A 72,089-nucleotide genomic window follows, 5' to 3' on the forward strand; every position below is an offset into this window, starting at 1 on the left:
CTAGCCAGCTTTTAGCTTGGTTCGGTCTCCTAGCTAAAGCATAAAATATGGATTTATAGATATAGACACACACATATACCTGAAGCAAAAAGCATTAGAAGTCATCCCTAAGATTACCTAGCATTCTTTGGCCCACATTTTGTATTTTATACAACAGGAATCTGAGCCCCATTGAGGTCTTATGTAAGGCTACACAGCCCCCCAGGGACTCAGCTGGGACATGCACCCAGGCCTCTTGACCCTTACTCCACGGCCCTTCCCATTCCCCCATGGTGACTCCCTCTGTCACAGAGAAGATTTTTCCCTTTTTCTGCCAAGCTAGAATTACTGGAACTAACAAAACGTAAGAGAATTTATTTCAAGCATTGTATTTCTTGTTTTATTTATTCCTTATTAGCTCAGGTTTCTCTTATTTTATGTTTATCCTTATAGTATCTTCTGGTCTATGAATACTCAAACAGATCTCTGAGTTGGTTTGTATTTGTTTCTCTTTTCTCTTTTTTTTTTTTTTTTGAGGTACACGGGCCTCTCACTGTTGTGGCCTCTCCCGTTGTGGAGCACAGGCTCCAGACGTGCAGGCTCAGCGGCCATGGCTCACGGGCCCAGCCGCTCCGCGGCATGTGGGATCTTCCCGGACCGGGCACGAACCCATGTCCCCTGCATCGGCAGGCAGACTCTCAACCACTGTGCCACCAGGGAAGCCCTCTCTTTCCTCTTAATTTCAACTTTCTGAGAAAAAAAAAAAGTGACTTAAAAAAATTTAAATTTCGGAAGCTCCTCTATGAGTCTAGGGTATAGACTTGAGAGTAACCCTAGGATGTTCAAGCTGTTTGCTTCTCATTAGCCTCAGAAAGTGGGAACATGGTAAAAAAGATGAATAGATGTTTTCCTCTAGTTCATTCACTAACAAGGTAATTAATCACATGCTAAGGCCATGTGAGATCAAGGATATTTTCTCAGTTCCGTTACCCAGTGTGGAAACACACACGCGCGCGCGCACACACACACACACACACACACACACACACAATAAAAGTGACTTAAATCTTTTTCTGAATAATCAGGCCATCTTTGCAAAGAATTATGTTTTCCAGGAGTGGGAGAAATTCATAGCACATAAATAAAAGGTTCTAGCATAATTCAGTTCCTGTGTGTGTGTGTGTGTGTGTGTGTGTTTGTATGTTTGTGTGTGTGTTGTGGTATTGGGAAGGGTGAACATTTCATATGTGATTATTTCAAATCAGCCAATTAGAAAATAATTTTTTCTTCTCCTCCTATGTGACTCAGTGATTGTCCATATTCTGTGGACTTTATCAGATTTGTTTTGCCCTCATGAGACTTGCAGTCTGGTTCATTTATATCTTAGTCTCTTTTTCAGATACATAATAAGGATTGAATAATTGAAATCAGTAAATAAACACATGATAAATTCAGTTAATAAACCTAGTAAATTAATAAGATGAAATATTTATAGTCAACATATAGTCAACATAGTACATCAGTTGGTAAACTCATTAGTGATGCAGTCAGTGTAAGAAGAATTAATGTAATTTCCAAGTTTAGATAATGGAAGAATTAAGACAGGATAATTTTTTCTTTTATTATTTGTGTAATTCTGGGATAATGGGTTGGAAAACCTTTACTGCTCTATATCTCATTTCAAAGTTTCTTGGCTACACTGGTTCATAATTTGTGTCTTTGTAAAATTTGATTAGATATTAGAAACATGAATGGGTGTACAGTCTATTCATGATCATAACATCTGTTCAACAGTAAATCTTTGTGCTCTGCTACCATCACCAAAGGGAATCTTTTTTTTTTAAATTTTAGAAATGCATATGTGTTTAATCTCTAACTGAAATCTCCTTTTGTGCTGTGCCACACTGCTGATTAACAAATCATTTACAGGTGTGAGATTTTGATTCCTTTTTTTCCTACAACTCTCTCACACACACACACACACACACACACACACTGTATTTTATTTTTACAAGAGATATATAAACAGACACCAAGCATTGTAAATGGATCACCACAACAAAAGCAATAATGACTGCAATTACCAAACACGAAACACACTCATGCTATGTCATAATATTGACATTCAGTCCGGTAATCCTCCACTGTAACAGCTCCTTTACTTTGCAGTGAACATTGATTTGTATATTTTTTGCCTCTGAGTCTTTGTGGGATTTTTTTTTTATTCAAACAGAAAATCACAAAATTTATAATCATCCTCATCAGTTCACTCAGTCCCATGTGATTAATTTTTTTTTCTCATCTTGATCTTTTGTTAGCACTTTTATGAATTCATCAGTTTTCCATTAGAGTTCTGAAAATGCTTATTCATTCAGTTCAGCAGTATAGTCAGTTACCAGAAACCTTGTCAGAGTCTTGTCAGTCTTTTCCATGAATTCCTTGAAGATGAAACCCTTTTATAGGAACATTTTTGCAAAAGCATCAGAGTACACCCAGAACTGTCTGTAAATAACAAAAGACTTAAAAATGGCCATGGTTAAAGATTTGATGAAAGTTCAAAATAATGAAATTGACAAGGAAATTTAGTTATTTCTGAGATACACGTTTTAAATTAATAACTAGAATTATGACTTATAACATTATACCAGAACATATAAGATTTTTAGAAATTTCACGTAATGTCTGAAACATTTATGTTAACATATTTCCATACAAATAACCCAAAGAAAGTTTAGTATTAGTTGTTTTTGTTTGTTTGTTTGTTTTTTTATACTGCAGGTTCTTATTAGTCATCAATTTTATACACATCAGTGTATATATGTCATACCAATCACCCAATTCAGCACACCACCATCCGCACCCCACTGTGGTTTTCCCCCTTGGTGTCCATATGTTTCTTCTCTACATCTGTGTCTCAACTTCTGCCCTGCAAACCGGTTCATCTGTACCGTCTTTCTAGGTTCCACATACATGCGTTAATATACGATATTTGTTTTTCTCTTTCTGACTTACTTCACTCTGTATGACAGTCTCTAGATCCATCCACATCTCAACAAATGACACAATTTCATTCCTGTTTATGGCTGAGTAATATTCCATTGTATATATGGACCACAACTTCTTTATCCATTTGGCTGTCGATGGGCATTTAGGTTGCTTCCATGGCCTGGCTATTGTGAATAGTGCTGCAGTGAACATTGGGGTGCATGTGTCTATTTGAATTATGGTTTTCTCTGGGTATATGCCCAGTAGTGGGATTGCTGGATCATATGGTAATTCTATGTTTAGTTTTGCAAGGAACCTCCATACTGTTCTCCACAGTGGCTGTATCAACTTATATTCCCACCAACAGTGCAAGAAGGTTCCCTTTTCTCCACACCCTTTCCAGCATTTGTTGTTTGTAGATTTTCTGATGATGCCCATTCTAACTGGTGTGAGGTGATACCTCATTGTAGTTTTGATTTGCATTTCTCTAATAATTAGTGATGTTGAACAGTTTTCATGTGCTTCTTGGCCATCTGTATGTCTCCTTTGGAGAAATGTCTATTTAGGTCTTCTGCCCATTTTTGGATTGGGTAGTTTGTTTCTTTAATATTGAGCTGCATGAGCTGTTTATATATTTTGGAGATTAATCCTTTGCCCATTGATTCGTTTGTGAATATTTTCTCCCATTCTGAGGGCTGTCTTTTCGACTTGTTTATGGTTTCCTTTGCTGTGCAAAAGCTTTTAAGTTTCATTAGCTCCCATTTGTTTATTTTTGTTTTTATTTCCATTACTCTAGGAGGTGGATCAAAAAAGATCTTGCTGTGATTTACGTCAAAGAGTGTTCTTCCTGTGTTTTCCTCTAAGGGTTTTATAGTGTCCGGTCTTACATTTAGGTCTCTAATCCATTTTGAATTCATTTTTGTGTATGCTGTTAGGGAGTGTTCTAATTTCATTCTTTTACTTGTAGCTGTCCAGTTTTTCCAGCACCACTTATTGAAGAGACTGTCTTTTCTCCATTTTATATCTTTGCGTCCTTTGTTATAGATTAGTTGACCATAGGTTCGTGTGTTTCTCTCTAGGCTTTCTATCTTGTTCTATTGATCTCTGTTTCTGTTTTTGTGCCAGTACCATATTGTCTTGATTACTGTAGCTTTGTAGTATAGTCTGAAGTCAGGGAGTCTGATTCCTCCAGCTCTGTTTTTTCCCCTCAAGACTGCTTTCGTTATTCAGGGTCTTTTTTGTCTCCATACAAATTTTAAGGCTTTTTATTCTAGTTCCGTAAAAAATGCCATTGGTAATTTGATAGGGATTGCATTGAATCTGTGGATTGTTTTGTGTAGTATAGTCATTTTCACAATATTGATTCTTCTAATCCAAGAACATGGTATATCTCTCCATCTGTTTGTATCATCTTTAATTTATTCCATCAGTGTCTTATAGTTTTCTGCATACAGGTCTTTTGTTTCCCAAGGTAGGTTTATTCCTAGGTATTTTATTCTTTTTGTTGCAATGGAAAATGGGAGTGTTTGCATAATTTCTCTTTCATATTTTTCATCATTAGTGTATAGGAATTAAGGAGATTTCTGTGCATTAATTTTGTATCCTGCAACTTTACCAAATTCATTGATTAGTTCTAGTAGTTTTCTGGTGGCATTTTTAGGATTCTCTATGTATAGTATCATATCGTCTGCAAACAGTGACAGTTTTACTTCTTCTTTTCCAATTTGTATTCGTTATTTCTTTTTCTTCTCTGGTTGCTGTGGCTAGGACTTCCAAAGCTATGTTGAATAATAGTGCTGAGAGTGGACATCCTTGTCTTGTTCCTGATCTTAGAGGAAATGCTTTCAGTTTGCCACCATTGAGAATGATGTTTGCTGTGGGTTTGTCATATATGGCCTTTATTATGTTGAGGTAGGTTCCCGCTATGCCCACTTTCTGGAGAGTTTTTATCATAAATGGATGTTGAATTTTGTCAAAAGCTTTTTCTGCGTCTATTGAGATGATCATATGGTTTTTATTCTTCAATTTGTTAATATGGTATATCACATTGATTGATTTGTGTATATTGAAGAATCCTTGCATTCCTGGGATAAACTTCACTTGATCATGGTGTGTGATCCTTTTAATGTGTTGTTGGATTCTGTTTGGTAGTATTTTGTTGACGATTTTTGCATCTATATTCATCAGTGATATTGGTCTGTAATTTTCTTTTTTTGTAATACCTTTGTCTGGTTTTGGTATCAGGGTGATAGTGGCCTCATAGAATGAGTTTGGGAGTGTTCCTTCCTCTGCAATATTTTGGAAGAGTTTGAGAAGGATGGGTTTTAGCTTTTCTCTAAATGTTTGATAGAATTCACCTGTGAAGCCATCTGGTCTTGGACTTTTATTTGTTTTGAAGATTTTTAATCAAGTTTCAATTTCATTACTTGTGATTGGTCTGTTCATATTTTCTGTTTCTTCCTGGTTCAGTCTTGGAAGGTTATACCTTTCTAAAAATTTGTCCATCTCTTCCAGTTTGTGCATTTATTGGCATAGAGTTGCCTGTAGTAGTCTCTTAGGATGCTTTATATTTCTGCAGCATCTGTTGTAACTTCTCCTTTTTCATCTCTAGTTTTACGGATTTGAGTTCTCTCCCTCTTTTTCTTGATGAGTCTGGCTGATGGTTTATCAATTTTGTTTATCTTCTGAAAGAACCAGCTTTTAGTTTTATTGATCTTTGCTGTTATTTTCTTTGTTTCTATTTCATTTATTTCTGCTGTGATCTTTTTGATTTCTATCCTTCTACTAACTTTGGGTTTTGTTTGTTTTTCTTTCTCTAGTTCCTTTAGGTGTAAGGTTAGATTGTTTACTTGAGATTTTTCTTGTTTCTTGAGGTAGGCTTGTTTAGCTATAAACTTCCCTCTTAGAACTGCTTTTGCTGCATCCCATAGGTTTCGGATCGTCCTTTTTTCATTGTCTCTAGGTATTTTTTGATTTCCTCTTTGATTTCTTCAGTAATCTCTTGGTTACTTAGTAACATATTGTTTAGCCTCCATGTGTTTGTATTTTTTACATTTTTTCTCCTGTAATTCATTTCTAATCTCATAGTTTTGTGGTCAGAAAAGTTGCTTGATATGATTTCAATTTTCTTAAATTTACTGAAGCTTGATTTGTGACCCAAGATGTGATCTATCCTGGAGAATGGTCCGTGCGCACTTGAGAAGAAAGTGTAATCTGCTGTTTTTGGATAGACTGTCCTATAAATACCAATTAAATCTATCTGGTTTATTGTGTCATTTAAAGCTTCTGTTTTCTTATTTATTTTCATTTTGGATGATCTGTCCATTGGTGTAAGTGAGGTGTTAAAGTCCCCCACTATTATTGTGTTACTGTCCATTTCCTCTTTTATAGCTGTTAGCAGTTGCCATATGTATTGAGGTGCTTCTATGTTGGGTGCATATATATTTATAATCGTTATTTCTTCTTCTTGGATTGATCCCTTAATCATTATGTAGTGTCCTTCTTTGTCTCTTGTAGGAGTCTTTATTTCAAAGTCTATTTTATCTGATATGAGTATAGCTACTCCAGCTTTCTTTTAATTTCCATTTTCATAGAATATCTGTTTCCATCCCCTCACTTTCAGTCTGTATGTGTCCCTAGGTCTGAAGTGGGTTTTTGTAGACAGCATATATATGGATCTTGTTTTTGTATCCATTCAGCAAGCCTGTGTGTTTTGGTTGGAGCATTTAATCCATTCACGTTTAAGGTAATTATCAATATGTATGTCCCTATGACCATTTTCTTAATTGTTTTGGGTTTGTTTTTGTAGGTCCTTTTCTTCTCTTGTGTTTCCCACTTAGAGAAGTTCCTTTTTCACTTGTTGTAGAGCTGGTTTGGTGGTGCTGAATTTTCTTAGCTTTTGATTGTCTATAAAGCTTTTGATTTCTCCATTGAATCTGAATGAGATCCTTGCCGGGTAGAGTAATGTTGGTTGTAGGTTCTTCCCTTTCATCACTTTAAGTATATCATGCTACTCCCTTCTGCCTTGTAGAGTTTCTGCTGAGAAATCAGCTGTTAACCTTTTGGCAGTTCCCTTGTATGTTATTTGTCATTTTTCCATTGCTGCTTTCAGTAATTTTTCTTTTTCTTTAATATTGGCCAATTTGATTGCTATATGTCTCAGCATGTTTCTCCTTGGGTTTATCCTGTATGGGACTCTCTGTGCTTCCTGGACTTGGGTGGCTATTTCCTTTCCTGTGTTAGGGAATTTTTTACTATAATCTCTTCAAATATTTTCTCGAGTCCTTTCTCTCTCTCTTCTCCTTCTGGGACCCCTATAATGCAAATATTGTTGCATATAATGTTGTCCAAGAGGTCTCTTAGGCTGTCTTCATTTCTTTTCATTCTTTTTTCTTTATTCTGTTCTGAAGCAGTGAATTCCACCATTCTGTCTTCCAGGTCACTTATCCTTTCTTCTGCCTCAGTTTTTCTGCTATTGATTCCTTCTAGTGTATTTTTCATTTCAGTTATTGTGTTACTCATCTCTGTTTGTTTGTTCTTTAATTCTTCTAGGTCTTTGTTAAACAGTTCTTGTATCTTCTCGATATTTGCCTCCATTCTTTTTCCGAGGTCCTGGATCATCTTCACTATCATTATTCTAAATTCTTTTTCTGGAAGGTTGCCTATCTCATCTTCATTTAGTTGTTTTTCTGGGGGTTTATGTTGTTCCTTCATCTGGTACATAGCCCTCTGCCTTTTCATCTTGTCTATCTTTCTGTGAATGTGGTTTTTGTTCCACAGGCTGCAGGATTGTAGTTCTTCTTGCTTCTACTGTCTGCCCTCTGGTGATTGAGGCTATCTAAGAGGCTTGATGGGAGGGACTGGTGGGGGGTGGAGCTGACTGTTGCTCTGGTGGGCAGAGCTCAGTAAAACTTTAATCCACTTTACTGTTGATGGGTGGGGCTGGGTTCCCTCCCTGTTGGTTGTTTGGTCTGAGGCAACCCAACACTGGAGCTTACCTGGGCTCTTTGGTGGGGCTAATGACAGACTCTGGTAGGGCTCATGCCAAGGAGTACTTCCCAGAACTTCTGCTGCCAGTGTCCTTGTCCCCACGGTGAGCCACAGCCCCAATCCCCCGCCTCTGCTGGAGACCCTCCAACACTAGCAGGTAGGTCTGGTTCACTGGTGTCACTGCGTCTTCCCCTGGGTCCCAATATGCACACTACTCTTTGTGTGCCCTCCAAGAGTGGAGTCTCTGTTTCCACCCGTCCTGTCAAAGTCCTGCAGTCAATTCCCACTAGACTTCAAAGTCTTATTCTCTAGGAATTCCTCCTTCCATTGCCGGACCCCCAGGTTGGGAAGCCAGATGTGGTGCTCAGAACCTTCTCTCCAGTGGGTGGACTTCTGTGGTATAAGTGTTCTCCACTCTGTGATTCACCCACCCAGCAGTTATGGGATTTGATTTTACTCTGATTGTGCCCCTCCTACTGTCTCATTGTGGCTTCTCCTTTGTCTTTTGATGTGGGGTATCTTTTTTGGTGAGTTCCAATGTCTTTCTGCCAATGATTGTCCAGCAGCTAGTTGTGATTCTGGTGCTCTCGCAAGAGGGAGTGAAAGCACGTCATTCTACTCTGCCATCTTGGTTCCTCTCCTCACCCTGATTTTTTCCAAAGGGAATCTTAACTGTTATTAATCACCTGCATTTCACATACATTATTTAATCTAATCATCACAATAACCCTATAGGGTGTACATGTGTGTGTAATCATTATCCCTATTTTAGACATGTGAAAACTTTAATTTCAGTGGTTCGGGTAAGATGTGTTGGGTCACAGCAGTAAAGGGTGATACAATTAGGACGTGGAACTTAGTCTGTCTGCTGAGAACATGCTTCATGCCTCAAATAATGCCACCAGTCTAAAAGACTGAAGTGAATGATACTCTCAGTTAAAGTCCTAATAACGCTCTAAGTTCGTTTTACTCCTCTTTTGATACTCACTTGACTTCACTGTAGAATCTTCTACTGAGTTTCATTGGAAAAGAGAAAAACACTGGGTCTAAAGTAGGTGTTATGTTTCCTTTCCATATAGTGTTCCAGCTCTTGGAAATGTTCTTTGAACCAAAAATTTTTCAGTAAAGCCCATCTTCTGGAACCTTCATGAAAGCTCCACAATAGCAAAAGAGCTAAGTCTTTAAACAAGACTTCATCATGTATTATTAGTCAAACAGAGGCCCTTAAGTGCCTGGCAATAAATATAGCTAATAATGTCAAAGAGAATACGTACTTTGTACCAGGCATCATACTTTGCATTTGTATCATAATAGTGGTAGCAGCAATGTTTGAGTATTTACTAGGTGAAAGATACTATGTTTTGCATAAATCATCTTATATTTATTTTTTTCAATATTTCAGTGAAGTAGATATATTATCTCCATTTTACATAAGAGGAAACATCTTCAGTGAGATCTAAACTCGCATAGCTAGATAGTAACAGAGACTAGAATTGATTTTCCGGCTAGGTGACTTTTCAGAACTGGAATATTACAACTGATGGACTGTTAATTGTCTTCTAAAAGGAAGGGAATAGTCCTGTTGAATGCTTTTTACCAGAAGAAAACTCATAGGAATTATTCCCCCTCCTTCCCAAATAATTTCTGAACACACTTCCTATGTGAAAAGCTCGCTGCCTGTGAAGGACTTTTGAGGATAGTCAGACAGTAACCTTGCTGTAAAGGAGCTTGCAGCCTGCACCGTAGAGATTGGACAAGCACATAATAGCCATGTTACAACATAGGCAGGACCCCGTGGGAGACTGGGACAGAACAGTGAGAGTCCAAAGAAAGGGTCCTACCTCTCTCTCACTGGCATCTAGCAAAAAAAAGAATTAAATTATTTTTTTGGGTGAGTAAAACAAAATGGAAAAAGCTTTGAAAATCAGTTTCAGATTCTTATTAAGCATTTTTCTGAATGAAAAAAATGCCAAATGCTTTACAAGCTAGTTTTCCTAAAACTGGAAAAATTTGAGAGATTCTGAAGACAGAGGGAGAAGGAAAAGAAAATAAGAAAATGTCGGAGAAAAGGTGATAGAATGGTGAAGATAATAAGAGAGATAACAGCTATTGGTCTCAGTTTTAGAAGCAACAGAGAAACAGTTTTGCTTTCTGAAGGGAATACTTTCAGAATGGCCAATTTCCTGTAAACAGTAGGTGGCAGCCTTAATATCTCCTGCCATAACTCTAAAGCATGGCTTAAGTGATGGGACTGTAGCCTTGAAGAGAAGGTCATGATATTTGGAAACTGGAAACTGAACATATTAACAGTTGACCTACAATAGCTATTGTTACTTTTCTTTATGTTCAATTATCAAATAACAACTGAAGTCTAATTTTATTCTCGATCTTCTATATTTCAAAGTACAGAACTTACGTATGGTGATAAGGAGGGAATGAAGTTTTGAGTCTTTAGCTCTCTACCATAACTTCTGTGGGATGTGGAAGAGAGCAAGTTGTTTCAGGTAGAGTCATCTAAATACACTTGGAATTTGGGTTGACATAATTAAACTCACACATGTGTGCATAAGTATATATATAAATATATCTAAATTCTATATATCTATCTGTCAATATACTTTATAGATAGATAGATTTGGAGAGTTCCCAAGGCTTACTGATTCTGAATTCCGTAACATCCAAGTTAGTGCTATGAATTGCTTTGCCTCATCTTTACATGGAAATTTCCACTTCAGAAAGCTAGCATTTTACACACCTCTCTGTACCAGTGCTGCTTTGCCAATGATGTTCAGAGCCTTCACAAGATGGCCAGTCCTTTCAACAGCTTCAATGATGAGTGATTGAGCTTTGACTATTTATTTAACTGAATTCTGTCTTGATTTCACTTTGAAAAAAATTATCATTTCAAGGTTGAGGTCTTTGCTAACAGCAGCATCATCATAATGGTGTGGACTTATTATTTGTGTTACAAGGTCTTTATGTGGTGGTTAGTTGGGATGAGGTTTGAGGGTGGATTTCCAAATCCTTACCAGTCAAAACCCATTGAACACTATAAAAACAATGAGGGTAACATCAGGGCAGACCTCTCATAGCATAGGTCATGGAGCATGTACATTTTAGGTTGGCATTTTTAAGAAGAAGTGTACACAGATATCTTAATTTTGTCATCTACAAAGGCTTATGATCATGGGAACTTATTGCTAAGAAACTCCTTTCTCAGAAGGGCCTGTGGATACAGCCTAGGCTTCATTACCATCAGTCAATTTGCCTCTGGTTAGCACTCAAAATGTCCTCAAAATGCCTTTTTCTATTTCCCTTGTTCTCACGTAACTCCAGGTGCTTAGGGGAAAGTCCTTGGGTCTTTTTAACCTGTATATATTTAAGTTGTTCTAAAAAATGCTTGTTAAAATGAGCTGAACTGGACTAATGAGCCAGTATGGCAACAACCAGCAGCAGCATTCACACAGCTGAATGTTCCCCAATATGTGTGACAACAGTGTCTATGTCATCAGTGTGAGGTGCAGCACCCACTGCCTCTCCAAGAGACTCTCCAAGATCAGAGCCGTGTGGCTGACAGGGTCTTAGTGCTCTGACCGAGTGTCGGGCCTGAGCCTCTAAGGTGGGAGAGCCAAGTTCAGGACATTGATTGCAGAGACCTCCCAGCCCCACGTAATATCAAGTGGCAAAAGCTCGCCCAGAGATCTCCATCTCAACACGAAGACCCACTCGATTCAATGACTAGCAAGCTACACTGCCGGACACCCTATGCCAAACAACTAGCAAGACAGGAACACAACCCCACCCATTAGCAGAGAGCCTACCTAAAATCATAATAAGGTCACAGACACCCAAAACCCAACACCAGACTCAGGCCTACCCACCAGAAAGACAAGATCCAGTCTCATCCACCAGAACACAGGCACCAGTCCCCTCCACCAGGAAGCCTACACAACCCACTGAAACCCACTGGGGGCAGACACCAAAAACAGTGGGAACTACGAACCTGCAGCCTGCAAAAACAAGACAACAAACACAGTAAGTTACACAATATGAGAAGACAGAGAAACACACAGCATATGAAGCAGCAAGGTAAAAACCCACCAGACCAAACAAATGAAGAGGAAACAGGCAGTCTACCTGAAAAAGAATTCAGAGTAATGAGAGTAAAGATGATCCAAAAACTTGGAAATACAATGAAGAAAACACAAGAAACGTTTAACAAGGACCTAGAAGAACTAAAGAGCGAACAAACAATGATGAACAACACAATAAATGAAATTAAAAATTCTCTAGAAGGAATCAGTAGCAGAATAACTGAGGCAGAAGAATGGATAAGTGACCTAGAAGATACAATATTGGAAATAACTACTGCAAAGCAGAATAAAGAATGAAAAGAATTGAGGACAGGCTTAGAGACTGCGGGGACAACATTAAAAGCACCAACATTTGAATTATAGGGGTCCCAGAAGAAGGAGAGAAAAAGAAAGGAACTGAGAAAATATATAAAGAGATTATAGTTGAAAGCTTCCCTCATATAGGAAAGGAAATAGTCAATTAAGGCCAGGAAGTTCAGAGAGTCCCATACAGGATAAAACCAAGGAAAAACATGCCAAGACACATTAATCAAATTACCAAAAATTAAATACAAAGAAAAAATATTAAAAGCAGCAAGGGAAAAGCAACAAAAAACATACAAGGGAATGCCCATAAGGTTAACAGCTGATCTTCAGCAGAAACTCTGCAAGCCAGAAGGGACTGGCAGGACATATTTAAAGTGATGAAAGGGAAAAACCTACAACCAAGATTACTCTACCCAGCTAGGAGCTCATTCAGATTTGATGGAGAAATTAAAACCTTTTACAGACAAACAAAAGCTAAGAGAATTCAGCACCACCAAACCAGCTTTACACCAAATGCTAAAGGAACTTCTCTAGGCAGGAAACACAAGAGAAGGAAAAGACCCACAATAACAAACCCAAAACAATTAAGAATATGGTAATAGAAACATATATATCGATAACTACCTTAAATGTAAATGGATTAAATGCTCCAACCACAAGACATAGACTGGCTGAATGGATACAAAAACAAGACCGATATATTTGCTGTCTACAAAAGACCCACTTCAGACCTAGGGAGACATACAGCCTGAAAGTGAGAGGATGGAAAAAGATATTCCATGAAAATGGAAATCAAAAGAAGGCTGGAGTAGCAATTCTCATGTCAGACGATATAGACTTTAAAAAAAAGACTATCACAAGAGACAAAGAAGGACACTACATAATGATCAAGGGATCAACCTAAGAAGAAGATATAACAATTGTAAATATTTATGCACCCAACATAGGAGCACCTCAATACATAAGTCAAATGCTAACAGCCATAAAAGAGGACATCAACAGTAAAACAATAATATTAGGGGACATTAACACCCCACTTTCACCATGGACAGATCATCCAAAAGGAAAATAAATAAGGAAACACAAGCCTTAAATGATACATTAGACAGACTAATTGATATTTATAGGACATTCCATCCAAAAATAACAAAATACACTTTCTTCTCAAGTGCTCATGGAACATTCTCCTGGATAGATCATATCTTGGGTCACAAATCAAGCCTTGGTAAATTTAAGAAAATTGAAATCATATCAAGTATATATTCCAACCACAGTGCTATGAGATTAGATATCAATTAGATATCAATTACAGGAAAAAACTGTAAAAAATACAAACACATGGAGGCTAAACAATGCACTACTAAATAACCAAGAGATCACTGAAAAAATCAAAGAGGAAATTTTAAAAAAACCTAAAAACAAATGACAATGAAAACACGATGACCCAAAACCTATGGGATGCAGCAAAAGCAGTTCTAAGAGGGAAGTTTATAGCAATACAATCTGACCTCAGGAAACAAGAAAAATCTCAAATAAACAACGTAACCTCACACCTAAAGCAATAACAGAAAGAAGAAGCAAAAAAAAAAAACCCAAAGTTAGCAGAAGGAAAGAAATCATAAAGATCAGAGCAGAAACAAATGAAATAGAAACAAAGAAAACAACAACAAAGATCAATAGAACTAAAAGCTGGTTCTTTGAGAAGATAAACAAAATTGATAAACCGTTAGCCAGACTCATCAAGAAAAAATCAGAAGACTCAAATCAACAGATATGAAATGAAAAAGGAGAAGTAACAACTGACACTGCAGAAATACGAGGGATCATGAGAGATTACTACCAGCAACTCTATGCCAATAAAATGGACAACCTGGAAGAAATGGACAAATTCTTAGAAAACTATAACGTTCTGAGACTGAACCATGGAGAAATAGAAAACATACACTGACCAGTCACAAACACTGAAATTGAGACTGTGATTAAAAATCTTCTAACAAACAAAAGCCCAGGACCAGATGGCTTCACATGTGAATTTTATCAGACATTTGGAGAAGAACTAACACCTATCCTTCTCAAACTTTTCCAAAATATAGCAGAGGGAGGAATACTCCCAAACTCATTCTATGAGGCCACCATCACCCTGATACCAATACCAGACAAAGATGTCACAAAGAAAGAAAACTACAGGCCAATATCACTGATGAACATAGATGCAAAAATCCTCAACAAAATACTAGCACACAGAATTCAACAGCACATTAAAAGGATCATACACCATGATCAGGTGGGGTTTATCCCAGGAATGCAAGGATTCTTCAATATACACAAATCAATTGATGTGATAAACCATTTTAACAAACTGAAGGAGAAAAAGCATATGATCATCTCAATAGACACAGAAGAAGCTTTTGACAATATTCAACACACATTTATGATAAAAACCCTCTAGAAGTAGGCATTGAGAGAACTTACCTCAACATAATAAAGGCCATATATGACAAACCCAGAGCGAACATTGTCCTCAATGGTGAAAAAATGAAACCATTTCCACTAAGATCAGAAACAAGACAAGGTTGCCCACTTTCACCACTATTATTCAGCATAGCTTTGGAAGTTTCAGCCACAGCAGTCAGAGAAGAAAAAGAAATAAAAGGAATCCAAATTGGAAAAGAAGAAGTAAAGCTGTCACTGTTTGCAGTTGACATGATACTATACATAGAGAATCCTAAAGACTCTACCAGAAAACTACTAGAGCTAATCAATGAATTTGGTAAAGTAGCAAGATACAAAATTAATGCACAAAAATCTCTTGCATTCCTATACAGTAATGATGCAAATCTGAAAGAGGAATTAAGGAAACACTCCTATTTACCATTGCAACAAAAAGAATAAAATTCCTAGGAATAAACCTCCCTAAGTAGACAAAAGACCTATATGCAGAAAACTATAGGACAGTGATGAAAGAAATTAAAGGTGATACAAACAGATGGATAGATATACCATGTTCTTGGATTGGAAGAATCCACATTGTGAAAATGACTCTACTACCCAAAGCAGTCTACAGATTTAATGCATTCCCTATCAAACTACCAATGGCATTTTTCACAGAACTAGAACAAAAAATTGCACAATTTGTATGGAAACACAAAAGATGCTGAATAGCCAAAGCAATCTTGAGAAAGAACAACGGAGCTGGAGGAAGCAGGCTCCCTGACTTCAGACTATACTACAAAGCTACAGTAATCAAGACAGTATGGTACTGGCACGAAAACAGAAATATAGAGCAATGGAACAGGATAGAAAGCCCAGAGATAAATCCACGCACATATGGTCACCTTATCTTTGATAAAGGAGGCAAGAATATACAATGGAGAAAAGACAACTCTTCAGTAAGTGGTGCTGGGAAAACTGGACAGCTACATGTAAAAGAATGAAATTAGAACACTCCCTGACACCATACAGAAAAATAAACTCAAAATGGATTAAAGACCTAAATGTAAGACCAGACAGTATAAAACTCTTAAAGGAAAACATAGGCAGAACACTCTATGACATAAATCACAGCAAGATCCTTTTTGACCCACCTCCTAGAGAAATGGAAATAAAAACAAAAATAAACAAATGGAACCTAATGAAACTTCAAAGCTTTGCACAGCAAAGGAAACCATAAACAAGACAAAAAGACAGCCCTCAGAATGGGAGAAAATGTTTGCAAATGAAGCAATGGACAAAGCAATAATCTGTAAAGCAATAAAAAATATACATGCAGCTCATGCAGCTGAATATCAGAAAAACAAACAACCCAGTCAAAAAATGGGCAGAAGACCTAAATAGACATTTCTCCAAAGAAGATATACAGATTGCCACCAAAATGAAAGGATGCTCAACATCACTAATCATTAGAGAAATGCAAATCAAAACTACTATGAGGTATCACCTGACACCAGTCAGAATGGCCATCATCAAAAAATCTACTAAGAATAAATGCTGGAGAGGGTGTGGAGAAAAGGGAACCTTCCTGCACTGTTGGTGGGAATGTAGATTGATACAGCCACTACGGAGAACAGTATGGAGGTTCCTTACAAAACTGAAAATAGAATTACCATGTGATCCAGCAATCCCACTACTGGGCATATAACCTGAGAATACCATAATTCAAAAAGAATCATGCACCACAATGTTTCTTGCAGCTCTGTTTACGATAGCCAGGACATGAAATCAACCTCAGTGTGCACCAACAGATGAATGGATAAAGAAGATTTGGCACATATATACAATGGAATATTACTCAGCCATGTAAAGAAACGAAATTGTGTTATTTGTAGTGAGGTGGATGGACCTAGAGAGTGTCATACAGAGTGAAGTAAGTCAGGAAGAGAAAAAAAATACAGTGTGATAACTCATATATACGGAATCTTGAAAGAAAATGTTGTGAAGAACCTAAGGGCAGGGCAAGAATAACGACGCAGACGTAGAGAATGGACTGGAGGACACGGGACAGGGTAAGGGTAAGCTGGGATGAAGTGAGATAGTGGCATGGACTTATAGATACTACCAAATGTAAAGTAGATAGCTAGTGGGAATTAGCCACATAGCACAGGGAGATCAGCTCAGTGCTTGTGACTACCTAGAGGGGTGGGATAGGGAGGGTGGGGGGGAGACGCAAGAAGGAGGAGATATGGGGATATATGTATATGTATAGCTGATTCACTTTGTTATAAAGCAGAAACTAACATACCATTGTAAAGCAATTATATTCCAATAAAGATGTTAAAAAAAAAAAGAAAGTAGCAACCTAGTCCCAAAATAGAGCTGCACGTAGCAGAAAGCAGCTCCTAGAAGAATTACACATTCTAAGCCTGAGGAACATGAAGACTGGTATCCTGGGACCTCTCTGCTGGGAATGTTGTGTGAGATTCATTATTAATTCATTTGGAATGTAAAGTTAGCCGCTCCAGGACCTTCAGCGTTTTTCAAGATAGGAAAACTCCTGTGTAGTTTGACACAATTCTTAACTGGCTCTAAAAGCAAACAACATCAGCAACTTAATTTTTTTGCAAAGAATGTGAAACCCCCTTCATTTAGCTCAATGGTAAATAAATTATAAACGATTTTGTGCCATAAAAAAAAAAACAAAACAAAAAACCACACAATTAAGTGTACTGAACATGTGAAAAACTGCTTTCCTAAGAGTTCTGTTTTTCAAAGTGTTTTTTAATGTGGTAATTTGTCTGGAACAGAGAAATTTAGGATTGGTTATCTACCAAAATCAATTTTGTAGATTCCCTACTTTCTCGGTTGCCATCCCCAGGCAGGAATAATGATGAGTGGCTTTACTCTTCTTGGGCTTTTCCCTCTCATTGAATATACAGGTACCGTTATTTTTCTAAGTTTGTTTTCCATGAGATTTAAGTGCTCTTAGGGGAAAGGTTATGCCTCAGTCATTCTTCTATTCCCCCAGCACTTTGTAGCATGGTCCCACCAGTCAAAGAAATATTTAAGAAGTAAATTAAATGAAATTAACACAAATTGTATTGGATGTATTTTATAAAAAATTGAAAATTCAATTTTTTATTTATATAACAGCATAAAAGTTATCCAGTTTTGAATTTCTCCTTATATGCCATTAGGATATTAAACATCTGACAGAATTTTATACATAGGCAGGAATAGTTGCTATTACTGAATTGATTAAAGACATGTTTAAAAGTATTTGAGGTGAAACAGAGGAGCTCTTTACCATCATCAGCAACATGGCAGCAGACACCAGTCATCCTATGATTATTTCAACTAGACTCTAATTACCAGAAACATTGAGTAGTGTTGGACTGGCTTTACGATAATAATAGCAATTAAAGTTAGAATGCTTTTATAAATTTGTACATTGTCAGCTTGGCAAACTTGTTTTCTTTTATTCCAGGAAGATACTTTTACAAATACATAAGCAAATAGTTAAGGAAACTCAGGACTAAACTACCACAGAAAGATTGTCTTGTTTTTCTGTGTTCTCTGAAGAATATCTGTTAAGAATATGTTCTTCAATCTTTAATAACTCAAGTAAGCCATGGAATGAATTGTCCTGTATTGATAATTAATGATGTTAACAGTAAATGTGTCACATGGGTGATGTGCGGGAACACAGGGTGATGATATATTGTTATCACTGTCGCTATCAGTGATAATCAGTTTAATTAGAGTATAATCTGCCTTTGAGTATGTTTTCGAGCTTTAGTGGAGAACCATCTTGAGTCCAGGCCTTGCTACCTCATTCATTGGGCCTTTTTCATTTTGCACCACTGCAAAATGAAGATGTGGGCCTCTTTTTCAAAAAAAAGGAAAAAAGCGCAATTAAAGGTGCTAAAGTATAATAAAATATATAAAGGAAATAAAATTCTAAGTAAAGAAAAATTAAATTTTAAATTATTAGCTTGAATTTTAACATTCACCATATATTGTACAAGGCCAGGTTTAAATACAAATATAGGAGCCTTTAACTTTTATAACTCATAGAGAGCCTTTAACTTGTATGCAGAATCACTGAAGTTTCACAATTTGTATTTGCATCTTAATCATGCATATGTATAAAAATAATTGCTTCTGACATTTGGATGGGGGTCTTAAAAAAGTTTTTGAAGAACTTTCATGTATATTACTTTGTATACAAGTTAAGATATTTGCTACTATCATCATTTTATGGGTGACCCAACAGGGGCTCAGAGGGTATATCACATGTTTGCCAAGTCTTTCAAAATAGAGAAACGTTGATAAGCTAATCTAGTCTATTTACACTATATTTCTACCTGTGAAATTATGTTGCTATTATAAAAGTTTTGAGATCTGTAAAACGGCAGTTTTCCTTTGTTTAGCACTCAACCAGATCTTCTTTTCTTGTGAGGTATCAGAAGGCATTGGACTTTCTCTGATAAGGAGCTAGTAGTATAGTGTGTAAGAGTGCTGTGTACCCCAGTTTTCAGCTCTGCTATTCACTAGCTGCAGAGTTTGGACAAATCACTTAACTTAGGGATAATAAAAGCACCTAACTCTCTTCAGGAAGATGAAATGAGACAATACATGTCAAGCACTTAGGACAGCGCCTGGATGTAGTATGCAATCAGTGCAGACAACCTATTGTTATTCCTTTTTTGGTGGGGGGGTAATTTTGTTGCTTATTAGCACTTGTATGGCAGAAGGAAGATGAGGGAAAGGAAAACATATCCAGTGCTTGTTAGTTTTTATACTTTCCAGAAATCTGGTGAAAGATTTAATTTGGGGTCTGATTGAAATAAAAGAATATGAGACCTTTTTCAATAATTAAATACTTCATCTTATTGGTTGAAATTCCACAGGCCAGTCAGTTTCATCTGTTCCAAGGTCCCCAGTTGTACCCCCAGTTCGTCCAGTAGCTAATTTATCTCTGAGGGGTCCAGAGGCGGGACCCTGAGTGGTAGAAAGATTAAAAAGAGCCCATTAGTGAAAATCTCTCCTCCCTGGGAAAGAGACAGTCCTCTGAGTATTTACAGCACAAGAGTGAATGCTGAAGCTGCCCCTGTGCAATTTGGGAGATTTAGAAAGAGACCCAGCTCCACTTCCCCGCACCTGCCCAATCCCTTAACCTGGAATCATAAATTCTAAAACCCACCTTCAGAGATAGGTTATTGTCTCAAATCTTCTCTTTTATAATGCAGACACCCCGGGGAGCTGTGCCACTTTTAGCTGCTAATTTACCCTTCAAAGAAATGAGTTCCTGAGGTCTTTTCTTTCAAGCTAAAGGGTCTCCGTACTTGATAGTGGAAAAGGGCTTGGAGTGTGGGGTAGGGATCAAAATAGGAAATGGACAGAAGAGGGAGCAGAAGATAGGTTTGATACTGCTGGAGGAGAGTCAGTGCAGAGGAGAGATCAGCTGGTCAGAGTCAGGAGACCTGGGTCTACTCTTGTATTGCCTTCAGGTCACTGAGCAGCTTCGGGAGGTCAGAGGGCAAACTCTTTGAAGTTCGGTCCCTGCTCTGATATTCTCTGATTCCCTGTCCCCACTGCATTTGGTCTGCTAGCTGGTACCTCTCAGTCCTTAAGTGAAGAACAAAAGATAGATCTCAAGAGAAGGTGAGCAGTTTCAAACCTTCCCGAATATTCTGGAAGGTTTCCTTTGCATGTTGTCTACTTTATCCATCTGAGCCCTCAGCAAATTAATCACAGTTGTTCTGAATTCTCAGCCTGATAACTCTAACATCCCTACCCTGTCTGGCTCTCATACTTGCTCTTTCTTTTCTAACTGTGTTTTTTGCCTTTTGATATACTTTGTAATTTTTTTCTTGATAGCCGGACATGATGACTGGGTAAAGGCACTGCAGTAAGTAGGCCTTTAGTGATGTGGTGGTGAGGTGCAGGGGGAGGGGAAGAGTTCTCTAGCCCTATGAGTAGGTCTCTGTCTTTCAGTGAGCCTGAGCCTCTTGACTGTGAATTTCACAGGTGTTCCTCAGTTTCTTCTCTCCTCCTTTAGGTGGGACTGGATGGCTAAAGGTGGCTGGAATTGAGTATTCCCCTTTCTCTAGGTTAGTTAGGCTCTGAAAATACCCCATCAGGTAGGCTCTGGTTAACTAGTTTCTCCTGAGGACAGGACTTATTAAGAACAGAATGCTCTGGTGCATTTAAAAATGGTCCCTTTTCCCTTCCTCCTGTCAGATGCATAAGGGGATTTTTCTCCAATATTCACTTTGAGAACCAGGTTGAGCTCCTAGAGCTCAACAAAACCCACAAAATGTGGAGGCCTCCCTCTGACCAGATCCTCCTGGAGTTTTTAACTCTCAGACTTGTCCACACTGAGCCTCTAGCGACTAGTTAATTAAGTTCAGGTTTTCCTGCGCCAGCACTGGTTCCCATGGAGGCTTCTGCTCTGGTACATTGTGATACTTTGTATTTATTTGCCTGTATGTCTCTCTAATTTTGGGGGCAGTAGTTTTCCCTGTGACCTCAATTCTCTTACAGATCTAAGAAGAGTTGTTGATTTTTCAGTTTGTTCAGCTTTTTACTTGTTGTTAAGATGGAGTGGTGACTTCCAAGCACCTTACATGTGGAACCAAAAACCAGAAGTCTGAAAGGTTTACTTTGACATACCTGGTGTCTGCTGGTCCTAACGTATGACATTGTATTTACAGAAGAATCTGCTACTCCCATCTCTGGGTTGATGTCGGGGAACTCACAATCATTAGTTTTACAATATCTCAGGAGTCTAGTTTCTTGAGGGGATGTAACTTACTTTTCAAATTCTCTAAACAAATACAATAATATTCAATTTCATGTTTTGAAAACAGTGTTTGTGGGTATCACTAACCATGACTGTGTTCTGGGTCTTAACCTTGGTTGCTTCAGCCCCTCAAGAGTAGATATAGGGGCTGCTCTTTGATGATCTCTGGGCTTATAGCTGTTTGAGGGCATTTAGGGTTGTGTCCATGACATTTAATAGGTGCAGGACAGACCTGGATCTTGTGGGTAGATGAGACATTGCTCCCTCAGAGTGTAAGCTGCTCATGCACTGGTGCAGATGTGCAGAAGTGCACAGTGGGTAATCATTCATCCATAGGCCTGTGGGTGGTCGTAAGGACATGCTCAGTGTGATGGCTCGGTGGTTGTTGTCCAGGGCTGTATCCAGCTTGGCCTTTGTTGCTCACCAGGACTTCCCAGGCAGTGCCCCACCCTTATCCTCAGTCCCAGGCAGTGAAGGGCTGGTACAGGTACAAGACCTGACAAAACCTTTGCTTGGGCGTATTCCCCTCAGTCTTCCCAGGATCCTCCAATACCTTTCCCCTGAAACCCTCTTCATTCTTTCCCTCAAAGCTTCGGTCTTTTAGAGTAGACCTTCACAGTCCATTAGAACTGGAGCTGAGATCATTAGTAACCAAAAACCAATTCCCCTTTCCCCTTTCTTGAGGGTAGGAAGGACACATTCTTCAGTCACTCCAAAAGGGGAGGGTGGGTGATTTATTTATATTGTAGGTCCCTTCTCCATGGTTTCAGGTCTCCCAATAAAGGGGGAGGGAATCAACTCTTCATAGTAAAGTGATTAAAATTAAAAATCTTGTCACTCACTACCTTAAGGAGTCATAAAATCCAAGAAGAACTAATATGTAGTTAGGATATTTTAAATATCGAGAATTATTGCTCAAAGACCCACTTATTTCTTTTGTACTTCTGGTATTCCTCTACTTAGCCAAGGGGTGATTTCTGCCTCTCAAGAATTGGCAGAAGAAAAAAGAGGCTGCATTTTCAGCTATCCAGAATATTTTACCTATATTTAGTTCAGTAAACATTTAGTAAGCAACACTAAAGCTAGATTGTGTTGGGTCATTGGAAAATGCAGATAAATAGGACATAGTTCTTGTACTGAAGCTCAGAGTCTAGAAGATAATATAGATTCTAAAAATACATTCAGCCTGGAGAATATGGAACAGAGGTGGAAAACATTATACTTTACTTTGTGAATGAGGAAAGACTCCATGAAAGGAGGTAGCATCTGAAGGATTAAAGGATGGATACGATTCTGACAACTAGAGATACATCATTCCACTTAGAAGACGTTATGATTTTCTCCTCAACATCCATCCAGCACAGCTGTTGGGTCACAGCAATGTAATAGTTTGAATGAAATCGACCCTATCTCTTCTCCCTGGTTATGCTTTCATTGGTCCAACCTAGTTAGGGAACTCTGCTTTCTTTCCATTGTAATTCAGGTAATCCAGACTTATGCATTTTGCTAGACCACGGACATCAGTGAAATTTGCACGAATCTCAGCCATCTTTTCTGGGAATTCCATGACATTTATGCTGTATTTCCTTCTAGTTGCTAGCTACTGTAGTGTATTGTTATGAAACAGGGGACTATAGACTCCACCGTGAGGGAAGCAAGCCTAAGGTTGATACAGGCAGAAGGACACAGAGCAGAGAGAAAGGCAAAAAAAATGGAACCTCAACATTCATCTAACCCATACATGAAACTTTAAATTTGTTAGTGTCTCCTTACATAAGCTGACAAATTCACTTAACCATTTAGGCTAGTTCAAATTAGGATTTCCGTACTTGGAACCAAAAGTATGTAAGTGATGCAAGGTAAGGGAGGGGTGGGTATTTCAGGGAAGCATAGTTCAGACTCAAGAAACATCATAAAAAAGATAAGATGTGCCATAATTTGCAGGCACAAGGGTCATGAATGGTAGAGGCTAAATTTGAGGATTAGAATTTTACAGTGAACAGAAATGTAAAGATTAACGTTCACCACCTTCCTTTGTCATGTGAAGGAAATCAGGGTCAGATGTCCCTACCGATATTTCTGGGGTAGAGCTGGATAGTGGCAGGGTTGGTAATGAAAACCACCAATCTGTTCCTTAGATCCCATCTGCCTCCCCACTTCTTGTTTGGTCATAGTGCCTGGTTTTTGGACAAGTCTGTCTACTGGATAATTATTCCTCAAAGTCCCACAATGTTTTCAGACTCAACTAGGACACGACAGAGCTCATGATTTTTGCCCAAACACTTGCTCTTCTCCCTGTGTTTCCAGACTTCAGTTGCTCCAGATACAAATCTGAGTTTTTTCCTTTTCATCTAAGTATTCTTCTTATATGATCCACTCACCTTCCATTAACACCTATATCCTGATTACTCTCAAATATACAGTCTTAAACCTGTGATTTTTAGACTCTTGTGCACATACATATTTCATACATTTCACCAAAGGTCCCAGAAGTATATCAGACTGAACATGTCCCAGATGCAATAAATATCTCCCCATCCCCCCAAGCAATTAGAGCAGACAAGTGGATTCACTTGTTAGGTGTCTGGGATTCATTCTCAATACTTTCTCTCCCTAACCAATCCCTCCAACCCCCATTATCGAGTTGATCAATATATTTTTTTGTCTTTATAATCCTTTCCCTTCTCCTCACCCACTGCCATTGCCTTTACTGAGGTCATCAATCAGAAGTAAAAACAGTCAGTCTCCTTGCCTTTATTCTTGCATTACTTCCAATCGACACACCTCCGACGACTGTCAGTGATCTTCCTATAATGGACATTTTAGATGACATTGTAATAGCTCTAGGTTCTGACCTGCCCTGCTCCCAGTATTGTTGTTGTTTCCTTGACTGTTTCTTTATTTGTGTGTGACTCAGCTGAAGTCTATTTCCCACACAGTGCACAGCCTCTGATGCCCATGCTTAGATTTTCACCCTCATTTTTACCTTTTAGCTTGGCTACCCAGGGTTTACCCACTATTGGTTAAGGTCATGTTTAAGTCCCTTTGGCCAGTTGGATTTTTAGCCTTTACTGGTGTGTGTGACTCGCTGCTATCCAATTCAGGGAACTTGTGTTGTTGTTTTTGTTTGTTTTGCCCCACATTTGGGTTGGAACCAGTAGCTTGGAGGTTTCCTCTCTGATGGCTCCTGGGAGGGCATAGCTTGGGCATGCACACAGTCTTCTGTTTGCTGGGAAGAGAATGGCTGTGTTTACAAATAATATAAGTCTGGTTTCCTAGGAGTTCCCCCTGGGTTAGAGCAGCTTATTGTTCAGATGGTGTTTGGTCAGAGGCTGTGCTTGAGCCCCACGTGCCAGGGCAGTCTGCCCTGTGTTGATCGGTCTGTGTGTAGCTTGGGGTTGCTTTCAAGTCTGCCTCCATCCTACTGTGACAGCTCATGAGTAGGTGCAGCCTAGCACATGTGCACAGCATTTCCAACACCCAGAGTTACCCCCAGGGGGGCTCTTCTTGGCTGTCTCTTTCCCTTGTTCTCAATATTAAACTGGCTGCCCTGCCATTTTGTTTGTGTCATAGAGCTAACATAAATTCTCTTAACCAAGATCTCTATTGCTTTGGACAATGGCCTTAGGCATAGAATTTGCCACTTTCTGTTCCAAATAAATCAGCCACTTCAGGCAGAGCTGCAGAACTTGTTATTCTTATGGCCTTCCTTTATCCCAGGAAAAGTCCCTTGGACACCCAATGTGAGCTGAGAGAAGTGACCTTCTTTCTGGAGATGACATTCTGTGAGTGAGAACTGGAGAAGGCAGAGCAGTCCCTGGTCTTCTCAACTTTCCCATCCTTCCATGATACTTCTGCTCTGGGGCATCTGCAAATAGTGGACACAGTGGAGAAGGAAGATGTGAATGAAGTCATAAGGGTAACGGTGATATCAAAGAACTCACTTCTAGGCGACAAGGGGCAAACAGCTAGGACCCAGACACCAGCAGATGTGATGTTTGCCACTGTCTGTGGGTCTCAGAGGACCAAAGTGTTCAGTTTTCCAAGGCAGAGCAGTGCTGCATATTCTGTGGCTTTACACTTGTCCTATTCCAGGCAGCTCTAGATGAGCATGAGGAATTAAATGTCTAGCAGGTCAATACTGCCTGGACATGGATCACTTTTGTCAAATTCCAACCCATTTGAGATTCTGGGGTCTACTCTGCATACCATGCTAACCCGCCTCTGCCTTTAGAGGTCTGATGATGCCCTTGAAGGGAAAGGAAGGCCTCTTATTTTTCCCGTGCTGCACTTGTTTTGTTCCTTTTGCTAAAAAAGAAAAGTTTGTAGATCCCATTCACCCCCAAAACACACCAAAAATTCTCTTACAAATGAGGTGGAATAGGAGTGATTAGGGGCCCAGCATTCTGGTTCTGCTGTGCCTGGGGTGTAGCATCTGCCCTAGAAGCTGGACGGGGGAAGAGAGACCTCATTCTCTTGGCCTGAAATAGAAGTTCTGCATCATGGGGCTGGGGATGACAAAAAACATCAGCAGACTATTCCTTCCAGGGTAAAACCATAGCCACAGACTACTGGGAGCTGAAGGAAGAAGGCACCCTCACCCCATCCCCCATCTTTTTGGCTGCATGCACCAGGGGTAGAACTTTTATGACATGGAACTGATTGGGGGTGTGTGGGAATGGAGTGTTCCTGGCTCAAATACCACAGACTCTCACTGTTCTTATTGGAATTTAGTAGATTTTCTGGAATGAATGTTTCTCCATTTGCTGTATGCCCATAGGACAATTTTCAGAACCTCTAAAAGATTTTTTTAAAAATGTTTTTTCAATAGTTGAATTGTCTTTGTGGGTGTAGGCCCACTGAGCTCCTTATTCTATCATTCCAGAATTCTCATTATTCATTTTTAACATCCCAGAATCTTAAAAAAATGAAACTAACTTAGTCCTCTCTCAACTTTTGAGAGGCCCTGGTTGGTACCTTTAGGCATTCAATCTTTAATTAATAAAAAAAATGAATAAGTGGGAACTGATGATATTATGAAAGATGGATGGAAGCAGACATTTAGGAGATGTTGCAGTTGTTGAGTGTATGGTGCCCTCCTTTTCTGCTCATTTCTCCCCCATTTTCTTCTCAACCAGAGAATTTAGAAATTTAAGCAATTTAGGAATACAGGATTTTCAAAGTCTTCAGTCCCTGGTCACTAGAAGCAGTAGCTTTTCTCCCAAAGGGGCCAGGATTAACAGGATGGGAAGTGTGAATCTACCTCTGCATCCCTACTTTTACTTCAGTCCATCATTCACACAATTCTTTCAGTATAGGTACAAGGATTTATTGTCTTTGTATTGATAGCATCCCACCCTGTGTCCCCTAGAAGGCAACACAACTGGAAATGAATGTAACGAAAGCAAGCAAACATACCCTATCAAATTTGAAAATTACATTCTTTGCAGGTACTTAGCAGTAATTAATCTCTGCCCTGGCATGGATGGAGGAAATGATGGATGGCAAAAGCATCCCACTGAATTTTACAAAAACTCCTTTTCAGAAAAATATACAGTTGATCTCTACCACTATTTAATATGGCTTACTCCTATCCCCTGATTGTCCTTGTCTGATGCAACAAGGAAAACATGTGTGACTTCTGCATCATTTTCCCTAACTAGAGCCACCAAATTAATTAATCATCATATAACCGTCTGTTATAAAGCTTAGTGATTCATTCATTTCCATTTTATACCAGTTATAGATGTTGAGAGACATCTATATGTGATGATAATGGACTGAAGTTACTACTGGAAAACATTCAAAACTCTTCCTTCCTCCCTTCCCCCAGCTAATTTCCTCTCTCTTATTGCTGCTTATGAATATTGAAGATGAAGAGTGAATGTGTGAGAACCACATGTGGAAATTATCTTTATTTTCAGAATTGAAACTGTTCATTTGCCCATGACTGAAAAATTATACAATCTATTTTTTCAGTTATTTATCTCCTGTGGAAACACGAGCCCACTAATTGCCTTTTAATATCTATTCTGCCTCTCTTTCTTGCTAATGACACATCAGATTTTAGCTGGCCCTACAGCCATCTAGAGTAAAGACTATATTTCCCAGCCTCCCTTGCAGGTAGGTGTGGCCATGTGACATCGTTTGGGCCAATCAGATGTAGGTAAAAGTGTCATGTGTAACTTCTGGGAAATGTCCTTAAAGGGAGAAGCATGCTCATCTTTGTCCCATTCTCTTTCCTGCTGCTGGAATGACTTCAATAATGCTGGCTGTTAAGGAGTTACCTTAACATATGATGAAACCAAAGTTATGGAATCCTGGGTTCCTGACAACTCTACAGAACTGCTATTTAGCCCTGGGCTGCCCACCTCTGGGCACTTTAAGTGAGAGCATAAAATCATGTTTTTAAGCCAATATCATTTTGCTTTTACTTTCATAAGGCACTGAATCTAATACAAATCTAATATCACCTATGCATCAGTAAATCAGTTTTTAGTTAGAAAGTGATAAGCAGGGTATTAGGTGATGTTTGTAAAAGCACTATGCCTTTCTATGATGAGAGTGGATAATCAAAAATCACTGAGATACTGCCTAACGAAACACATTTAAGGTAGAATTGACTTACAATTTAAAACTTCACATATTTAAATTGTTCAATTTGTTGAAGTTTGCACATGGGTACATCATCTCAATTAAGATATTAAATATCTCCCTCACATCCAGAGTCTCCTCCTGCTCCTTTAAAATCCCTCCCTCCTGCCTCTTTCTGACCCCACACAACCCCAACCCCAGGCAATCATTGATCTGCTTTCTTACACTATGGAATATTGCTGACTTATTTTTACTGCTGAGTAGTATTGCATTGTAAAGGTATATCACAATTTGTTTATCCATTCACTGGCTAATAGGTATTTAGGTTGTTTTCAGTTTGGGGTATTATAAACAAGGCTGTTACAAACACCTGTGTATGAGTCTTTCTGTGACCACCTGCTTTCACTTCTGGTAAGTAAGTAACTAGGAGTGCAGTGTCTGGGTCACATGGTAGGTTTATGTTTAACATTTTAAGAAAATGCCAAAAAATTTTCCAAAGTTTGCCATTTTGCCTTCCCGTTAGAAGTATACAAGGGTTCAGATCATCCACATCCTAACACTTAACGTAGTCAGTCATTTAAAATTTTAGACATTGTAATAAATTCTAATAGATCTGTATTGTATCTCACTGTGTTTTCCATTTGCATTTCCCTCAGGCTAATAATGTTGAGAGTCTTTTCATACTTTTCCTTGGTATATATTTTCTTTGATGAAGTGTCTTTTCAAATTTTTTGCCTATTTTTTCTTATTGGATTGGCTTCTTTCTTTTTTTTTTTTAAACATCCTTATTGGAGTATAATTGCTTTATATAGTTGTGTTAGTTTCTGCTGTATAACAAAGTGAGTCAGCTATATATATACCTATATCACAATATCTCCTCCCTCTTGCGTCTCCCTCTCACCCTCCGTATCCCACCCCTCTAGGTGATCAAAAAGCATTGAGCTGATCTCCCTGTGCTATGCAGCTGCTTCCCACTAGCTATCTATTTTACATTTGGTAGTGTATATACGTCAGTGCCACTCTCTCACTTTGTCCTAGCTTACCCTCCCCCCTCCCTATGTCCTCAAGTCCATTCTCTATGTCTGCCTTTTTATTCCTGTCCTGCCCCTAGGTTCCTCAGAACACTTTTTTTTTTTTTTAAGATTCCATATATATGTGTTAGCATACGGTATTTGTATTTCTCTTTCTGACTTACTTCACTCTGTATGACAGACTCTGGGTCCATCCACCTCACTACAAATAACTCTATTTCATTTCTTTTTTATGGCTGAGCAATATTCCATTGTATATATGTGCCACATCTTCTTTATCCATTCATCTGTTGATGGACACTTAGGTTGCTTCCATGTCCTGGCTATTGTAAATAGAGCTGCAATGAACATTGTGGTACATGACTCTTTTTGAATTATGGTTTTCTCAGGGTATATGCCCAGTAGTGGGATTCTTGGGTCATATGGTAGTTTATTTTTAGTTTTGAAAGGAAACTCGACTGTTCTCCATAGTGGCTGTATCAATTTACATTACCACCAACAGTGCAGAAGCATTCCCTTTTCTCCACACCCTCTCCAGCATTTACTGTATGTAGATTTTTACATGATAGACATTCTGACCAGTGTGACGTGATACCTCACTGAAGTTTTGGTTTGCATTTCTCTAATGATTAGTGATGTTGAGCATCCTTTCATGTGTTTGTTGGCAATCTGTATACCTTTTTTGGAGAAATGTCTGTTTAGGTCTTCCACCCATTTTTGGGTTGGGTTGTTTGTTTCTTTGATATTGAGCTGCATGAGCTGCTTGTCAATTTTGGAGATTAATCTTTTGCCACTTGCTTCATTTGCAAATATTTTCTCCCATTCTGAGGGTTGTCTTTTCATCTTGTTTATGGTTTCCTTTGCTGTGCAAAAGCTTTTAGCTTCATTAGGTCCCAATAGTTTATTTTTATTTCCATTTCTCTAGTAGATGGGTCAAAAAGGAATCTTGCTATGATTTATGTCATAGAGTGTTCTGCCTATGTTTTCCTCTGAGAGTTTTATAGTGTCTTTAATTCATGTTGAGTTTCAGTCTTTAATTCATGTTGAGTTTATTTTTGTGTATGGTGTTAGGGAGTGTTCTAATTTCATTCCTTTACATGTAGCTGTGCAGTTTTCCCAGCACCACTTATGAAGAGACTGTCTTTTCTCCATTGTATATTCTTGCCTCCTTTATCAAAGATAAGGTGACCGTATGTGCGTGGGTTTATCTCTGGGCTTTCTATCCTGTTCCATTGCTCTATATTTCTGTTTTTGTGCCAGTACCATACTGTCTTGATTACTGTAGCTTTGTAGTAGTGTCTGAAGTCAGGGAGCCTGATTCCTCCAGCTCCATTTTTCTTTCTCAAGACTGCTTTGGCTATTCAGCACCTTTTGTGTTTCCATACACGTTGTGCAATATTTTGTTCTAGTTCTGTGAAAAATGCCATTGGTAGTTTGATAGGGATTGTACTGAATCTGTAGGTTGCTTTCAGTAGTAGAGTCATTTTCACAATGTTGATTCTTCCAGTCCAAGAACATGATATATCTCTCCATCTATTTGTATCATCTTTAATTTTTTTAATCACTGTCTTATAGTTTTCTGCATACAGGTCTTTTGACTCCTTAGGGAGGTTTATTCCTAGGTATTTTATTATTTTTGTTGCAATGGTAAATAGGAGTGTTTCCTTAATTTCTCTTTCAGATTTTTCATCATTAATGTATAGGAATGCCAGAGATTTCTGTGCATTAATTTTGTATCCTGCTACTTTACCAAATTCATTGATTAGCTCTAGTAGTTTTCTGGTGGCATCTTTAGGACTCTCTGTGTATAGTATCATGACATCTGCACAGAGTGACACTTTTACTTCTTCTTTACTAATTTGGATTCCTTTTATTTCTTTTTCTTCTCTGACTGCTGTGGCTATAACTACAAAAAGTATGTTGAATAATAGTCGTGAAAGTGGGCAACCTTGTCTTTTTCCTGATCTTAGTGGAAATGGTTTCAGTTTTTCACCATTGAGGACGATGTTGGCTGTGGGTTTGTCATATATGTCCTTTATTATGTTGAGGTAAGCTCCCTCTATGCCTACTTTCTGGAGGGTTTTTATCATAAATGGGTGTTGAATATTGTCAGAAGCTTTTTCTGCATCTATTGATATGATCATATGCTTTTTCTCCTTCAGTTTGTTAATATGGTTAATTACATTGATTGATTTGCGAATATTGAAGAATCCTTGCCTCCCTGGGATAAACCCCAATTGATCATTGTGTATGATCCTTTTAATGTGCTGTTGCATTCTGTGTGCTAGTATTTTGTTGAGGATTTTTGCATTTATGTTCATCAGTGATATTGGCCTGTAGTTTTCTTTTTTTGTGACATCTTTGTCTGGTATTGGTATCAGGGTGACGGTGGCCTCATAGAATGAGTTTGGGAGTGTTCCTCCCTCTGCTATATTTTGGAAGAGTTTGAGCAGGATAGGTTTTAGCTCTTCTCTAAATGTTTGAAAGAATTTGCCTGTGAAGCCATCTGGTCCTGGGCTTTTGATTGTTGGAAGATTTTCAATCAGAGTTTCAAATTCAGTGCTTGTGATTGGTCTGTTTATATTTTCTATTTCTTCCTGGTTTAGTCTCTGAAGGTTATGCTTTTCTAAGAATTTGTCCATTTCTTCCAGGTTGTCTATTTTATTGGCATATAGTTGCTTGCAGTAATCTCTCATGATACTTTGTATTTCTGCAGTGTCAGTTGTTACTTCTCCTTTTTCATTTCTAATTCTGTTGATTTGAGTCTTCTCCCTTTTTTTCTTGATGAGTCTGGCTAATGGCTTATCAACTTTGTTTATTTTCTCAAAGAACCAGGTTTTAGTTTTATTGATCTTTGCTTTTGTTTTCTTTGTTTCTATTTCATTTATTTCTGCTCTGATCTTTATGATTTCTTTCCTTCTGCTAACTTTGGGTTTTTTTTTGCTTCTTCTTTCTGTTATTGCTTTAGGTGTGAGGTTAGGTTGTTTATTTGAGATTTTTCTTGTTTTCTGAGGTCAGATTGTATTGCTATAAACTTCCCTCTTAGAACTGCTTTTGTTGCATCCCATAGGTTTTGGGTCATAGTGTTTTCATTATCATTTGTTTTTAGGTTTTTTTAAATTTCCTCTTTGTTTTTTTCAGTGATCTCTGGTTATTTAGTAGTGCATTGTTTAGCCTCCATGTGTTTGTATTTTTTACAGTTTTTTTCCTGTAATTGATATCTAATCTCATAGCACTGTGGTCGGAATAGATACTTCATATGATTTCAATTTTCTTAAATTTACCAAGGCTTGATTTGTGACCCAAGACATGGCCTATCCTGGAGAATGTTCCATGAGCACTTGAGAAGAAAGTGTATTCTGTTGTTTTGGGATGGAATGTCCTATAAATATCAATTAAGTCCATCTTGTTTAATGTGTTATTTAAAGCTTGTGTCTCCTTATTTATTTTCATTTTGGATGATCTGTCCACTGGTGAAAGTGGGGTGTTGAAGTTCCATCCTATTATTATGTTACTGTCAATTTCCCCCTTTATGATGGTTATCATTTGCCTTATGTGCTGAGGTGCTCCTATGTTGGGTGCATAAATATTTACAGTTGTTACATCTTCTTCGTGGATTGATCCCTTGATCATTATGTAGTATCCTTCTTTGTCTCTTGTAATAGTCTTTATTTTAAAGTCTATTTTGTCTGATATGAGATTTGCTACTCCAGCTTTCTTTTGATTTCCATTTGCATGGAATATCTTTTTCCGTCCCATCACTTTCAGTCTGTTTGTGTCCATAGGTCTGAAGTGGGTCTTTTGTAGACAGCATATTAATGGATCTTGTTTTTGTATCCATTCAGCCAGTCTATGTCTTTTGGTTGGAGCGTTTAATACATTTACATTTAAGGTAGTTATTGATATATATGTTTCTATTACCATATTCTTAATTGTTTTGAGTTTGTTATTGTAGGTCTTATCCTTCTTCTTGTGTTTCCTGCCTAGAGAAGTTCCTTTAGCATTTGTTGTAAAACTGGTTTGGGGGTCTGAATTCTCTTAGCTTTTGCTTGTCTGTAAAGGTTTTAATTTGTCCATCGAATTTGAATGAGATCCCTGCTGGGTAGAGTAATCTTGGTTGTAGGTTTTTCCCTTTCATCACTTTAAATAAGTCCTGCCAGTCCTTCCTGGCTTGCAGAGTTTCTGCAGAAGGATCAGCTGTTAACCTTATGGGGATTCCCTTGTATGTTATTTGTTGCTTTTCCCTTGGTGCTTTTAATATTTTTTCTTTGCATTTAATTTTTGATAGTTTGCTTAATATGTGTCTTGCCATGTTTCTCCTTGGATTTATTCTGTATGGGAGTCTCTGAGCTTCCTGAACTTGATTGACTATTTCCTTTCCCACATTAAGGAAATTTTCCACTATAATCACTTCAAATATTTTCTCAGTCCCTTCCTTTTTCTCTTCTTCTTCTTGGACCCCTGTAATTCAAATGTTGGTGCTTTTAATGTTGTCCTAGATGTCTCCGAGACTGTCCTTAATTCTTTTCATTCTTTTCTCTTTATTCTGCTCTATAGTAGTTATTTCCAGTATTTTATCTTCCAGGTCACTTCTCCATTCTTCTGCCTCAGTTATTCTGCTATTGATTCCTCATAGAGAATTTTAAATTTCATTTATTGTGTTGTTCATCATTGTTTGTTTGCACTTTAGTTCTTCTTGTTCCTTGTTAAACGTTTCTTGTATTTTCTTCATTCTTTTTCCAAGATTTTGGATCATCTTTACTCTCATTACTCTGAACTCTTTTTCAGGTAGACTGCCTATTTCCTCTTCATTTGTCTGGTCTGGTCAGTTTTTACCTTGCTGCTTCATCTGCTGTGTATTTTTCTGTCTTCTCATTTTGCTTAACTTACTGTGTTTGGGGTCTCCTTTTTGTAGGCTGCTGGTTTGTAGTTCCTGTTGTTTTTGGTGTCTGGCCCCAGTGGGTAAGTTTGGTTCAGTGGATTATGTAGGCTTCCTGGTGGAGGGGACTGTTTTTCTGTTTTTGGTGGATAAGGCTGGATCTTGTCTTTCTGGTGGGGAGGACCACTTCCAGTGGTATGTTTTGGGGTGTCTGTGAACTTATTATGATTTTAGGCAGCCTCTCTGCTAATGTGTGGGGTTGTGTTCCTGTCTTTCTAGTGTTTGGCATGGGGTGTCCAGCACTGGAGCTTGCTGGTCGTTGAGTGGAGCTGGGTTTTAGCGTTGAGACAGAGATCTCTGGGAGAGTTTTTGCCATTTGATAGTACATGGGGCTGGGAGGTTTCTGGTGGTCCAGTGTCCTGAAGTTGGCTCTCCTACCTCAGAGGCTCAGGCCTGACACCCAGCTGGAGTACCAAGACCGTGTCAGCCACACAGCTCAGAAGAAAGGGAGAAAAAAAAAGAGAGGAAAAAAAATATTTAAATAAATTTAGTAAAATTAAAAAAAAAAAATTTAATTATTGAAATAAAAAAAAGCAATCAAACCAATAAATCTACCAATGATAACAAGCAGTAGAAACTATACTTAAAAAAAAAAAAAACGGACACACATACCCTAGGACAAATGGTAAATGCAGAGCTATAAAAATCACACAGAGACACATACAGATACACACTCACAAAAAGAGAAAAAGGAAAAAAAAAGAAATATATATATATATATATATATATATATATATATATATAAAGGCAGAAAGCAACAAAATCAGTAAACAAATCTACCAATGATAATACGCTCTAAATACTAAACTAAGATAAACATAAAACTGGAAACAAATTAGATGCAGAAAGCAAATCCCAAGTCTACAGTTGCTCCCAAAGTCCACTGCCTCATCTTTGGGATGGTTCTTTGTCTATTCAGGCATTCCACAGATGCAGGGTACATCAAGTTGATTGTGGGGATTTAATCTGCTCCTCCTGTGGCTGCATTGAGAGATTGCCCTTTCTCTTCTTTTTTCGCACAGCTCCTGGTGTTCAGCTTTGGAATTGGTCCCACCTCTGCGTGTATGTTGCCCTCTGGCGTCTGTTCTTTGCCCAAAGAGGAGGGGGTTAAAGGAGTGGCTGATTCGGGGGCTCTGGCTCACTCAGGCCAGGGGAAGGGAGGGGTACGGATTGCAGAGCGATCCTGTGGTGGCAGAGGCCGGCGTGATGTTGCAACAGCATGAGGTGCACCATGTGTTCTCCTGGGGAATTTGTCCCTGGATCACAGGACCCTGGCAATGGCGGGCTGCACAGGCTCCCGGGAGGGGAGGTGTGGTTAGTGACCTGTGCTTGCACACAGGCTTCTTGTTGACTGCAGCAGTAGCCTTAGCGTTTCATGTCCATCTCTGGTGTCCGCGCTGTTAGCCGCGGCTCGCACCCATCTCTGGAGCTCATTTAGGCGGTGCTCTGAACCCCCTCTCCTCAAGCACCCAGAGAAAATGGTCTCTTGCCTGTCAGGCAGTTCTAGACTTTTTCCTGGACTCCCTCCTGGATATCTGTGGTACACAAGCCCCCTTCAGGCTGTGTTCACACAGCCAACCATGGTCCTCTCCTTGGGATCTGACCTCCGAAGCTAGAGCCTCAGCTCCCAGCTCCCACCTGTCATGGCAGATGAGCAGACAAGCCTCTCAGTCTGGTGAGTGCTGGTCAGCACTGATCCTCTTTGTTGGAAACTCTCCACTTTGCCCTCTGCACCCCTGTTGCTGCGCTCTCCCCTGTGGCTCTGAAGCTTCCCCCCGCACCCATCCTCCATCTCCACCAGTGAAGGGGCTTCCTAGTGTGTGGAAACTTTTCCTCCATCACAGCTCCCTCCCAGAGGTGCAGGTCTCATCCCTATTCTTTGTCTCTGTTCTTTCTTTTTTTCTTTTGCCCTACCCAGGTACATGGGGATTTTCTTGCCTTTTGGGAAGTCTGAGTTCTTCTGCCAGCATTCAGTAGGTGTTCTGTAGGAGTTGTTCCACATGTAGATGTATTTTTGATGTATTTGTGGGGAGGAAGGTGATCTCTGCGTCTTACTCTTTCACCATCTTGAAGGTTCCCTGCTTCTTTCTTATTATTGAGTTCTTTATAGATTTTGGTTACAATTCCTTTATCAGATATGTGAGTTGCAGATATTTTCTCAAGTCTATGACTTGTTTTATTCTTCTCTTAACAATGTCTTCCAAAAAATAAATGTTACTAATTTTGATGAAGTTCAATTTATCCATTTTTAAAAGGGATCTTTTGTCTAACCGAAAATCACAAAGATTTTCTATATTTTTAAAAATGGGTTTAATAGCTTTAGGGTTGTTTACTTAGTTCTCTGGATCATATTGACTTAATTTTTGTCTAAGGTTTGTATATGGTTGATTGAAGTTCTTTCTTTCTTTCTTTCTTTGCATAAAGACGTTCAGTTGCTCCTGTACCACATGTAGATCTAGTAAGTCTTAGCCAGTTCATCAGGGAGCTCTAGAGCAGACTGATAGAGGAGTCTTACACTTGGAAGAAATGGCCAGATCTGCTCTTTCATTGTGTGGAGGCTGCTTGGAAAGAGCATGGCATTGGTGGAATACTTAAGGCAGATCCTAAAGATTCTGAGAATTGTAGGCTTTGAAGATAAACAGGAAGTTCTTTTTCTAAGGAAGATCAAAACAGCACACCTCTATGACTCCCAGTTATATTCCATATAAGTAATTGTAGTTTTTCTTAGTGAATAATTAATAATTATCATAACTTAAAGTATAGATTTAGTTTTAGTTGTGACATAACATATGCTCTTTGTTGATTAAATCAAGTAACACTTATCCGGTAAAGATGTATTGAGTGCCTACAAAATGCTCAACAATCTTCTAGGCCCTGGGAATACTGTACTGAATAGACATTATACCTCTTCTCATGGTGCTCACATTCCTGTGGGGATACATTGAGCTGAACCATGAAGTTGTTAACTTTAGATATTACAACCTAGCAAATTACACATACTAAGTTGAGCTTTCTAATGACTTGATGACCCAGCAGAGGAGGTCTATAGGCAGACTAACAAGGACTGTTGATGGCAAATACACATTACTTCTTTCTCCCTCATTTCACTGCTTCCAACCCCAGAGCTGAAGAGTTGCCTCTGAAAACATATTCAAGCCCACGAGCAACTGGAGGCCTCCCTTCCTGGATAGTGAAGAATGGCATTCTGTCATTTACTAATGTAAGCTTGGCCCCCTGTGGGAATCTATACTTTTGGTCTTAGAGCAAAGCCTAGGTCCCATTCCATAGGCTATGATGTGATTTCATAACAAGGGCCAAATGCCAATATGTTAAGAGCTCAACCTGTGCCTTGGCTCCTTACATTCTCTGGTATGTATTGTTTTATAATCTCAAGCTGCCAATGCTTCTAATTCCATTCCAAAAGGTGAACATTTAATCATTTCTTATATTCCTGACCCAATCACACACACAAAGTCTGTTGTTTAATAAAATTGTTTCTATTTGTTAAAAAAAGCAATATAACTATAAATTTTAGGTGATAAAAACTTATAAAAATGTACATGAAAGCATGAAAAAGGGCTTTGTTATTTCATATGGTTATTAATAGTCCAACTCACTTACTGTAAAGTAAGGCACAAAAGGAATTGACTATTTGAGAGGACAAAATTATTTAAGAATGGGAAGCTATTTTCAGGAAGTAAACATGTAAAATCATTATGATGAAAATCAGTTTTGAGGGATAGGATAACTTGGGGACTAGTTTCTAGTGGTAATAACTAATCAAGCCTAAGGAATGTGTTCCTCTCCCTAAGTCTTAAGACTTCTGTCACTCAGCCACTAACCTCCCTGGAAAGAGATGTCAGTGGATGATAAGACCTCTAGCAGTGAAATTTTCTACCAAAATCTAGTTACATGCCATTCATGGCAGACAGAATTTAACAATACTGGAGGGCTGGAGATAGTCTAGGCTCTGTGGAGAGTCAGGTGCTCTAAGATGCTGATCTATGGCAGAATCAGGAATAACTTAGGATCTGGGATATTCAAGTGGAAAGACCTCCACCTAGTCAGGCCATTCATCTCCCACTCCTCTCCAACTCCTCTCCAACACCCCAATCAATAATGCAAATATTGATTTGCCCCATTCTTCATGCAGGTTGGAGGCAATACTACTGAATCGCAGTTTAGTATTCAAAACAAGGCTGAACCCCTTTGAATCTCGAACCTATGAGGAAATTTCAGTCCCCATTCCAAACTGCTGAGACAGAGGAATTTATCTCTGTCCTCCAGACCTCTCCTTGTAGTTCGACATGATTTGTATTATTTTAATGTATTCATTTATGAGGATAACAGATTTCAGGTTATTTTTAGGTCTTCAGCAGCATAACCTTCTATTATGTTAATATAATAAAACACAGAAGATCCTGACAGATTTATGAATTCTATTAGCCAGAGCATATAATAGAGGGACCTAATCTAGTGTCGATGGCATGAGTGGGTTTGGAAGCTTTCACTGAAGAACAGATACTTTTTTTATTGAAGTATAGTTGATTTACAATGTTACGTTAATTTCTGCTGTACAGCAAAGTGATTCAGTTATACATATATATTTATATACATTCTTTTTTTTGAATACTCTTTTCCGTTGTGGTTTATCACAGGATATTGAATATAGTTCCCTCTGCTATACAGTAGGACTTTGTTGTTTATCCATCCTATACAAAATAGCTTACATCTGCTAACCCCAACCTCCCACTCCATCCCTCTCCCAGCTCCTTCCCCCTTGTCAACCACAAGTCTGAAGAACAGATACTTTAAATATGAGTTAGGGCAGTGTTGATAGCATTTCAAGTGGAGGGAAGACTTTGTGGAAGGCTCTCCAGCTACAGAAACCTTGACATTTTTGAAGAACTAAATAAAGAACAGCATAGCTGTGAATGAAGAGAATAGTGCAAGGTGAAGGCGAGGTGTGAAGCTAGAGAGGAAAGCAGAAGGTGTATTGTACAGGGTGTTGTGAACCAGACTAAGACTTGTTTGTTTCTACATAATATATGGAAAACAACAACTTTTAGAAAAGGATGAACTTTCCTATGGTGTAGGCTGCCTGGGAGGGAGTTGGCCGATGATGACCCACTCCTATAAGGAACAGTTGTACCTTGCTGATAAGCTCTTGCAGTTTCCATGGCAACTGAGCAGGCCAACTTTTATCTTGACTCCTGAAAATGGGTTCTGTGATAAAGAACAGAGACATAGCAAGTCAGACTGGCTTCCTGGTTGTTTCTCTTGCAGCAGAACCAGTCAGCTAAGTCCTTGGGAGGCTTATTTGAAACCCAGATTATGACCAAATGTGCATGAAATGGACAATGGTGTTGCTACACTCATACCTACAGGCCCTGTGACCATGTGAACAGCAAAGCTTTGTACTGCTTGTCTTGGGGTAAAGTTAGAGATATTAAATGAGAAGTCTATTTCTATCCCATTCATTAGACTTCAGGATTTAATGGTATTAAAATTTAGATGATCCGTTTTTGAGTCTTTTTTCCCCACAAAGTTCTCTTTTTTTCTCTCTCTCTCTTTCCCTTTCTTTTACTTTTTGGAGCCAGTCACTGTTCTGGGCACTTGATAAATATTAACTTAACTATTTCCCATGACAATCTAATGAGATAGATGCTACTATTTTTCCAATTTTACAGAGAATGTAACTTAGGTCAGAAAAGTTATATAACTTGTTCACAGTTACATGTCTGCTGAGCGGTAGAGCCAGGTTTCTGATCTAAAACTCTACTTCCTCCCAAGAACAGTAGGATGTAGTAAAGGAATTTAAAGAGAGGAAAGACACCATCAATTCTCTTTTTAAGAGATTGTTCTAGGCAAAATGTGGAGAAGGTATCTGGTAAGAGCAGGTAGACCAGTCAGGGATATATTGTAATATTCTAAATGAAAAATGATGGTGCCTTGAAGTATGGCAGTGACTGAGGATAAGGGATGCTTAGCACTTATGCTTAACAGGATTGAAAGTGTCAAGAATGAGACCCATAATACTGGCAAAAACAAGTAGGTGGATGGTGGTGCCATTTAATGAATAGGGTACATATTTGAAGGGAAAGATGGTAAGTTCAGTTTTTCGTGTGCTGAGTTTGGAAGTAGAAATATGGAATAGGCATTTTAATGGGTGGGCATAAAGCAGATGGGTAAAGTCTGGGCTGGATATAGGAACTGGGGGTGCATCTTCATATAGATAGTACAGATACTAACTAAAGCCATGGTAAGAGACGAAATTGCTTAAAGAGAGTATAGACAGAGAAAAGAAAAGAAGAAGGCCAATGACTCAATTATTAAAACAGAAATAAACCTATTTATACCTTTGATGAATCCACAGAGTTGCCTTATTGTGCTGCAATATATTTTCTGAATTCTGAAATAGTGTTTGCAGTTTGTGAGAACTAGGTTTGTAATTAGAGTATTCATTTAAATTTTGGATTCATGGCACCTTAAAAAGCAAATAAGACCATTGGTGCTTGCTGTGGTTATGCACTGAATGCCTGAGAAGCTAGTCTTATCTTCGATGTTTCTTGTCATCCCAGAATAAGGATTAATTGTGCACTCTACTCTGGAATAGCCCTGGATGATAAAGACATCATCAGAGATTAATACCCCATATCACAAAGGAAAGATTTTTTGTTTCTCTTACTTGTTTGTTTCACTTTCTCTTACAGTAGAAGCCTGCCTCTATTCTGGAAAATGTCTTCTCATTCACAATGTGAAATTTTGTATACCAAGAAACAATGTGTTTACTGCATTCTTTTAGGTTTATTTTGTTTAGTACACACATGTCTGGGAGGTTTGGGAAAGGATGAGACCAGATGGGGATACGGTCGAGCATATTACTAGGATTGTTCTGTATGGGCATCCACAGATGCTCAATAAATACATCCAGACTTGACTAATAGATCAAAAGATATGAGTTTTGTGATTTTACAAATTACATTCACCATCCATTCATTAACCAATTCACAATCATCCATTAATCATTGTAGTAAAAATCCACCATGTTATGGACATTTGTCTTTTAAGCTTTACAAGTGTTCTATATGATATACATGTAACACACCTAAATAGAAATAAATCCTGAATAATATGTTTAAACATATACCCACCTGTATTGCTAAAGTATTGTTGCCAAGATAAACAGTATGAAAAGATATGATACACATACTTTTAAAAACTGTCAGTATGCACTAAAGTGGAACATATGCATTCCCTATAATGTATCTGTTATGTTGGCTATCAACAGAAATATGTACATATGTTCACCGAAAGATATGTTCTAGAAAGTGCATAGCAGCACTATTTAGTATAGCTGTAAACTGAAAACTAACTAAATGTCCATCAGTGCTTGAAAGGAAAATAGAATACTGTATGACAAAGTGAACATAACAATATGCATGGACATTTATTTTTTGAAAGAGGCAGCAAGGTATTTCAATGGAGAAGAAATGGTGACAGAACAACTAGATATTAAAAACTGAGTGTTGGAAAAGACCTTATACACTTTTCAAAAATGATTTGAGATTTATCATAGACCTAAACATTTAAGCCAAGACTACAACACTTTTAAAAGAAAACATTGATAACATCTTCATGCCTTTGGTGTAGGAAAGGTTTTCTTACATAGGGCAAAAAAACACTTAACCATAAAATAAATGGTTAAGCGGGCTTAATAAAAATTAGAGTCTTGTGCTTATCAAAAGAAAACTGTTAAGAAAATGAAAAAGTGAGTCAGATTGGGAGTAAATATTCACTTTACATATCTGTCAAAGGACTCATATACAGAATATATAAGGAACCCCTGTAAATCAATAATTACAAACATGAACAATCTAATTTAAAAATGGGCAAGAGATTTCAGACATTTCACAAAAGAAAATAAGCTCGTGGAAAGGTGCCCAACGTAATTAATCATATTGGAAATGCAAATTAAAACCACAGTGAGGTACCACTTCACACCCACTAGAACGACTAAAATCGAATAGATTGATAACACTAAGTGTAGGTGAGGCTATGTAGCAACGGGCATGCTCAGTCAGTTGGCTGGAGTAAAAAGTAGTGCAACCACTTTGGAGTACAGTTTGGCAGTTTCTAATAAAAATTAAACATATCTCCTTTCTTTCTTTCCTTACCTAATTCTCCAGGACCTCTACTATTAAAATAGACTGAAGTTATTGTGATCTGTGATCTGCCTTGTAGTGTTCTGGATCTTAAGTGAATGCATCCAAAATTTCTTCATTAAGTATAATTTTGATTGTATGTTTTTGGGATACATCTTTTACCATCTTAAGTGTTCTCTTCTAACCTTGCTTTGCTGAGACTTTTTATCATTGTTAGAGATTGAATTTTATCTAATATGCATTATAAATCAAAGTAATCATAGGATTTTTCTCTTATTTTCCAAAGTGGTGAATTACATTAAAAGATTTGCCTGAGTTCAACTCTTTTTTGCATTCCTGAGATAAATCCAACTTGATATAATATATTACTATTTTTAATTTCTATTCAGATAGCTAGTATTTTATTTATATTCATGTGCATTTATAAGTGAAATATGAAGGAATTTGAAGAAAATTTGAAGGAAAAGGATAAACTTTTATTATTTTCAAATGATATTATTATGTGCTGAGAACAACATGAAATAAGAGAGTTTGGCAGAGTTGCTGAATATAAGATCTTCCTATAAAAATAAACGAAATTATGCCAAAATAACCATCTAGAAAATATATTAAAGTTATTCCATTCATAATAATATCAAAATGGTAAGGTTATTGAAATTAACTTAAAAAAACCCTAAGACATATATGCAGAAAATTTTAAAACTCTAATAAACTAAAGTATGAAGGTGTACTTTGAATTCTTTGATAAGACAAATTAATGTAAATGTCATTTTCTCCCAATTACTCTGTAAATTCAAAGCTGTCAATCAAAATTTCAGTTGGTGCTATTGAGGAATTTGATAAGCTTACTCTAAAATTCATATGCATGTTACTAAGTTATTAAAAACAAGAAAACTGTAAGGAGGAACTAGGCCTACCAAATATTATTGCTACAAAGCTATAGCAATAAAATACTTTGGTGTTGATACAAGAAGAGACAAGTAGACCAAGAGAAGAGAATAGAGAACTCAGATTCAGAACTCAGTTCCCAAGGCTGAGATCCTCTGACCTGAGTGTGCTCTGATCTGGTTCTTCCTCCAGGAGCTGCTAGTGTTTGCTGCATGTCCCTGCTATTCTCTTGTGATTTCCTGGGATAGAGTTCAGCAAATTCTCTGTGTCTGTTGCCAGCTTTCTCTGCCTATGAGTTCTTGTTCAGTGATATCTAAAACGGGGCTTTGCTTTCCCCCAGTGGGCTCTAGAAGACATCTGCCACACTTGTTAACCTGGGAGCAGCAGGCTCTCGAACCTGGTTTCTTAAGTATCTAAGGATCTGTGAGAGATAGGACAGAGCACATCTCAGAACTGCTCTGCTCTAGAGACAAGGAAGCTGGGGTATTTAGCTGCCAACCCAGTTCATCACTGGATGAGGGAGGCTCCCTGTCCTCTCCTCTCACACTTCTAGTTAGCTCCTTCTGTAGTCTGAGCACACTCCCCCTGTTAGAGAAAACCCTTAGTCTGAGAGTCACTGGTGTTTGCTATAAAATGCTGTTTCTTGGCTCATGTTGGAATGCTGGGCACCTAAACAACTACTGTGTTAACATTACTGCCATCATTTTGCTTTTTGCACATAGACTCTAGGGAGCTTGGTAAAATCTTGAGATTTTAAAGAAGCTGGTTAGAAAAACCAAAGCTATATTTAAGCAACGGTGGTATACTCCTGTTACTCAGAACTCTCTGGAAATGAGTTTGGGCTGTCTTTAAGCTACAACAGGTTGTGTTAAAAGTAGAGTGTAGTGGCTTTTCTTTGTGGAAACACCTCATAATTGAACACCACAAGCTTTAAAGAAATTAATCTTGTCGCTGTGTTGAGGCTGAATAATCAGCTTTTCAGAAGACTCTTACTTGTCTTCCCATTTTAAAGTGTCTATTCAGTTGCCAATATCTCTGGTTCACATGAAAAAAGCACACCATCCAGACTCCCAAGAGAACCGTCAGCCTCAGAGTTCCTCTTTTGACCAGGAAGAGTCCCTGTAGCCAGAGCTGCTTACAGTAGGAGTAGAACACTGATGGCTATCCAAAATGAACTGAGTTCCCCCTGGGGACCTAGTGCCTGAAATAATGGTCCCACTTTGCAAGCAGATAGCTTAGTGTTAAAGCCCTGTACCCAGTACAAATAGTGGAAAAGGTATTAGACTTTTCCACTATTGAGGGCAGTACAAATAGTGGAAAAGGTATTAGACTGCCAGAAGAGTAAGATTCAAGATTACACCTGGCCATTTATTAGTTGTGTGATATTGGATATATTACCTCCCAAGCATCAGTTTTTTTCTTATGTAACATGCAGGTTAACCTAATTCACAGGGCCATTTTGAGAATCAAATAGAATAAAAATAAGCAATGCCAATATCATAAAAGATGTTATTGATAAAATAATAAGAAAAAAGTCTCTTCTTACAGGAAATAGATTTTATTTGTTGAGAGAATTTGTTAGTCATTGGTTTTGACGTTTTCTGTGGGAACTCTGGAACGTGCTAAATTCATGCCAGGTTGCGTCTATTTCATGTGATCTTAGGGCTGGCTGTAACCAAATTCATATCATAAACGTTCATTGGTTTTTCAGGACATTAAGGAAGAAATTCCCTTGTCTCCTTCATTGCAGGCTCCTCTACTCTTTGTAAAATCCACACACGGAACTAATACTGTTTTTTCAAGCGTTATACTATTAGTTTAAAAAATACCTTTAAGTGACAGGAAATCCTTATTGAGTCATCAAGACTTGGAAAGAGAGCACTTCAGAATGCCCTTGGCACAAGGGTTAAGTAAGAAATGCATTTTGAACCTTCCAGGCGGGTGGAACAGGCTACTCAGAGCAGGCAATCCACTCTGTGAATGGGTGGGTGTAGCGGTGCCAGCCGCAAATACAGTGGAGTAGGAAAAATCAGCACTTCAATAGGAAGGCTGCTGGCTCTGGGAGCAGCAGTGGTAGTTTAATGTTAAACTAGCTCAAATCCTGCTATAACTATGACCAAGCATGTTCAAAAAGAACAGGAAGAAGATTCTTAAATTACGTATTTAAGCATAGTATGAATCAGGTAGGAATATAGGCATTTGTGGAAGTAGATCTTGTGTTGTCTTGAAGATGGCCAAGGAGAGAGAAGAGACATTTAGAGACAAGGGAAACAATGCAGCAGAACTGGATTCATGGATGAGCAGGACAAGGGGTAGGACAGCCTTGGCATAAGTTAAGGATGTTTGTTGTGGGTGATGGGAAGTTAAGTTTGTGTTGCAGGTGGAGGTGGGAGATCAGGTTGGTGTAGCAGTTTACTTCCCTGGAAAGTAAGCTGTGAGACAGATATACGTGAAAGAAATTTATAGGAGAATATTCTTGGAATGAACATCTATTGGGAAAGGAAAGCAGCAGGATTGGACAGAGGGAAAAGGTGAGCTTCTTTAGCTTTCGTTAAAATTATATTCATTGATATAATTAGTTTTGCTGTTTAGCAAACACAATTTACATTTTTCACTTAGCAATATTCTTGAATATCTGTCAATGTTAGTACCCATATCATTCTTTTAAAAAACCTACCACATGTATTCCATGGTATGGTTGCTTTCTTTCTTTACTTTTTTAAAAAAAAATTTTATTGGAGTATAGTTGCTTTACAATGTTGCATTAGTTTCTACTGTACAGCAAAGTGAATCAGCTATATGTATACATATATCCCCTCTTTTTTGGATTTCCTTCCCATTTAGGTCACCACAGAGCACTGAGTAGAGTTCCCTGTGCTATACAGTAAGTTCTCATTAGTTATCTATTTTATACATAGTATCTGTAGTGTATATATGTGTCATCTTGGGCATGTTACTTAACTTCTTGTCTCATATGTAAAATGGGATAGTAGTAGTATTGTTGGGAAATTATGTGGGATAGTATATGTAATGTAGAGCACTTAGAATGGTTCAACCGAAGACTATATATGTGTTTGCTTTTTTAAAAAAAGTGTATATATGTCAATCCCAATCTCCCAATTCATCCCACCACCCCCTTCCCCCCTTGGTATCCATATGTTTGTTCTCTATGTCTATGTCTCTACTTCTGCTTTGTAAATAAGATCGGCTATACCAATTTTTTTCAGATTCCACATATATGTGTTAATATATGATATTTGTTTTTCTGACTTACTTCACTCTGTATGACAGTCTCTAGGTCCATCCACATCTCCACAGATGACCCATTTCATTCTTTCTTATGGCTGAGTAATATTCCATTGTATATATGTACCACATCTTCTTTATCTACTCCTCTGTTGATGGACATTTAGATTATTTCCATGTTCTGGCTATTGTAAATAGTGCTGTAATGAAATTTAAGGCCAGACACTATAAAACTCTTAGAGAAAAACATAGGCAGGACACTCTTGGATTTAAATAACAGCAAGACCTTTTTTGACCCACCTCCTAGAGTAATGAGAATAAAAATAAACAAATGGGACCTAATGAAACTTAAAAAGCTTTTGCACAGCAAAGGAAACCATAAACAAGATGAAAAGACAGCTCTCAGAATGGGAGAAAATATTTGCAAATAAAGCAACTGACAAAGGATTAATCTCCAAAATATACAAAGCTCATGCAGCTCAATATCAGAAAAACAAACGACCCAATCCAAAAATGGGCAGAAGATCTAAACAGACATTTCTCCAAAGAAGACATACAGATGGCCAAGAAACATGTGAAAAAATGCTCAACATCACTATTAGAGAAACGCAAATCAAAACTACAGTGAGATATCACCTCACACTGGTCAGAATGGCCATCACCACAAAATCTACAAACAATAAATGCTGGAGAGGGTGTGGAGAAAAGGGAACCCTCTTGCACTGTTGGTGGGAATGAAAATTGATACAGCCACTATGGGGAACAGTATGGAGGTTCCTGTAAAAACTAAAAATAGAACTACCATATGACCCAGCAATCTCACTAATGGGCATATACCCTGAGAAAACCATAATTCAAAAAGAGACATGTACCCCAATGTTCCCTGCAGCACTTTACAATAGCCAGGACATGGAAGCAACCTAAGTGTTCATCGACAGATGAATGGATAAAGAAGATGTGGCACATATATACGATGGAACATTACTCAGCCATAAAAAGAAACAAAATTGAGTTATTTGTAGTGAGGTGGACGGACCTGGTGTCTGTCATAGAGTGAAGTAAGTCAGAAAGAAAAATACAAATATCATATGCTAACACATATATATGGAATCTAAAAAAAAAAACAAAAAGTGGTTCTGATGAACCTAGGGGCAGGACAGGAATAAAGATGCAAACATCGAGAATGGACTTGAGGGCACAGGGAGGGGGAAGGGTTAGCTGGCACGAAGTAAGAGAGTAGCACTGACATATATACATTACCAAATGTAAAATAGATAGCTGGTGGGAAGCAGCTGCATTGCATAGGGAGATCAGCTAGGTGCTTTGTGACCACCTAGAAGGATGGGATAGGCAGGGTGCGGGGGAGACTCAAGAGGGAGGGGATATGGGTATATATGTATACATATAGCTGATTCATTGTTATACAGCAGAAACTAACACAACATTGTAAAGCAGTTATACTCCAATAAAGATATTAAAAAAAAAACTAAAAATAGAACTACCATATGACCTAGCAATCCCACCACTGGGCATATACACAAAGAAAACCATAATTCAAAAAGACACATGCACCCCTATGGTTGCTTTCTTAAGTGCAAATTTAATATAATCATATCCACTTGATGGACATTTGTGACTTTTTTCAAGTTTTTCAATACCACAAACCATACTGCAGTGAGCACCCTTGTATGTGTTTATATGCATTGGAGAATAATATGAGCCAAAGACAAATCTAGAGATCAAATATTTATTTAAAGAAACGAATTGATTTAAGTATGTTAGTATCGGATTCTTTTTTCTCTAAAGGATAACTAAATTTCTCAATACCAATTATTAAAGTATATCCTTTCTCCAATGGTATGAAATGGTAACTTTTTCATAAATTATATTTTCAATTTCAATTATGTCTATTTCTGGATTGTCAAAATTATTAATCAGTCATTGATATTATAATATTTGTATCTTCTTTACCTTTTAATACATTTTAAATCTGGTAAAAAATAAACTTCCTACCCTCTTCACACAATCTGTTCTTATATTTTCAGAATTTCTTTAGCTCATTTACTACTCCTTATGAATTTTAGAATCAACTTGTCACATACCATGTAACATTTTTTTGAGATGGCATTGATTTTAAATTAATTTGGAGAAAATTGTCATTTTTTTCAAGTTGTCTTTTATGTCCCTAATTAAAACTTTATCCTTTTCTCTGTAAAGATCTTGCCTATTACTTATGATATTTAATTCCAATTATGTTATAGTTGTTGCTATTTTAAAAGGAATAGTTCTTCTTTCTTACTGTATTTTCTAATAGATATTGATTTTAATAGATTGGCCTTCTAACCAGCAACATTGCTAAAGTCTCTTAAGATATAATGCAATGTGTGGTTCTATGAGTTTGCTTCTTCTTTGAGATCTAGGCATTTTCCAATCTTCCTGGATGTTTATAACCCTATGGAGACGTAGACCCTCTCCAAAATGAGCTCTCATAGTCTCTTGTCCTGCCTGTTGGCCTAGTCCAGTTGCGGATAAGGGGAAAATGTGTGGGCCTCTTCTCACTCAGATGATCCTCCTTCAGCATGCCAACTAAGAATTCTGTCAGTTGCCCTCAGCTCCTTCTTTTGTATTTATCATCTCTGGAGGTGGAATATTCTTGATAACTCTTGCAACCTTTTCAACATTAATCTTCTAAGCATGTGTTGAACAGTGATTAAAATGTTCAAACTGATCTCATCAATTTTCTTTCATATTCCCACCACCCCTGCCAATTTCTTGTCTATCAAGAGTTCTACTTCTCATTTGTGAGCACAGTAATATATATGGATATAAATAGAAATATAGAAGAGTCAGACTATAGCAAACATTGAAGCTATTTTTTCCCAAATGGGTAGTCAGTTGTTCCATTACCATTTATTAAATCTTGCATCTTTTCCCACTGCTTTGTTTTTTGAAAAGTTGTTTCTTCATACAGTGAATTTTCAAGTCTTATTAGAATTTTGATAGATTTTTTTTGTACACATAGATTATTAATTTAGGTAGAATTTATTTTAGTATTATAATATTAGTTCTAGATTCTAGTCTCTCTAGCTATGGACATGATCTATCTCACCATTTATTCATGCCTTCTTTTATATTCTTTAGTAAATTCTTACATTTTTCTCCACAGTTCTTGCACATTTCTTCCATGATTTATCCCTAGGTGCTTTATTATGTTGCAACCTGAATGGGATCTTTAAAACAAAAAAAATTTTTTTCTAATCAATTATTGCTGTTATATAGGAAGTTCATTATTTTTTCCCATTCTCTTTTCTTGTTGCAGTTCAGCTTGCATATTTTTGTTAAACTGTTTTCCAGTTCACTAATCTTTCTTCTGCTAGATTCAATTTTCTATTAAACCTATCTATTGAATCCTTAATTTCAACATTATGTTTTTCAGTTTTAGAATGTCTTTTTGATTCTGTTAACTCCAGTATCTAGGTCATCAATGAGTTTGCTTCTACTAGCTACTTTTTTCTTGGCATTTGTCGTATGGGTCCTGTGCCTTGGCATGCCTGGTAATTTGTTACTGAATATAGGACTTGTTTATAAAAAAAAAAAAAGAAAGAGTTAGAGGTACCAGTTGATGCTGTTTCCACCAGAGAGGTTTCACCCTTTCCTCTACCAGGAAAATAGAGTATGGGGATGATTCCGTTGATTTAGCCTGGAACTAAATCTGAGTCAAGCCTGAGCTGCACTTTAGGTAAGACCCAGTCTACCTGCTTTCAGCCCCATATAACTGCCCAAAACTCTTCTGGTTTTTCTGTTCCTATAATAGGGACCAGATCTGGATTCTGGAGTCTAAGCCTCTATGGCAGCCCAAGTTGGTGTATTCTCCTTACCAAAAAAACAAAAACAGAAACAACCAAACAACAACAACAAAAAAACAGTTGCAGGTCATCAATGTGAATTATTCACTCCATCTAGAGATTTTTAGCCATCTAGGGCTCCTCTTCCTGGCAGGTGTTTTTCTCTAAAGCATCAAGAGAATGCATAAAATTCCACTTTGATTTCAGAGATTTAATTTTACAACCCAGCACAACTTTAGAATTCAACAGGTGTTGAGGGGGAAATCATCCATGGTATCTGAAGCCCCTCAAGTTTGCAGTTTTGTCACTACTTCCCTGTAAGCTCTATTGGTTTCTCTGTTTCCTATCAGTGGATCCTCTGCCAGGGACAAGTCCTGATTCTTCAAATTGGTCCATATTCAGAATCAGCCACTGCCCATGTTTGATCTTTAGTTTATCTCTGAAAGGGTCTCTTCTCTCTAGAATTTTAGTCCCTGTAGTTCCTATTGCTTCCAAAGCTCTGGATTTTCAAATTATTTTTAGTATAAATGTTAAACTACTTACTGTATCTTACCCAGTAGTAGAAATGTCAGCCATTTATTTTTATGTTGGCCCTGATTTCAGCACAGTGTTTTCTTCACTTGCCATCACCATCCCCCATATGGCCAGTGTCTCTCAGAATCCTAAGTCTGATGGAGAAACCAGACATATGTCAATAAACTTGGGTTGTAAAGTGGCCAATGTCCCTGAATATGAGTATTTCCACAGTTGAAACTTGGCCCATTAGAGTTTACTTTCAACAGTAGAGGAACTACAGGTCTTTTTATACAGTCACTTTCTAATTTGTAAACTCTCAGTGCAAATTCATTTACTGATTATCTAAGGTATATCTTCAGCTTTAAGAGCATTTGGATGGTGTGTTTTCTAAGCCTGGTGCATTTGAATTTTTTTTTCCGTTGCTTTCGTACATGAATGATCACATGGTTTGATATCAAACTCTTGAATAATAAATGCTTTATCCTTACCCCAGGACACTGAGGTAAATGTTTCTTCCTTGGTAGGAAGCCTGTCTTTTCTTTCTAGATATTGAGACTTATAGACATTTTCTGTACACTTCAACTGTTTATATCTTTCGGGTCCAGAAAATTTCTTTAAGTTTGTCTGTTTGGCTTTAGAGTGCTGGCATACCTCAGAGATGTTTTGCACTCAGTTCCAGACCACGGCAATAAAGTGAATATCACAATAAAGCAAGTTACACAAATTTTTTGGTTTCCCACTTCATAGAAAAGTTGTGTTTACACTATACTGTAGTCTATTAAATGCACAATAGCATTAGGTCTAAAAAAATTACATACCTTAATTAAAAATATTTTATTGTGAAAAACACTAAACATCATCTCAGCCTTCAGCTGGTTGTGGTAGTAATATCAAAGATCACTGATCACAGATCACCATTACACATATAATAGTAATGAAAAAGTTTGAAATATTGCATGAATTACCAAAATGTGACAGAGACACAAGTGAGGAAATGCTGTTGGAAAAGTGGCATAAATAGACTCGCTCAATGCAGGGTTGCCACAAACCTTCAATTTGTTAAAAAAAAAAAAAATACAATATCTGCAAAGCACAATAAAATGAGGCATGGTGTAATATCGTACTTTTAAAATTAAATAGGACACATGTTTACTACAAAAGTTTTCCAGCACAATTTAAAGAGAATTAAAAAACATGAAAGCCACCCTAAATTCCACCACCCTGAAGTAAAAAATGTTAACATCTTTGATCATCATTCCAGCCAGACTCAATGCATATATGCAAATGTACAGATGGAGAAAGGCAGATAAGTAGGTGTAAATACTTTCATAAGAAAAACAGCAGAGACAGCAGAAGCAAGAAGAACTACAGTCCTGCAGCCTATGGAACAAAAACCACATTCACAGAAAGATAGACAAGATGAAAAGGCAGAGGGCTATGTACCAGATGAAGGAACAAGATAAAACCCCAGAAAAACAACCAAATGAAGTGGAGATAGGCAACCGTCCAGAAAAAGAATTCAGAATAATGATAGTGAAGATGATCCAGGACCTCAGAAAAAGAATGGAGGCAAAGATCGAGAAGATGCAAGAAATGTTTAACAAAGACCTAGAAGAATTAAAGAACAAACAAACAGACATGAACAATACAATAACTGATATGAAAACTACACTAGAAGGAAGCAATAGCAGAATAACTGAGGCAGAAGAAAGGATAAGTGACCTGGAAGACAGAATGATGGAATTCACTGCTGCATAAAAAAATAAAAAAGAATGAAAAGAAATGAAGACAGCCTAAGAGACCTCTTGGACAACACTAAACGCAGCAACGTTCGCATTATATGGGTCCCAGAAGGAGAAGAGAGATAGAAAGGACCCAAAAAAATATTTGCAGAGATTATAGTCTAAAACTTCCCTAACATGGGAAAGGAAATAGCCACCCAAGTCCAGGAATCACAGAGAGTCCCATACAGGATAAACCCAAGAAGAAGCACGCCAAGACACTTAGTAATCAAATTGGCAAAAATTAAAGACAAAGAAAAATTATTGAAAGCAGCAAGGGAAAAACAACAAATAACATACAAGGGAACTCCCATAAGGTTAACAGCTGATTTCTCAGCAGAAACTCTACAAGCCAGAAGGGAGTGGCATGATATACTTAACGTGATGAAAGGGAAGAACCTACAACCAAGATTACTCTACCGGCAAGGATCTCATTCAGATTCGATGGAGAAATCAAAAGCTTTATGGACAAGCAAAAGCTAAGAGAATTCAGCACCACGAAACCAGCTCTACAACAAATGCTAAAGGAACTTCTCTAAGTGGGAAACACAAGAAAAGAAAAGGACCTACAAAAACTAACCCAAAGCAATTAAGAAAATGGTCACAGGAACATACGTATTGATAATTACCTTAAATGTGAATGGATTAAATGCTCCAGCCAAAAGACACAGGCTTGCTGAATGGATACAAAAGCAAGACCCATCTATTTGCTGTCTAAAAGAGACCCACTTCAGACCTAGGGACACATACAGACTGAAAGTGAGGCAATGGAAACAGATATTACATGCAAATGTAAATCAAAAGAAAGCTGGAGTAGCAATACTCATATCAGATAAAATAGACTTAAAATAAAGAATGTTACAAGAGACAAGGAAGGACGCTACATAATGATCAAGGGATCAATCCAAGAAGAAGATATAACAATTGTAAATGTATATGCACCCAACATAGGAGCACCTCAATACATAAGGCAACTGCTAACAGCTATAAAAGAGGAAATGGACAGTAACACAACAATAGTGGGGAACTTTCACACCTCACTTACACCAATGGACAGATCATTCAAAATGAAAATAAATAAGGAAACAGAAGCTCTAAATGACACAATAGACCAGATAGATTTAATTGATATTTATAGGCCATTCCATCCAAAAACAGCAGATTACACTTTCTTCTCAAGTACTCATGGAACATTCTCCAGGATAGATCACATCTTGGGTCACAAACCAAGCCTCAGTAAATTTAAGAAAATTGAAGCATATCAAGCATCTATTCTGACCACAACGCTATGAGATTAGAAATGAATTACAGGGAAGAAAACCGTAAAAAATACAAACACATGGAGGCTAAACAGTACGTTACTAAATAATCAAGAGATCACTGAAGAAGTCAAAGGGGAAATCAAAAAATACCTAGAGACAAATAACAATGAAAACACGATGACCCAAAACCTATGGGATGCAGCAAAAGGAGTTCTAAGAGGGAAGTTTATAGCAATACAATCCGACCTCAGGAAACAAGAAAAATCTCAAATAAACAACGTAACCTCACACCTTGGGCTTCCCTGGTGGCACAGTGGTTGAGAGTCTGCCTGCCGATGCAGGGGACACGGGTTCGTGCCCCGGTCTGGGAGGATCCCGCATGCTGCGGAGTGGCTGGGCCCGTGAGCCATGGCCGCTGAGCCTGTGCGTCCGGAGCCTGTGCTCCGCGACGGGAGACGCCACAGCAGTGAGAGGCCCACGTACCAAAAAAAAAAAAAAAAAAAAAAAAAAAGTAACCTCACACCTAAAGCAATTAGAGAAAGAAGAACCAAAAAAACGCCCAAAGTTAGCAGAAAGAAAGAAATCATTAAGATCAGAGCAGAAGTAAATGAAATAGAAACAAAGAAAACGATAGTAAAGATCAATAAAACTAAAAGCTGGTTCTTTGAGAAGATAAACAAAATTGATAAACTATTAGCCAGACTCATCAAGAAAAAGAAGGAGAGGACTCAAATCAGTAAAACTAGAGATGAAAAAGGAGAAGTTACAACAGACGCCGCAGAAATATACAGCATCCTAAGAGACTACTACAGGCAACTCTGTGCCAATAAAATGGACAATCTGGAAGAGATGGACAAATTCTTAGAAAGGCATAACCTTCCAAGACTGAACCAGGAAGAAACAGAAAATATGAACAGACCAATCACAAGTAATGAAATTGAAACTGTGATTTAAAATCTTCAAACAAACAAAAGTCCAGGACCAGATGGCTTCACAGGTGAATTCTATCAAACATTTAGAGAAAAGCTAACACCCATCCTTCTCAAACTCTTCCAAAATATTGCAGAGGAAGGAACACTCCCAAACTCATTCTATGAGGCCACCATCACCCTGATACCAAAACCAGACAAAGATACTACAAAAAAAGAAAATTTTAGACCAGTATCACTGATGAATATAGATGCAAAAATCCTCAACAATATATTAGCAAACAGAATCCAACAACACATTAAAAGGATCATACACCATGATCAAGTGGAGATTATCCCAGGAATGCAAGGATTCTTCAATATACACAAATCAATCAATGTGATACACCATATTAACAAATTGAAGAATAAAAACCATATGATCATCTCAATAGATGCAGAAAAAGCTTTTGACAAAATTCAACATCCATTTATGATAAAAACTCTCCAGAAAGTGGGCATAGCGGGAACCTACCTCAACATAATAAAGGCCATATACAACCAACCCACAGCAAACATCATTCTCAATGGTGACAAACTGAAAGCATTTCCTCTAAGATCGGGAACAAGACAAGGATGTCCATGCTCAGCACTATTATTCAACCTAGTTTAGGAAGTCCTAGCCACAGCAATCAGAGAAGAAAAAGAAATAAAAGAAATACAAATTGGAAAAGAAGAGGCAAAACTGTCACTGTTTGCAGATGACATGATACTATACATAGAGAATCCTAAAGATGCCACCAGAAAACTACTAGAACTAATCAATGAATTTGGTAAAGTTGCAGGACACAAAATTAATGCACAGAAATCTCTTTAATTCCTATACACTAATGATGAAAAATCTGAAAGAGAAATTAAGGAAACACTCACATTTACCACTGCAACAAAAAGAATAAAATACCTGGGAATAAACCTACCTAGGGAGACAAAAGACCTTTATGCAGAAAACTATAAGACACTGATGAAAGAAATTAAAAATGATACCAACAGATGGAGAGATATACCATGTTCTTGGACTGGAAGAATCAATATTGTGAAAATGACTATACTACCCAAAGCAATCTACGGATTCAATGCAATCCCTATCAAATTACCAATGGCATTTTTTATGGAACTAGAACAAAAAATCATAAAATTTGTATGGAGACACAAAAGACCCCGAATAGCCAAAGCAGTCTTGAGGGAAAAAAACGGAGCTGGAGGAATCAGTCTCCCTAACTTCAGACTATACTACAAAGCTACAGTAATCAAGACAATATGGTACTGGCACAAAAACAGAAACATAGATCAATGGATCAAAATAGAAAGCCCAGAGATTAACCCATGCACCTGTGGTCAACTAATCTATTACAAAGGAGGCAAGGATATACAGTGGAGAAAAGACAGCCTCTTCAATAAGTGGTGCTGGAAAAACTGGCCAGCTACATGTAAAAGAATGAACTTAGAACATTCCCTAACACCATACACAAAAATAAACTCAAAATGGATTCAAGACCTAAATTTAAGACCGGACACTATAAAACTCTTAGAGGAAAACATAGGAAGAGCACTCTTTGACATAAATCACAGCAAGATCTCTTTTGATCCACCTCCTAGAGTAATGGAAATAAAAACAAAAATAAACAAATGGGAGCTAATGAAACTTCAAAGCTTTTTCACAGCAAAGGAAACCATAAACAAGAACAAAACACAACCCTCAGAATGGGAGAAAATATTTGCAAACGAATCAATGGGCAAAAGATTAATCTCCAAAATATATAAACAGCTCATGCATCTCAATATTAAAAAAACAAACAACCCAATCCAAGAATGGGCAGAAGACCTAAATGGACATTTCTCCAAGAAGACATACAGACATACAGATGGCCAAGAAGCATGTGAAAAGCTGCTCAACATCCCTATTTATTAGAGAAATGCAAATCAAAATTACAATGAGGTATCACCTCACACCAGTTAGTATGGGCATCATCAGAAAATCTACAAACAACAAATGCTGGATAGTGTATGGAGAAAAGTAACCCTCTTGCACTGTTGATGGGAATGTAAATGGATACAGCCACCATGGAGAACAGTATGGAGGTTACTTAAAAAAGTAAACATAGAATTACCATGTGATCCAGCAATCCCACTACTGGGCATATACCCAGAGAAAACCATAATTCAAAAAGACACATTCACCCCAACGTTCATTGCAGCACTATTTACAATAGCCAGGTCATGGAAGCAACCTAAATGCCCATCGACAGCCAAATGGATAAAGAAGTTGTGGTCCATATATACAATGGAATATTACTCAGCCATGAAAAGGAACGAAATTGTGTCATTTGTTGAGACGTGGATGGATCTAGAGACTGTCATACAGAGTGAAGTAAGTCAGAAAGAGAAAAACAAATATCGTATACTAATGCATGTATGTGGAACCTAGAAAAATGGTACAGGTGAACTGGTTTGCAAGGCAGAAATTGAGACACAGATGTAGAGAACAAACGTATGGACACCAAGGGGGGAAAGCGGCGGGAGTTGGTGGTGGTGGTGTGATGAATTGGGCGATTGGGAATGACATGTATACACTCATGTGTATAAAATTGATGACTAATAAGAACCTGCTGTATAAAAAAATAAGTAAAATAAAATTCAAGAATTAAAAAAAAGAATAGCAGCATATTCTTATTCAATACAAGTACTAAATTTGATTGTATTTGAACTTAACAGAACAAAAGAAAACTGAAGGAAAATCAAATGAATTATTAAACTTCAGATTAATATTTGTTACTTCAAGAGATTTATTTCTAAAACATTTCTTTAATGTTAAGAAAAAATATCTGTAATAGACATGTTTCTATTTTAATAAATATTTATTGACTCCCAGCTCTGAACAATGAATCAATTCCTTCTCCCCTCCTGTCCCCTTTGCGTTTTCTGTTGCTTAATTTTATTTTTTAGCATTTGTAACATTTAAAGTTTTTTTTCCCAACCCTAATTCTTTCATTGTTTGTTGTATGTCTAAATGGATTCACTCCTTTCCACCAGGCTTTCTGTCACAATTTCTTGCTTGCTCTAAATGTTATTTCTATGTTATTGTTGTTTGGCTGGTTTTCATTATGGGACAATTTTTCAAAAATTCTTGTGGGAGTTATAGTTGTCCTTGGGTGTTTTCTCATTTGATTGTGTTTTCCTCTTACCTTTATAATTGAATTTTAATGTGTCTGAGTATGACACTGTTTATTTCTACTTGCTTCCCCTTAGTCACGTAGACATGTCTCCTAATATTCTACAGTGGTTATTGCTGTGGGGAAAACTGAGGCTGGTGTGATTTCTCAGCCTTTTTGATACTTTGCTCTCTGTGTCTGGACGCCTAAAGAATTCTTTTTTATTGTTAAAGTTTATTTCCCAGATATCTTGATATCGATCTATTTAATTCAAAAAATATGCCAGTTTTATTTGCAGGTTTAATTCTGCCTAAATATTTAAGAATATTTTTGGCATCACTTTTGGGGTTCTTTACTTCAAAGACCTTGATTATCTTTATATTATACTGTATTTGTCTTTCCACATACCTTGTTTCTAAATCTAGTTGCTTTAGTATATATTTTTTCTTTTGCATTTATTGTAGTTTTCTCAATGTTATTAATTTGTTTCTCAGCTCTATTCATTCTATTTTTTGCTATATGTAATTATATATCAGTAATGAGTGACAGTAGTTCGTTGTATTGATTATCGATTTGTTGCATTCTTTCTGTAGTCTCCTTTTAAATTTTATTCTTTGTTTTTGAGCTCTTATTCATTGAACTAAAGGCTCCCACAATCCATTGCAAAAATATGCAAGGAATCTTGTTACATAGGTTAAGTTTTCTTTGATTCTGAGCTATTTCTCTCCCTTTTGCACGCTGTTTCTTTTCTTTTCTTTTCTGTAGTATATGTTTCATTCAAGGTCCTGGCAGGAAATTGATGGTACCTGAAAACTGGGATTATTGAGGAAAGTTTAATAAAGAAACTGTTTACAAAGGTATAGGCAGGCATCTGGCATGCCCAAACCAACAAAAACTAGTGCAGCATCCCTCAGCCATCAACAGCAGGGATCCATTTCCACCCCCAAGCTTTAAGGGGTGAAGAGATTGCATAGGTCCTGGAGCGCATAGAAGACAGCTGCAGAAAAGGCCACCTGATAGAAACTGTGGCCTTTTATAGAGGGCTGGGCTTCTACATGGTCATATGAGGTCAGATGAGAGAGAGGGACTAAATTCCCCAGCCTTACTCCTCTCCTTTCCTCTAAACTTTTGCAAGTGTCTTCCAACAGGGAGCCAAAAGGTAAACGTGATAAAGGTCAACCTTCCAAGACATAGAGCATTCAGGAGATGGGTGGAAAGGGGCTGGAGAGAAGGACAAATGGGAGATAACCAGCAGAGAATACTTGCAGAAATGCCATGCTGCTGCTTTTCCTCTTGCTTATATCTGAATGGTTCTGTCCAGATCTTCTTATACTCTAACATAATGTGGGTTAATTCTTCTTAGCATTCATCATGCCTAATCTGAATCTGTTTTCTCTTTCCTTCCAAATCATACTTTATGAGGTGTTGCTTCCCTTTTACTTTTCTTGTGCTGGAGGCTATGGATATACATGCAGGCATATGGGGATGGGTAGAGTTTAGATACATGATCTGGATTTTGCTCTCTTCTCTGATTTCCATTAAATTTCTTATTTCAGTGCTCTCTCTACCAACAAAGGAATATTTACATTCCTGGGCTCTAACTCATTTCCCCAAGATTCTTTTCCACATGTATGATTTCAAATTCTGATATAATACTTCTGCTTTTCCTTCCTTTAGTGAGGATTTTACTATATCTAGTGAAATTTTCATTTCATTATACTCTTTTGCAATGCATTAAGCTCCTTTTTATCTTAACTTAATATCTTTGCAACTCGTCCTGTTGTATTTTTGCCTTGCCTTTCACTTCTTGTGATTTTCTTTATATAGACAATAGCTTCTTGGGTCTTTGAGTGACACGTTTTCCAAAATACCTATTTCTTGTAAGAAGTAATTTTACTCATCCACTATTTCTCTGAATGTATAGGATAATGATCCTTTCCCCTTATTCCCATAGGTCCAAAGCTTTTTTCTCACTTTGATTCAAACAAAGCAGGAAATATCTATACTCTGTCAAAAGACTGGATGTGTGGAATTCCCTTGGCTTTTCTCAGTGTCAACTTGGCTACCGGTCAAATCCCCTTGTCAAATCTACTGTTTAGAGGAGAGATTGATGTGGACAGCATCCAGCCAAATTCCTAATGTTGAGCAGGCATTTGTCTAATACTTCTTGGCTGTACTGAGGTGGGAGCTTCCCTTGCTCCCCACTCTTGGCTGTCTGACATTTTGAACAGATGCAATCCATGCGAAGCTATAATTACAGGGCAAACCGCTGCCAGGGCTTTTTCTGCCAGGGAATGTCTATGCTCAACTAGAGTACCTCTCTGTAGGGTCTGTACACCCTTGATTATACTGTGTCACAATGCCTGGTCCTAGCCCCCCATTTTTGGTGTGATGATTTATTGCCTCTCAATGGATATAGAGAAACAACAAAGGGAGGCATCATCTGCTCACTTGAGAAACATAAATTAAGAACTGACAGACCATATTTAAAAATTGTTTTCTGAGTTAGAGTCTCTGGGTGGGGAGTCAGGTGGTGGAAGAGGAACACAAAATCTTTCTACCTTCTTTCAGACAGGTGACAAATCAGAATAGCTTTTCTCATTCTTACTCCTTTACTTTTCATAGTTAAGGGAAATTCCTCAGCTTCTCCAGTGGTTTTTGTGGCAATCTGAAGTTTCATCTTTCAAAGCTCTTCACTGTGGGAAGTTTTGAGTGTATGTCACTGTGGCTAGAACGATGCCATTTTCAACCAGGAGCCATACTCTCCTGGACCCTGAAAAAAGGGAACATGCAAGAAAATTGGACATAAAGTATGCAATCATCCTTTCTTGGTTTGATGAAATGTCAAACACTTCCTACCGTCTAGACCAACTTTTCCTTGATGGTGTCACTGTCTTTGGTTGAAAGAGGAATTCCACCCGGTAGTGTGTAATTTTATTTAAATTTGCTTCATATGTGAGGCTAGAGGCATTATTTACCTATGTGCATGAGCATTCTGAGTAAATTTAGTTTAATAATAAATTATTACTAACCAAATGAATCAGTAAAGAGAGGTATGAGAAATAACTGTGAAGTTCCTTGCTTGGCTGTTTTGTAATAATGAGATTGAACTACATGCTTAGATTCTCTGTGGTGTGACTGATAGAAGCAGTCTATTAATTAACTGTGGGGCCTCTGTAACCTTTCATTGACCCCACTGCTAACAGAGGTTTAATATACTAAGACCAGAGATACCAGAGTGGCTCCCCAGAGAACCATAAAGTGATTGCAGTCATCCCTCAGGATCCATGGGGGATTGATTGCAGAATCACCACAGATGCCAAAATCCACAGATGCTCAAGTCCCTTATACAAAATGATGTGGTATTTGCATTAAGCTACATACATCTTCCCATGCAGTTTAAATCATCTCTAGATTACTTCTAATACCTAATACAATGTAAATGCTATGTAAATAGTTGCCAACGTTGGACAAATTCAAGTTTCACCTTTTAGAACTTTATGGAATTAAAAAAAAGTTTTTGATCTGCTCCTGGTTGAATTCATAGATGTTGAACCCACGGGTACAAAGGGCCAACTGTAATTCTTTTTTTCTGGCTCTTCATACCTATAAACATACAGCTAAATTGCACCAATATTTTTTCCTTTGACAGTTAATTTATCTGTATTTCTCTGATACTAAAAATGCAGATTTTCTCTCTCTTCCTCCATATTTATGTATGTCTGTGCCCATCCTTTCCTTTTGCCCATGTAACACGTGGCTAATCCCCTCATTTCCTTCAAATCATACTTTTTTGATTATCTGTACTTTGACAATGCTATGAAAAAAGTATAACCCAATCTCCAGTCTTGACTCTCTCAATCCCCGTTACCTCTCCCCACCAAATGCTCTATCTTTTAATTTATGGTATTTGTCACCTTCTAACAAACCTTAATTTATATATTTATTGTGTTCTTTGTTATGTTATATCCCCCCTTTCTATCAATCTTGCTAGGACATTAGCCTCATAAAGGCAGGCTCCTGTGTTTTCTTCATGGATATATCCCAAGGATCTAGAACAGTGCCTAGCATATAGTAGATGCTCAGTAAATGTTTTTTGAAGGTATGAATGGATGAGTAAGTGAATGATATTTCCCTTCTCTTTTCTATGTCCTTTTCTCAGTCTGTACTTTAGAGCCTTGTCTCCTGTGGAATTTTGCTTATTATTTTTCCCCCTGTAATGTTTACCTATTGTGATTCCCTCTTCTTTGGACCCTAAAAGCATGATTAAGTCTCCCTCATTCAAAAAAAATTTGCATACCAAGCCTGCCTCGATCTTTAATGTCCTCTTTCTCCTTCCTGACATCACAAGACTTCTGGAAAGGGTGTATCTATTTTTAATGTGTTTTAACGTCACTCCTCCATTCACTGCTTTACCCTCTGACTTCTCTCTTGGCTACAGAACTGAAATGGCTAATGTAAACCATCAATTGTCTTCTTTTAGTCCTCATCTTATTTCATCTCTTTGTGGGCTTTGGTGGTGGTAACTAATCCCCCCATCTTGAAGGTTTGTCCCCATTGGTTTCTAATATTGTTTTGGTTTTCTTCTTGTCCACCAAGCACATTTTTTCTAGCTCTGCTGTATCAGCTTCTCCATCTTCCCCTTGAGTTGTGTCCTCCAGAATTTAGGACTACTCCTTCTTCTTTCTTTACATACTCTCTAGCCAGTTTCATCCACCCTGGTGGTAATTACTATGATATCACCAATCACCACATCCCCCACTCCGAGCTTCACATTTGTTTTGCCAAATTACTATTGAGTATTTTCAACTCAATACCACTTCAGGAAGACACACCTAAAATGGATCTCATTAGTTTTCCAATATCTACATTTCCTAAACTTCATCCTTCTGCTTTCATTACCTTAGCTAATGACAATCCCATCCACATATTTTCCCAAGCAAGAAACATCAGGGTCATTAGTGACTCCTCCCTTATACCTAAATTATTCATCCAATTCTTGTCACCTCTAACAAAACTCATCTACACAGTTAGTTCCTTTATCTCCATTCCAACTTTCATATGCATTGGTTCCCTATCATTTCTATCTGGATTATTGAAGTATTCCTTTAATTGATCTTGGTTTCAGTTTCTTATTATCTGCTCCTATTTCAACCCAACTAAAATCTTCAAAAACAACTACTATTCCAATAAACACTTATTAAGCACCTACTTCAGTCCCATCAGAAAGAAATAATGGTCCCTGCCCTTAGATGACCATGTGTTTACAAGAGGCCCTTGTATAAACAGAATGCAATGTGGTTGAGTGAATAAATACAATACTAAAGATATGAACAAAATGAAATGAGGTGGATTGTCTCAGGGTCACATGCATCTGTCAGAGCAGAGGCCTCCGTCTCCAGATTCCTAAAGCAGTGCACTGTCCACTGTGGCAGTGTCGTCACTTCCTGCACACCAGCTACAGTGTAGAGGACATTTCCCTTTTATTTTGGTGATGATGGAAGTTGTTTATTGAATGGGAATTTATTTGTCTCTGGTGGTTGTGGATAATAAAGTTCAGACTAGGGTGGTAGTGATAAGTGATCAGTATTTTGAAGGTAAAGCCAATAGGTTTTGCTAATTAGTTGCATATTAAAGTATGAGAGAAAGAATGGAATGAAAGGTGATACTAATGTTGGACCTGACTCCAACAAGAAGGACAGAGTTGTTATTGACTGAGATGGAGAAGATCAAAGGAAAAACAAGTTGGGCAGCAAGGTGGGGATGGGGTTGGAATCAAGAATTCAGTTTATGATATGTAAAGTCTGAGACATCTATTGGCCATCCAAGTTGGAGATGTTGAGAAGGCAATTAGATATCACAGATTGAGGTTCAATGAAGAGATCAGGGCTTGATATATAAGTTCATGATTATTAATTGTATTGTTGATATTCAAAACTTTAGGAATAGATGGGATCACCTAGGAAGGGAATGTAGAAAGAGAATCGTTCTGAGGAATTATTCTCAGGGACTTCAGTCTTTAGAGATCCAGTAGGTCAGGAGAATCCAGTAAAGGAGACAGAGAAGGAACAGCTATTGAGGAAAAGGAGACAGAGAAGGAACAGCTATTGAGGAAAAGGAGACCTAGGAGAGTGTGGCATACCAAAGGGCAAGAGAATAAGGTGTTTTAAGGAAAAGGCAGTGATCAGATGTGACAACTGCTATTGGTAGTTCACGTAGTTTGAGAAGTGTGAATCGACTACTAGATTTAGCAACTGGAAAGTCATTAGTGACTTAACAAGAGCAGTTTCAGTGGAGGATTGGAGGGATAAAGCATAATTGGAGTAGGTTCTAGAGAGACTGAATGGAAAGACTATAAACAACTCTCTCAAGGACTTAGTTATAAAAAGTATTTAAGAGCTGGAGCAGTAGCTGAAGGGATACAGAGATTGGAAGAGAAAAGGAATGAGGCAGGCAAGAAAGGGGACAACTGGAGGAAACATGTTCTTGAGCTGGCACATGAAAATGGGATCCAGTGCCCAAGAGGAGGAGCTGACTTGAATAGGAGTCCAGAAACCTGGAAGACATGGTGATTGAAATGATATGAAGTTGTAAAGTCAGACCTTATCACAAAGGGCTTTGAATGATATATTTTTTTTAAGTTTTGAGTTTATCATATAGGACATAGGGAACCACTGTATATTTTGAGCAGGAGAAACATATGATTGGAGAAAGACATGGTTTGAACAATGAACTGCTCTCAGGCTAGAAACTTTAGAAATGAGCAACTCACACTGCTAATCTCTTCTTCCAAGTGACTCTTGTCCAGATTCAGCCTTGTTTTATTCATTCTACTATAGGTAGAACATTTCTCATTTGCTTTGCTTTGTTTTTGTATTTTGTCCTGAGTTTATAGTTGTTAATCTGCAAAGATAAGGTTCAGGATGCACTACATGGCTATACTGGAAGCAAAAGTTGAGTCTTATATGTCCTTGGCAAAATATTCCAGTTGTATGAATGATTCCATCGAAAGCACAGTTAGATCTTTTGGCATCTTTTGTGGGCTTCCTCCAGATGTTGATGGCTCTCCCAAGTTGGAGTGCTTTAATTAGAACATATTATCATGGTGGTATTACACTTCCCAATCAGATGACATTATTAATTTCACTGCACTCTTACGAGTAGATTGGACATTGAAAGGAAGGACTCAGGTAATGGCAATAAATTTTGTTCTAAGTCATCTGGTCTAAGGTAGACCTTGGCTCTGATACTTGATTACATGACTTTAAAATTCCACAGCACTTGATGTTTCCTTTGCTAATTTGACAAGGTCACTTTGTGCACACACATTAGATGACCAGTGATTCTCCAATGCATATAACATTGCTTCAATTCTGTTTCTTGGTTTCTCTCCATAATGAATATAGATATAAGCCACATAGACAGCTAAATGATCAAAGCATCATTCCTGAAAAAATTAGTTTATATTTACTCAGCTTGTTCAATCAGTGTTAAATCAAACTAAGTCATGACATAGAAAATGAAACCTGGATCATACCAAGCCACTAATTCATTCAAGGCAAAGCTATTTAAGTCCCTCTTTAAATGGGAGAGTAATTTTTAACGTTAGATACTCAAGTAAGGGCTTGAAAATCATGTTGGTCAGTATAAAATCTTCTAAGCTTCCTGCATGTTTAACATAGCATGAATACAAAGCATCAAGTCTGTGTGGGTTTTGAGAATAATAGACTAGACTTTCCAGAATGTGGTGAGTAGAAAATTAAATAATTATTAACCAAGACCTCAAGGGAAAGATAAAAATGATAGGCTCCTTATTAGATAGGACTTAATTCGACAATATGGAGAGCTTGAAAGCTTTATCGTAATATATTAGGAAGTCAACAGTGTGGCTGAAACACCAATCAAACCTCAGCTCCACAGTTCAGGACAAATAGACCCTTTATTGGCATTATCAGCTGAGCACTGTAGTGTGCTTGTCCATGGTTCATAACAGGGAACATAATGGAAAGTGTGTCCTTCTGTGGAAATTGACTCATTAGTCATTCATTCAAAAAAGTGTATGTGTTAGTGTGCTAAGATGAGTAAGACATGATCTGTGGCATTAAAGAACTTGAGATTTAGTTGGAAGTGACAAAATATTAACAAAATGTGCCATCAATTGTCATAAGTAGCTCCATAGCAGTGTGCACAGGCTACAGTGGGTTATTAAGGAAGGGGTCAATGTACCTGGAGGGGCTTTAGGAAGGTCAGAGGGTCAGGATGTAATATGACAGCTGAGATGAATAACTGTTTATCAGGCATAAATGGCGAGAGAGGGCTTTACAGGCATAAGGAGCCATTAGAACAAATCCGGGATGACTTCTCTGAGGACATGTCAGTAGTTTGGGATGATGGAATATTGGGAGCAAAAAATGAGACTAGAGGGTATATCAAGTGACATTATTGAAGCCATGGAGAAGCAGACTGGAATCAGAAAGACACCATAGGACAGGCACTGCGGTGGATGAGAGTAGGGACTTTGGAGTAACTGGGGTCCTGACTCTGCCATTTCAATCATGTGTGAACTCGGTCTACTTACTTAGCTTGCTTAAGCTTTAATTTCACAATCCAGCAGAGATATGGTGTGGCCCCATGAGCCCTCTAATCTCATGTCATCTAACTCTTCCTCATTCACTAGGCTCTAACTATACCAGATCTCTTTAATGACCTCCAAAGAATGAAACTTACTCCTGTATCCAAGTCTTTGCTCTTGTCGTTCCTCAGCCTCTATGCTCTCTATCCAGCTTTTTGGGGTGCTGGCTCCTACTCATCATTGAGCATCCAGTGCAAACGTCCTCTCCCAAGAAGAGCTTTTCTTGTCTATTGTCTCTAAAGTAGTGTCTCCCACCCTCCATCCCACACAATCTTTGTCTCATAACTTATTTCCTTCTTGATTCTTATCATCATCAGAAATTATCTCGATTTATGATGTACTTGTGTATTATTTATTTCATGCCACTGGGATATAAGCTTCAGAACTCTATATCTCCACATATTTATTTTTCTGGGGATAGCTTCCATAACTTTCATTTGAATCTTAAGGTAGTAGGTATTCCTAACATAACACAGAAATCACTGATATAAATCCTGATAATTCACTCCTTTTATCCAAATAAATTCCTAATGACTCAAACATTTAGATATTTTAAAAAATAAAACCATAAAGACTTTAAAATTGCACTGTCCAACATGGTAGCCACCAGTCACTTGTAGCTATTTACATTAAAATTAAAGTTAATTAAAATTAAATAAATTGAAAATTCAAGTCCTGTGTTTTACTAACTGCATTTCAAGTGCCCCACCCTTTGGAGCTAGTGACTACCATATTGGATAGTGTAGATGTAGAACATTTATACCACTGAGAAAGTTCTATAAGGCAGCTGGGTGGATTTACTTATAAACTTATAGAAAAAGCCTTTCAAAGCAGGTTATAAAACCTAGAAAGGGAGAACTTTGATAAGTTTAATTATATGAAAATTAGGAAGTTCCACATAGCCAATGGTATAAACAAAGTAAAACAAAATAACAAAAATGGAAAATATTTGCAACTTTAATGACAGATAAAAAGGTAATTTCCTTAGGTTTATAAAAAATTCACATAATTCAATAACTAAAAGAAAAACAGCTTGATTGAAAATGTTAAAGAAAATAAAGTCAAATGTCAAAAGCATGTGGAAAGATGTTTAACCTCACTCATTAAAAATATATGTCTAAACAATAGTGACATCCCTTTTGAAATCTATTGAATTGGCAAAAATGAATAGGTTTGATACTAGTGAAGGTATGGCAACTTGCCCTATTAATCAAATAAATTACGTATTTTCCTGAATAAAATAGAGGTCCTAAAGGAAAGGATGAAAAGCGAGGAATTAGAATATACTAACTGTTTTGGTCAGTTTGAGCTACTTTAATAAAAATACCGTAGACTGGAAGCTTAAACAACAAATATTTATTTCTAACATTTCTCGAGGCTGGGAAGTCCAAGATGAAGGCACCAGCAGATCCATTGTGTAATGAGGGCCTGCTTTCTGGCATATAGATGACTGGGCTCCACCTTCATGACATAATTATCTCCCAAAGTCCCTACCCTCTAATACCATCACCTTGGGGCTTAGAATTTCAATGTGAGTTTGGAGGGGACTCAAGCATTCAGTTCATAACATGAATGTTGTTTGCTATCCTTTTGAAAAATTTGCCCAATAAGCATTATGTTATATATATATGCTTCTGTACCTTATTTCTTTCATTTTATATTTTTGAGAATTTTTTATATCATCCCATAAATATCTAGTTCATTTTTATGGCTGTGTGGTATATTATTGTGTGCACATGCATTAATATATTTAACTCTTAGTTGTAGACATTCATCTTCTTTTGAAACCCCTGGAGTGGATCATGGTTGGTCTACATCAATCATGGTGGTTCCATCCCTGCTTACACTTCCCCAACCCTGACACTCCCTCTAGCTCCCCTAGCCCCAGCATTTGCTTCCGGAGTTGGCATGTGACCCTGCCAATCAGACATGAGAGAGAGTTAGCAGGAGGGCTTCTGGAAAATGTTTGCCTCTGTGATTAAAAGAGACACTAATAGGAAATTATCCCTCTACTACTGGATGTGATAACTTTTAACTTTGATAGCCTTCTCGGGGCCATGATACAGGCTAGCCTAAGGACCAAGCTTATGTGCTAATGATGACAGGGCAGAAGTAAGGAAAAATCCTGGGTCCTGGATGATGCTAATGGGCACTTAATTAATTAGTCCCGGAGCTAACCCATCTCCATACTTCTTGTTGGATGAGATAGTAAGATATTCCTATTTTTTAAGCCAATTGAATTAGAATTTTCTGCTACTCGTAGCCAAAAGAATATATGTAACTTAAAAAAAAATTTTATATTGAAATCATTGTAGACTCACAGGAGGTTGCAAAAATACTATAGAAAGACCTGCCTACTTTTCATCTAGCATCGCCAAAAAGTAATATCTTGTCTAACCATAGTACAATATCACAACCACAAAATTGACATTGTTGTAATACTACAGATCTTATTCAGTTTGCACTGTTTTTATATACATTCCTCTGTGTGTGATTCTATGCAATTTTATCCCATATATAGAGTTGTGTAGCTACCACCACAATTAAGAATTGTTCCATCAGCTCAAAGGAACTCCTTTCTGCTATCCTATTCCCCACCTATTCTGACAACCACTAATAAGTTGTTAGCCTAGAGTTTGGTGTTATTTAAACTTGAAGGTGTTATTTAAATGGAATTACTTTTGAGGCTAATTTTTACTAAGCATAAGGCCCTCCCTTGAGAACAATTCTGTTTGTTGTATATATAAATAGTTTGTTCTTTTTTATTGATGAGTACGTTCCATTATATGGATGTACCAGAATTTGCTTAACCATTCACCCAAGGACATTTGGGTTGTTTGCAATTTTTGGTTTTATAAATAAAGCTTCCATGAACATTTACACACAGGTTTTGGTGTGTGTGTGTGTGTTAATACAAGTTGCCATTTGTTTGGGTTAAATGCCCAAGAGTGTGATTTCTGGGTCGTATAGTTAGTACATATTTAAATTTATAAGAAACCGCCAAACAATTTTCCAGAGTGGCTGTACCATTTTATATTCTGACCAGCAATGTGTGAGAGTTTCGGTTTCTCTGTAGTCACCAGCATTCAGTTATACTACATTTTTTAAAGCTCTTCTAATAAGTTTATTAGAAAACTCTTCTAAGAAGTGTGGTGATGTCTCATTGAAATATCTCATTTTCAAAGGATATATAGAAATTAACAACAATGGTTATATTGAGGGAAACAGTTTGGAAACAAAAGGAAGAGTAGACATTTTACTTGTAACTTTCTGTTTTGTTTGTATTTCTTAGGTGCATATATTGATATGTTACATTTAATAGATCACCAGGATTATGGGTCATTGTTTTCTTTTTATCTTTATATTTGTTTTCAAATTCATAATAAATGTTTAACAATTCTGATATTATTTCAAATTGGAAGTAAATGTCTACATACCTGTCTCTGTATTGTCATCAGAATTAATGTCAAGGAAACGCTGCAGGCATCTAATAATATTGGCTGTCCTGGTTTTACATTTCACTGCCTTAACACTCATTTACCCAAACTGAATATAATCATTTCCTTGTGTCTACAAATTTGCCAGACTACATCCTGTGCTAGACATGACTCCATTTGTCTTCTGAAGTCACACAAAGCAGAATATATTTTCTTGTTAAATTCCATGCTTAATAGCATTTTGGAATTTAATTGCTTCTCTTTTGTGCAAGCAAAAGAGAATGTAAAAAACATAAAATCACACATTGCCTTCCTCAAAGTCCGTTTCCCTCACAACACTATATTTACTTTCAAGTTGATCATTTTAAGAGGAATGTTTATACTTCATTGGCTTTTTGAGTAAGGTCACAATGTGTGGACACTGCTTATTTGCTGTCTGAATAATGAATCTCAGGAAGGCCTGCAAACCCTCTGCATTCATCAGAGACAGAAAAAATTGCCTAATCAAGTACATGAAAGGAACAGAATAGAATGAAGTAGGACATGACCTGGCAGGGAAAGTGAGTTATGCTGGGCAGAATCATTTCAGCTACCTTCAAGGTCATCTCCTTTTGACCTGAATGATTCATTGTGTGTTAAACCATTCTGATTGTTCACATGCGTCAATGCCCTTCAGCCAAAGGCCAGCAGGAACACAACTGTGATGAAATGAGTTGAGTTCATTACCCATAGTGACAATGGAGAGCACACACCATGGAGAACTACTGGTGTCTTAGTAAGAGGATGTTCTAGGGTTTGGGAGAGGGTCTGAGAAAGCTGGGCTTTTCTGTAAGCTGGCTGTCAGAAAGCAGGGGCAATTCTATGATTGGGTATCTAAATCTTATCTATAGAAAGGGGGGAATGGAATGAGCATAGAGATCTATCTGGTAAGATAGCCATCACTCATCTTAACCAAGAAACAGGGGTGTTTGGCATTTTGTGGGTGGCACAGTGACCTTGATTTTTGTCTCTGCCTAGAAAAAATTATATAGTGACCTAGTTTTATCTCATTTAATCCATAGTCTCAGAGTAATCTTGTCTGAGGTTAGTATACTCTGAGATTGTTAATGTTCAATAAAAGAGTAATATGGACTTGCTGTGGGTACCAGACCAGCTTCTGAATGTCTCTGGTTGCTCCTTTGCTTTCTTTCTCACATGATTGAAAACATTGAAGCACCCATACCATAGTTTGCTATACGGACCATAGCTTGGTGTATGTTATACTCATGTGGTTTTAAGTGTATTTCATTTATATGCCATAGCTTTTTGACCTGGTTTTCAGATACGTTGTCATTATTCCAAGGTTAAATGCAAACATAAAATGCACAGCTTTCTCATCAACCTGGAAGTCAGTTTCTAGGGTCTGTCTGATGCAGCCTTCTGCCTCCAGGCTAAGCTACCCATGATGATTGTGAAAAATTGATGTCTTTTCTGCTTTTAATGATCTAACTGAAAGGAAGAAAATTCCACTGTTGCCCTCAGAAGTCCATAGCCTTCACTCTGACCCTTTGAAAATGGTTTTCTATTTCATCCTCCACAGAGACGCTCTCTCGCCTGTGTAACTGAACTCATTTCCTGAAGCAGGCTTTAGAATTGAGGACTCAAAACCAGGCAGAATTTGAACTGAATCTGGCCATCTAACCTGTTTTATTTTGTATGCATTACGTTTTACAAAGAGGAGAAATTTCATATAAAATTTGTCTTTTCACCTGCCTTGATGAATCAGAATATTTGGTCACACTGGGCAACAGACTGGTTGAAGCTGGGTAGCAACTGTTCCTTTAGATTATCCAAAGATTGCCGTGGGCCCCACCACAGCCTACTGCACTACTGCCCTATACCACTCATCGTGTTTCCTGCCCGGCCTCATAACACTTGAGGTGTCACCCCTGGCATAGACACCTTTTCTCTGCTGCTTGTATATATTTCTCAAAACCGGCTATGGATTATAAGGTGGTCTATGGGGTATATTCAATGTCATTCAGTAAACATAATAGACCTTG

The sequence above is a fragment of the Tursiops truncatus genome, chromosome 3, assembly GCF_011762595.2.
Source record: "Tursiops truncatus isolate mTurTru1 chromosome 3, mTurTru1.mat.Y, whole genome shotgun sequence".
NCBI lineage: Eukaryota > Metazoa > Chordata > Mammalia > Artiodactyla > Delphinidae > Tursiops > Tursiops truncatus.